The sequence below is a fragment of the Schistocerca gregaria genome, chromosome 8 (assembly GCF_023897955.1).
Source record: "Schistocerca gregaria isolate iqSchGreg1 chromosome 8, iqSchGreg1.2, whole genome shotgun sequence".
NCBI classification, from domain to species: Eukaryota; Metazoa; Arthropoda; class Insecta; order Orthoptera; family Acrididae; genus Schistocerca; species Schistocerca gregaria.
The window spans coordinates 219,707,915-219,760,293 of record NC_064927.1 but is presented as its reverse complement, the minus strand read 5'-3'; the positions used below and the strand labels follow the sequence as shown (position 1 = coordinate 219,760,293).

Sequence of the window (52,379 nt, the reverse complement as noted above, 5' to 3'; positions counted from 1 at the left end):
CCATATAGTACTAGGGACAGATAGTTGGTTGAAAGCAGACGTAAACAGTAATGAAATCCTAAACTCAGATTGGAATGTATACCGCAGAGACAGGCTGAACAGTGAAGGAGGAGGAGTGTTTATAGCGATAAGAATTGCAATTGTATTGAAGGAAATTCACGGAGATCCGAGTTGTGAAATGATTTGGGTGAAGGTCACGGTTGAAGCAGGCTCAGACATGATAATTGGATGTCTCTATATGCCCCCGGGCTCAGCAGCTGTTGTGGCTGAGCACCTGAAGAATAATTTGGAAAATGTTTCGAGTAGATTTCCCCACCATGTTATAGTTCTGTTATAGTTCCGCAAGGCGTTTGACACAGTTCCCCACAGTCGTTTAATGAACAAAGTAAGAGCATACGGACTATCAGACCAATTGTGTGATTGGATTGAGGAGTTTCTAGATAACAGAACGCAGCATGTCATTCTCAAAGGAGTGAAGTCTTCCGAAGTAAGAGTGATTTCAGGTGTGCCGCAGGGGAGTGTCATAGGACTGTTGCTATTCACAATATACATAAATGACCTAGTATATGACATCGGAAGTTCATTGAGGCTTTTTGCAGATGATGCTGTGGTTTATCGAGAGGTTGCAACAATGAAAAATTGTACTGAAATGCAGGAGGATCTGCAGCAAATTGACGCATGGTGCAGGGAATGGCAATTGTATCTCAATGTAGACAAGTGTAATGTGCTGCGAATACATAGAAAGATAGATCCCTTATCATTTAGCTACAAAATAGCAGATCAGCAACTGGAAGCAGGTAATTCCATAAATTATCTGGGAGTACCCATTAGGAGTGATTTAAAATGGGCCTGCCGCTGCTGGCCGAGCGGTTCTGGCGCTACAGTCTGGAACCGCGCGACCGCTACGGATGCAGGTTCGAATCCTGCCTCGGGCATGGATGTGTGTGTTGTCCTTAGGTTAGTTAGGTTTAAGTAGTTCTAAGTTCTAGGGGACTTATGACCTCAGCAGTTGAGTCCCATAGTGCTCAGATCCATTTGAACCATTTAAAATGGAATGATCATATTAAGTTGATTGTCGGTAAAGCAGATGCCAGACTGAGATTCATTGGAAGAATCCTAAGGAAATGCAATCCGAAAACAAAGGAAGTAGGTTACAGTACGCTTGTTCGGCCACTGCTTGAATACTGCTCAACATTGTGGGATCCGTACCAGATAGGGTTCAGAGAAGAGATAGAGAAGACCCAATGGAGAGCAGCGCGCTTCGTTACAGGATCATTTAGTAATCGCGAAAGCGTTACGGAGATGATAGATAAACTCCAGTGGAAGACTCTGCAGGAGAGACACTCAGTAGCTCGGTACCGGCTTTTGTTAAAGTTTCGAGAACATACCTTCAGCGAAGAGTCAAGCAGTATATTGCTCCCTCCTACGTATATCTCGCGAGGAGACCATGAGGATAAAATCAGAGAGATTAGAGCGCACACAGAAGCATACCGACAATCCTTCTTTCCACGAACAATACGAGACTGGAATAGAAGGGAGAACCGATAGAGGTACTCAGGGTACCCTCCGCCACACACCGTCAGGTGGCTTGCGGAGTATGGATGTAGATGTAGATGTATCTAGCTAACATCTCCTCGCCCTTTCTCTGTCCATTTTCTCGTGCCCTCTCCCTCAACATTTCGTCCTGCCCTGTCTCTGACCACTTAGTACTTTCTGTTTTCTACATCAGTGTCCCCCCACCCCACTGTCTATCTCCAATTCCCCCGTCTCTCTGAAAATGAGCCTTGTTTATTGTTATTGGAAATTCAGATTTTGTAGCAGTATTCTAAAAATAGGCTAATAAATCATAACTACAACTCTTGTATTTGCTAATAATGTTTTTTATTATATATTTCACAGATTTATTATATATAAAAAAATGTTGAGCCTTTATGCATCCATATGTTTATTACAGTAGTATGGAGGAATTCGAAGTAAATCGGTCGAGCACTTTTTACAATTTGTTGTTCCCCTTTACATATGACACACACACACACACACACACACACACACACACACACACACATATATATATATATATATATATATATATATATATATATATATATATATATATATATATATATATATTGAATTATATAGCCTATGTGGGTCCCAATGTTTACGAGATATCTGTGTAAAAGTTTGAAGTAATTCAGTCAACAACTTTTCGAGATCTATGATAGTAAAATTTCCCCTACATATATTTCATATTTATAAATCATATTTATTAAAAATAGGTTTGTAAAAGCACACACAACTTCCCTGCAATGTTGTGTCAAAATTTCGAAGCTGTGGGTGAAGAACTTTCAGAGAATTTAGAGGTTCTACAAGCGAAGGTGAGGTTTTTCAAAAAACATATCCCCTTTGTTATTATATATGTAGTTATGTACCATATGACTCCCCAGTAGGTATAAAAAAACACGCTCCTGATCCAATGCAATGTTGTGTAAAAATTTCTAAGCAATTGGTGCAGAAATTTCGGAGACGCGAACGCAGACATTTCCATTGCCATTGTACAGATGTCAAACTGGTGCGTCATGGTATAAAATTTTCTATCCCCATCAGTGAATGCTCAGGGCATATACAGTCTTTTTTATTGCTAGGTGAGAGACAAGACGGAAACCAGAAAATAAATAAACTTGTGTGGGCAACATTATTCCAGAATTTTTCTCTAAGGATAACAGTTAAACTGGTAAAATATTTAGTAACTAAACGAAGTCAGTAATGCTTTTTTGAATTCTAAAATTTATTTATTCTTTTGTAATACATTTTCGTTTATAGTTTTGAAAAATGAAAAGGAAGCTCTTGATATATAAACAGGAAAAGTATTTTAAATGTCTAATCCCTAAAGAAAGAAACGTTGATAACAAAGTAGAGCTCCCTATTTCTGGAATGTGTCAGCAGTCCGCTCAGCCAGTGTGGAAGGAAATGGACGCCCCCCAGCGGTCTTGCAGCGCCTGGTCCCCAGCAGCTCCGTCGCCCACCACCGGCTGCACCGGCTCCTGGTTGCTGGCGGCATCTCCGCCAGCGACATCTGGTACGCCTGCAGGTTCCTGCGCCATCGCGGCCACGACCTGCGGACGAAGCGACAAGATGCTTTCCAAACTGACGCAACCATCAACTCACTTTCCGGTCACCATGTCTTAAGAAAATTCTACATGTGACCATATTATATATCTAGAAAAAGAGTTCGACAATGTACAAAGGTGTAGATGTAAGTCAGAAAAAAACAGATAATTTGTACAACGATCAAAGAGGAAAAATTAATAAGCACTTGGATTTTAAAGGTTTTAAGACAGAGTTGCAGACTTCCACCCCTGCCAATGTATAAACGGAAAAACCAGTCGTGGTTATAAAATGAATGTTCCATAATGGGATTAAAATTCAAGATGAAAGCATATCATTGATGAGATTCAGTAATGATATTGGTATTATTCGTGAAAGTGAGAAGGAATTACAAGGCGTGTTGAACAGAAACATGTCTTCCAAGCATGGATATGCACTATGAGTGAAACTAAGAGAAGCGAAAGTTCTGAGGAGCAGGAGAAGTGAAGTTCCAATACGTTTACATCAAAATTGCGGACTAGGAGGTAGATGTCAAGTAATCCTGACCTTGGAAGCACAACACATAATGGAAGAAGCATGAAAAATATAGAAAGCAGGCTAGCACAGGCAGAGAGGGCATTCCTCGCCCAAAGAAGTCTATCACTGTAAACAATCGATCTTATTTTTAGGAAGAAATTTGTAAGAATGCATATCCGGATTACAGCACTGTATGGAAGTGACTGTGGGAGAAACTGAAGAAAAACAGAATCGAAGTGTCTGAAATGTGGGATTGTAGAAGTATGTTGAAAATTAGTTGGACTGATAAGGTGAGAAATGAGGAGAGTCTCTGCAGAATCGTCGAAGAGAGAAATACGTGGAAAACACTGACAAGAAGTAAGGACACGATGACTGGTCAAGTGTTAAGGCATAAAGAAATAATTTCCATGGCACTTAGGATATGTACAGGATAAAAACTATAGGACAAGACAAAGATTGGTATATATCCAACAAATTACTGAAGACGTTGCGTTGCTGCCTGTGCAACTCTGACATCAACAGGTTGGCATAGAAGAGGATTTCGTGGTGAGCCAAATAAAGTCATTCAGAAACTGACGATACAAAATTAGTCTCAGTGCAGTAGGAACAGATAGAGAATGGAACCGATCACTCTAAATTTTCTTTTTATATTGAATCGATATAAGGAATCAGCTAGATTACACATCTCGTTACTTCGGAAAAGTATTTGACTCAATACCACACCAACGCTTATTGACGAAAGTACCACGTGATGTAGTAGCAAATACAGTTTGTACACTGATTGAGTACTTGTGAGGGAAGATGCAGCATGTTATCTTCTACAGAGGCCACCGAGAGTTGTGTAAGTATCCTCACGATTGCTGCAGGAAATTGTGTTGGGACCATTGCTGTCTATCGTGTGTCAATGATCTAGCAGACAATGTACATAATCATCTAGGACTTCGCGCAGATGATACCATTATAGTAAATGACTGCACAAAGAAGCTGACCAAATACTCTGTCAATTCTTACAAGGTAGCAAAGTAGTGCAAAGGTTGGAAAAACCCTGTAAATTTCCAAAAATGGAAATGAGCCACAGCTGGAATCATTTAACTCATACATATAACTCGGTGGAGGGAGGGAGGGAGGGGGAGGTAACATTTTTGTAGAGATGTGAAATGGAATGATCACATAGGATCAATCATAGTTAAATTAAGTCACAGACTTGGATTCATTGATATAGTACTTGGAAAATGCTATGACTCTACAAATGGAATTGCTTATAAAATCCACGAGAGAATCATCTAGAATAGTATTCATCGGTTTTCACCTGTGTTGAACGTATAAACGAACTATATTACTGTTGGTCACGTATTTGTTAGACAAACGCGAGAGTGTCACTGCTTTGCAGAGAACAGATGTAAATGCACATTGTCATATCTCAGTATGCTGCTAGTTAGATAACGTGTTTAAAAAAGAGTATCGTATTTGTCAACAGGACACGGTAGTTATTAATGCTAGAAAAAAAACGTTCTATATATATTAGTAAGGGAACAATTGTTTAGTGAGGTAAGGACCATTTTACATGCGTTCAGAAAGGTCAGTATAGAGATGTGTAAGCTGCCTTCGTCTTTAGTATCTGTACTTAGTCTTCTATGGATGCTGTTGTCACAGAAGACACTTCCAACTGTCTTCTACGTCGTCCATTCCGTATATATCGTTTTGAGGTATTGCTGACACCAGAAGGAAATTGGTTATTCCGTGTGAACAATGCAAATAGTGAATTGAAGTTCTATTATTTCATGCAGGAAGTAATAAACGTGGTATTTTGGTATGGTTTAGCCACCTGCGTTAATCCTCAGATATATGCAGTGCACGGCGAACTACACGTACTTTGACATACTGCAACTGAAATGAATGTTCAGGAGGATGTTATAAAGACTTCCATATAAAGGGACGACTCGGGATAAGAAAATAAGAGGTCTCGTGCAGTCTACCCAAGGTGTAGAGAGGGACGAATGTATCGAAGAGGAGACAATCCAGAAGCAGTTTGCCAAGAACTGAAACTGCTGAGGGCATAAACCACGCTCTTGTTAGTTCAGTTCTACACGAGCTGTTACTTTGTCGAAATCACATAGAGCCCTGCGGTGTAGCAGTAAAGTACGTGCCTGAAAATCGAGACTTTGCGAGACTAAATCCCGGCCGGAAATTTTCAATTTGTTTGATCTATCCTTCACCTCTGTGTTATGTAAAGAATCACGAGGAACGACATGTGTTTCGGACACTATGTTAAATTGTACTTTCCTTTCTCCGTCTGGATAACTGGGTTGAATTAGTGACTCACAAATCGCCAAAGTCACGTGTATTCGAAGGGTTTGCACACGAAATCATAATTACTTACCGTGTTTTGAAGCCTTCGTACCAAAAGACCACCACCTCAAATTATAGATGGGTTCTAAGATGGATCGCTGAACATCCTCTGTGTACAAACTGCACTTTACTAACGAATGAAATGCGATTCACACACAGTGTGATAATAAAATAAACATGTGTGGACAGATGCAAACTGTCGATTGCTCATGAAAGCAAGACATAAGCATAGATTTAGTATAGTTTCTTGGATGGGGATTGTGAGTGACGCACTAGTAGGGCCATTCATTTCACTGTCCAAATTAACACATACTGTTTATCATTATCTGTCGAACGAAAAATTACCCGCAACACTGGACAACGCCACCCTCGTAGAAAGACAAGGAATGTAATTTACGTAAGCGAGGTCACCTCCCTATTATCTATACTACGACGGTGACTAACATAAACGTTGAATGAGAGACTGATTGGTCGAGCAACCACAGTGACATGTGCTTAATCACTTCTGCCTGTGCGGACACTTAAAGCCAAAGTGTTATTCCATGACACCGAGTAGGCTCATACCTAACAGGAGTGTGTGTGCCATGCATGTAACCAACTATGACGGCAGCAACCCGTATTTACAAGAGTTGGTGGCTCTTTAAGAAAGAGGGATGACGGATGTCATCACGCAGATGAACATAATGAGACCCGTATCTCAATAGTTATTGGCTTCCGGACAAACGTTTCTACAAGTTTGTTTTCAAGATTTGACTAGTACTATCTCTAGTGGGACACATAGCTCAGATAACCAGTATATGTGAAACCATTAGCAGTTCGTGCCCAATTTATCAATCGCAGCACATGAAATACAAATGGCGTTGAGGAAGTCGAATGTGTAGACGGAAGCCGTAGGTTTTACAATCTCCCCTCAGAAAACTATGTGCGTTATGTGAAGATAGACTTCAAAATTAGTATTGATGGATGCCGTTCTCAGCTTAAAAGAAACAATAAGATTTTTCGACCTCAAATTGGACGATCAGCTGACTTGTTTACGACACGTAAAATATCTCAAAATGAGAACCTTTAATGCTCAAAACATTCTGATATATCTCAGTAGGTGTATACAGGTGAAGACATGTTGTACCTTTTACTGTTTTGTAAAACCTATGTTTGATGCTGGCTCGTCTGAGGGAGTAGGATCTGTGGATCAACTCTCCCCAAGAAGTTAGACAGCGTCCACCACCGGTGTGTTAGGGTGTCTACAGGTAGCTTCATATTAAGCTTCATAAACAGCATTTTCTTCGGCATTAGTGAACCCTGATTTTGCATGCTCTGGAAAGTCGTTACGATTCAGCATACTCATTAGTGTTTTAATATCGCTGCTCGCTCGAGAGATGTAAGTGTGTTTCTAAATCACAGAGCTGCAAAGATTCCTTTTCGCATCTGGGCAAACTAACACATCAGAAATCTAAATAAGACGGACATGCATGTGCTAGACATTCACGAAGGATGGCTTCAATGAGAGATTGTAAAGTTGCTTGGAAACGAGGAGCTAAAAAAACAATAATTTTAAATAATAAGTCTGATAAGCTATCACCTAAAAATATTTCTAAATACACTCCTGGAAATTGAAATAAGAACACCGTGAATTCATTGTCCCAGGAAGGGGAAACTTTATTGACACATTCCTGGGGTCAGATACATCACATGATCACACTGACAGAACCACAGGCACATAGACACAGGCAACAGAGCATGCACAATGTCGGCACTAGTACAGTGTATATCCACCTTTCGCAGCAATGCAGGCTGCTATTCTCCCATGGAGACGATCGTAGAGATGCTGCATGTAGTCCTGTGGAACGGCTTGCCATGCCATTTCCACCTGGCGCCTCAGTTGGACCAGCGTTCGTGCTGGACGTGCAGACCGCGTGAGACGACGCTTCATCCAGTTCCAAACATGCTCAATGGGGGACAGATCCGGAGATCTTGCTGGCCAGGGTAGTTGACTTACAACTTCTAGAGCACGTTGGGTGGCACGGGATACATGCGGACGTGCATTGTCCTGTTGGAACAGCAAGTTCCCTTGCCGGTCTAGGAATGGTAGAACGATGGGTTCGATGACGGTTTGGATGTACCGTGCACTATTCAGTGTCCCCTCGACGATCACCAGAGGTGTACGGCCAGTGTAGGAGATCGCTCCCAACACCATGATGCCGGCTGTTGGCCCTGTGTGCCTCGGTCGTATGCAGTCCTGATTGTGGCGCTCACCTGCACGGCGCCAAACACGCATACGACCATCATTGGCACCAAGGCAGAAGCGACTCTCATCGCTGAAGACGACACGTCTCCATTCGTCCCTCCATTCACGCCTGTCGCGACACCACTGGAGGCGGGCTGCACGATGTTGGGGCGTGAGCGGAAGACGGCCTAACGGCGTGCGGGACCGTAGCCCAGCTTCATGGAGACGGTTGCGAATGGTCCTCGCCGATACCCCAGGAGCAACAGTGTCCCTAATTTGCTGGGAAGTGGCGGTGCGGTCCCCTACGGCACTGCGTAGGATCCTACGGTCTTGGCGTGCATCCGTGCGTCGCTGCGGTCCGGTCCCAGGTCGACGGGCACGTGTCCGCTGTGCCGTGCGTGTGATCATTGCTTGTACAGCCCTCTCGCAGTGTCCGGAGCAAGTACGGTGGGTCTGACACACCGGTGTCAATGTGTTCTTTTTTCCATTTCCAGGAGTGTATTATTCGCAAAAGAATCTAAAATGTTTGTGAAGAAGGAATTGCACCTACACAGCGTGTCTTCAGAAATACTGCCGGTAAGGAAGAGGTTTCTTCTGCATTCAGGTCTTATTCTAGAGGTGTAGATATATATTGTGACATCTAAACCTTTTTATTATCAGAAGGCATTTGATAGAGAACAACATTTTGAGGTGAGTGAGGTACTAACAAGCAGTGGGATAGATGATACATAATTAACCTCTATTGGAATCAACGAACTGCTGTGAGATTAGAAAAAGAGAAAGCAGGCATATTAAAGGTCTGCCAAGGAAAGAGACTCGGCTGTATTATATTGCCACTGATGTCTAATCTCTATTCGGAATATTACTTCAAGGAAACCCTTGAAAATGTGGAAGGAGGAATCGTCTTTATGGAGCGTAGCTGAACAATATCGACTACACTGCAATGGCTGACACCTTAAATATTCTCCAACGTCTTGTCTCCTCAATCAAGGAAAGTACTGAGCGTTATAGCCTAGAACTGAACATAAATAAAATAAAACTAATGGTCGTCACCAATAAAGATATGCCAAACTGTAATCTAAATATTTGTGGTAAACTTACGGCAAAAGTAGACAAAAATGGCATATCTGGGAACTAATATTAACAACCAATGGGATGGTTAGCAAGAAATTTAAGTCCGTATTAAAGAAGTCAGAGTCAGGAACATTTTCTTACAAGCATAAGTAATATAGCCAAGAAAGGTTATCAACATACGGAATGGACAAGCACTAGAAGATGAAACATAATACGTTTCTGCGATTTGAGAAGTCTTCTGTTTCACATTTCTAGACATTTTACAAGAAGCTGCCAATTTTTGCACCACCCGGAACGCTTGATGTTACTTTCACATCTGTCGACGACACTACATCCAAGTTGTCACGTTGCGTCTTCACTGCCCATAAAGCCTCAACTTAGATCCAGATTTCATTTGAGACACCCCAAATGACCAAACCTTGATAAGTGTTGGTGCATACCGAGTCATATGCTATCGCCAATGTGAAGAGAAGATGGAAACGCAGTCGCACTTACCACGAGAGCCAGGCAGAGGAACAGGAGAGACTTGGTGGAGGATGGCATGACGACTGATGCAGCTCTGGCGTCTCGTCGTCCCTTATATACACGATGCACTAGCGACGACTGCGTGCTCCGCGAAGCGGAAGAGAGAAGCAAATATCGCGTGAGGCCTGCTGTTGCACCTGCCTGCATCGATCAACACATTTTCTTAAGACGCCGGAAATGTGTATTGCGCAGAAAGACGAAATGACAGCTGAGGTCGCTAACGCACATCTGTGCAGTGGCGTTCGACTCGGAGAAAAGCCGATTCGACTCTTGGTGATGGATGAAATTGTCACTGCCAGTATTTGGCAGACAAGTGGGATAGAGATGGTGAAGTAAATTTCTGTTCACCAAATTCTGTTGTGCTAATCATGTACAGGTGATGTTCCTTAGCTATATTGATATACAGACTGAAGCAATGAATTTAAATTTATACCAACGTTAGGTATCCTTCTGGCTAGGTGGACGCACTTGTATAACATGGTCGAGCGGCTACTCACAAGCCACACCTAACGCCGGTAAATGCCAAACGACGCCTCGCTTGGTGTAAGGAGCGTTAACATTGGATGATTAAACATTGGAAAAACGATGTGTGGAGTGACGAATCTCAGTACACAATGTGGCGATCCGGTGGCAGGGTGTGGTCATGGCTAATGCCCGGTGAATGTCACCTGCGAGATTGTGTAGTGCCAACAATAAAATTCGGAGGCGGTGCTCGTAATTTTCATGGAGGGGGCTTGCACCCCTTCTTGTTTTGCATGGTAGTATTATAACACAGGCCTACAATGATCTTTTAAGCACCTTCTTGCTCACCTCTATTGAAGAGGAATTCGGGGATGGCGATTGCAGCTTTCAACACGATCGAGCACCTGTTCATAAAGCACGGCCTATGGCGGAGTGGTTACAAGACAATAAGATCCCTGTAATGGACTGGTCTGCACAGAGACCTGACCTGAATCCTACAGAACACCCTTGGGAAGTTTTGGAACGCCGACTTCGCGCCAAACCTCTCCTCAGTGCAGCACTTCGTGAAAAAGGAGCTATCCTTCCCCAAGAAATCTTCCAGCACCTAATTGAACGTAAGCCTGCGAGAGTGGAAGCTAAGGGTGAGACAACACCATATTGAATTCCAATATTATGGATGGAGGGCGCTTCCAACTTGTAAGTTATTTCCAGTCAGGTGTACGGATAGTCTGATCACATAGTGTATATCTCATATGCCTGAGGTACATGTAGGATCGTGCACTGCTAAGGTACTATCCCAATATTGGAGAGCCTCTGAAATACTGGTGCGAGTTTAGAAAAGGAATAGCAATAATATAAGGCGTGAACTCCAATTTGTATTGGGGCGGGAAACGTAGTGGTTTAGTCCGCGCAGCTGTCATACATGGAGAACCAGTGAGGTGCAACTGAGAGCGCTTCTCCGTAGTAAGCAGGAAACCTAGCTTTTGGTGTTAGTATAAATTTTTCAATTCCTTCCTTCAGGTTACAGCATTTTCTCTGTTGTGTCACATAAGTGAGGGTATGTGACGGTGTGGATGGTAATACATTCGCCTAATAGGGAGTTGAGCCCAGCGGTTCCTTTAGTGGCATTCGAGAGGATTAGGCTATGGTCCGCTCAGCTATACTCATTGAATATACTCACGGGACAACTCTCACATATCCGCACAGTGTGCGTTAAAAGCGACCGCCTTTTTGACAGGCAACTGAACCGACTTCGTGGGGATATCCCAGCCAACAAGGCCATACGATATATACATTTTCACCGACTGAAATACGTCGGCGATTGTGTTAGGTTCTAGATCGTGCAAAACTGGCCGATGCAGATCTGTGATATACATAGCAGGGTATTGATCTATTCCCATCCCCTCTACTGTATCAGTAGTCATACAGCAGATGCAACTACAGCGGAGGGATATCTGTTGAGAGCCAGACAAAACTGTGGTTTCTCAAGACGGGCAGCTGCATTTCGGTAGTTGCAGGAGCAATAGTCTGGGCGATCGATAAATCTGTTCGTGAAACATGAACCAACATTGCCTTGCTGTGGTGGAACCGCGAACGGCGCCGGCCTCTGTGATCGAGCGGTACTAGGCGCTTCAGTTTGGAACCGCGCTGCTGCTACGGTCGCAGGTTCGAATCCCGATTCGGGCATGAATATGTGTGATGTCCTTAGGTTAGTTAAGTTTAAGTAGTTCTAAGTCTAGAGGACTGATGACCTCAGATGTCAAGTCCCATAGCGCACAGAGCCATTTGAACCATTTGTACGACTGAAAAAAAGGGGAAAAGAGAAAGAGAAAAACGGAAAAGATGGTGGTAACATGTTGCTTAAAATCTTTTGGAGGTAAAATATTCCCAGAGTCGAATGTCCTGGTGGGGAATATTCTCGAGGACGTCATCAGCAAGTAAAATAAAACTAGCATTCGGCAGGAAAGACCGTGGGAGGTTAGACAACGAAATTTGATGACGGGATGAAAAAGACTTCTCGTCAGACAAGTACACAGGCCAGCTGGTGTACGATTAAACTTTCCAGAAAATCAAGACTGAAAAAAGATTATAAACTATATTCTGTTTGCATGTAGTTTTAATTATTTCCTCTAAAGTGGGTGAAACTGATCACGACTACATCTACATTTATTTGGGTATTCTAAAAATCAGAGGGCTCATCGAAACACCTTCACAGTAATCTCCCTTTACTGCACTCTCGAGCAGCGAGCGGAAGAAAACGAACATCTGTATCTCTCCGTCTGAGCTCTGATATTTCTTATTTTATTATGATTGTTTCTCCCTATGTAGGTCGGTGTAAACAAAATATTTTCGCATTCGGAGGAAAAAGTTGGTGATTTCGTGAGAAGATCCCGCCGCAACTAGAAACGCATTTGTTTCAATGGTGTCCATCCCAAATCCTGTATCAGAACCGGAATGTGTCTCCCCTATTTCTCGACAATACAAAACGTGGTGCGCTTCATTGAACTTTATCGGCGTGCTCCGTTAACCTTATCTGGTAAGGATCACACATCATACTCCAAAAGCGGACAGACAAGCATAGTGTAGGCAGTCACTTTAGTAGATCTGTTGCATCTTCTAAGTGTTATGCCGATTAGGCACAGTTTTTTGTTCGCCATTCCAACATTTTCTACGTGTTCCTTCTAATTTAAGTTGTTCGTATTTGTAATTCTTAAGTATTTAGTTGAATTTAAAGCCTTGAGCTTTGACTGATTTAGCGTGTAACCTAAGCTTAATGGACTCCTTTTAGCGCTCATGTGGATGACCTCACACTTTTCTTTATTTAGGATCAGTTGACAATTTTTGCACCATACAGATATTACTTCTATATGATTTTGCATTTTATTTTTATCTTTTGACGATTTTACTAGGCGGTAAACGACAGCGTCATCTAGAAACAACCTAAGACCGCTGCTGAGATTGTCTCCTAAGGAACAGCTGAGGGTCTATAGCACTACCTTTATGAACGCCTGAAATTACTTTTGCTTTACTCGATGACTTCCCGTCAATTACTACGAATTGTGTCCGCTCTTACAGAAACCGACGAATCCAGTCGCGTAACTGAGACGATATTCCATAAGCGCTCAAGTTGATTACAAGCAGCTTGTGAAGTTCGGTCTCGAAAGCTTTCTGGAAATCTAAAAATATGGAATCAATTAGAAATACCTTCTCGACTTCGTGTGAGTAAAGAACTAGTTGTGTTTCATAAGAATAATGTTTCCTAAATCCGTATTGACTGAGCGTCAGTAGGTCGTTCTGTTCGAAGCAACATATGTTCCAAAGGCTGGTGCATATCGCTGTTAATTATCTAGGTATTTGAATACTGGTGTGACATACGCAATTTTCCAAACTTTGGGTATCGGTCTCTCGTCGAGTGAGTGGCTTTATATGACTGGAAAGGCTGGAGCTATTGCGTCAGAGTACTCTGAAAGCAACCTAATTGGTATGTAGTCTCGATTGGAAGACATGCTTTTATTAAGTGATGTAAATAGTTACACTACTCAGAGGATATCATCTTCTAACTTACTAATGTCGGCTACTGTTCTTGATTCGAATTCTGCGATGTTTACTTCGTCCTCTTTGATAAAGGGATTTCGTAAGGCTGTGTTTAGCAACTCTACTTCAATAACTGCCATCGATAGTACTTCCATTGCTATCACGCAGAGAAGGCATTGACTGTGTCTTGCCGCTAGCATACTTTAGATATCACCAGAATCTTATTAGATTTTCAACCAGGTTTCCAGACAAGGTTTTGTTGCGGAAACTATTATAAGCATCTCGCATTCAAGTACGTGCTAAATTTCGAGCTTCTGTAAAATATAAAATCTTGGGGATTTTACGTTCTTTTAAATCTGGCATGCTTTTTTCGTTGCTTTTCCAACAGTCTTCTGACCCATTTTGTGTACGGGGTGGGGATCAGCTCCATCCTCATTAATTTATTTGGTATAAATCTCTCGATTACTGTTGATACTATTTCTTTAAATTCAAACCACATCTGGTCTACAGTTACACTGTTCATTTAGAAGGAGTCAAGAGCGTCTCTCAGGATAGTATCAAACGAATTTTTATCTCCTTTTTTAAAAGATATATTTTTCGTTTATTTTTGGAGGATTTGGGAGTTACTATACCCTGTCTTTATACGACAACTCCGTGTTCATTAATTCCTGTATCCATCGTGATGCTCATTATTAGCTCAGGATTATTTGTTGCTAAGGGGTCAAGTGTGTTTCCACAACGCTTTACTATTGCCATGGGCTCATGAAGTAACTGATCGAAATAATTTTCAGAGAATGAGTTTAGCACAATTTAGGATGATGTTTTATGCATGCCTCCGGAGCCGGCCGCGGTGGCCTATGGTTCTAGGCGCTTCAGTCTGGAACCGCGCTTCCGCTACGGTCGCAGGTTCGAATCCTGCCTCGGGAATGGATGTGTGTGATGTCCTTGGCTTAGTTAGATTTAAGTAGTTCTAAGTTCTAGGGGACTGATGACCTCTGAGCCATTTCAACCATGCCTCCGGATTTAAACATGTATTTTCGCCACCGTATCGAAGGTGAATTGCAGTCACCACCAAATGTAATTGTATGCGTTGGGTACATGTTTTAAAGTTGATTCAAGTTTCCTTTGAACCTTTCAGCAATTGTATCATCTGAGTTGGGAGGCCGATAAAACGCTCCAATTGTTATGTTATTCCAGTTGCCAGGAGTGACCTCGATCCATACTAACTCACACGAACTATCTACTTCAATTTCGGTACAAGATAAACTGCTTCTATCAGCAACAAATATGCCACCTGCTACTGTATTTAGCCTACCCTTTCACAACACCGTTAGGTCCTCCCCAAAAATTTCCGGTGAACATATCTCCGGCTCTAGCTAGCTTTCCGTGTGAATACGATTTGAGGATCAGCGCTTTCTATTAGCGCTTGGAGCTCTGGCACTTTCCCAACACAGCTACGACAATTTACAACTGTTATACCAATGGTTCCCGTAAGTACGTTTTTCCTGTGTTCAACCTGCACTCTTTGAGACTGAAGCCCTTTTTGTGTTTTCCCGAGACCATCTAATCTAAAAAACTGACCACTCCGTGCCACACAGTCTCCTGCATGCAACGGACTCCTGACCTATTTAGCGGACACCGAAACGCCACCACCCTATTGCGCAAGTCGAGGAATCAGTTGCCTATATGGTCGCAGAACCGTCTAAGGCTCTGATTCAGACCTTCCACTGGGCTCTGTACCAGAGGCGCGCAATATGTCCTATCGACTATGATGCAAATGGTGAACTCTGCTTTCATTGGGCAAGGAAGTCTGGTAGCTTTTTGCACCTCTGATAACTGCTCGAAAGCAGAGAAAATCCCTTCTGATCTGAAGCGACACATATCACTGATACCCACCTGAGCGACCACCTGCAGTTGGCTGCACTCTGTGCTCTTCATGGCATCTGGAAGGTCCCATTCGATGGCTGGAATAGCTCCAGCCAGTATGCACACAGGATGCACACTGGCTTTTTCTCTCCTTAGCAGCCACGTTCCTTAGGGGCCCCATAATGCACCTAACATTGGAGCTCCCAACTACCAATAATTCCACCTCCTGTGATTGCCACGATCGTGCAGGCTGAGAGGTTTCCTCCAAAACAGGACAAACGACTACTCCTGACTGAGAGACAGTGTCAGGTGCTGACAGTACCTGGAACCTGTCTTTTGCCGTCTGCCACTCCCCAAGGCAACCTCCCAGTCGACCACAGATGAGGGATCAACCTCAATGCAAGCAAAAAGTGATCTGGTCGCCGGTGCGGACCGATCAGGCGCCTTGGGGGTGGTGCTGGGTGTCCGTTGGATCCGCATGGGTGGTCCACAGGAGTGACGCCACAGGAGTGACAGCCTCAAGCTGTGAAACCGAAACCAAGACAACCTGGAACTGAGAGGGAAGTGTCACCAGCTCGGCTCGCATCCGCACACAGCAATCACAGTCACTATCCACACTAAAGGCCGTGGGAAACTAAAATACAAACAAAGAACTATCGACACATACTACTAAACTCTACTGTCGAAAACGCGAAATCGTTCCTAAGAGATTAGGTTAAGAAACAGATATTCATAAAGTTTACTACCGAAGCACACAAGTGAGACTAAATAATTCGCTCCTGAGTAGGAACTCGTAAAATGCAATAAAATCGGTTACTTTCCTGTTGTTCTGTCTTGGCCGGCGGCTGCTTTCTTACTGACTAATTAGCCCCGATTCTCCCACAAGAGCAACGTAAGTGTTACTCTAAAGCTGAAGAAATACGATTTCTCAATCCAGAAGATTTCATTTGTAGTACTGTCAGATGTAGGTAAGGCCAAATTCAGACTAGTTTCCATGGATAATGTTATTCCACAGATCTTAAGAAAAAGAATAAATCTATTGAATTGACCTAAACCATCCCCTTTTAGAGATATTACTTCTTTAAGCGAGTTCATTTCTCATGTATATGCGGAAGAAAATCGGACATGGAAGACATCAGGATAAAAAACTTGAAACTGGAGTGTTTCTCGAATACAGTTCACACAGAGTAGAATTTGCTGTTAAAAAGAACAATCCATTGCATCTGTGTAAGCTAGGCATACAAAATAACTTTGGACTTAGTATAAAGAAGAATCTGGATACGACTGTGCTTGGCATAAAATATCAGAATTTACTGTATATACCAATGAAAAGCGGTAATAAGTTAGACTACTCGTACAAAATGATGGATCGAAGAACGTTTACAGTACTAAAGCGTGTACGAAAAAAAAGTCTATAACTTTCCATCACGTGTGGATCTGCTTAATGAGAGGGTTACATCGTATCTGAATGTAGTGTTCTCAAAACTGTGCATCTAGCAACAGAAAAAGCATTTATAGAGTTTAAAACTGATGGAATAATTACATTTAATGGTAATTCATTTGTTAAAGAGCTTAACTTAAAGATCTATACAGAAATTCTGCTAGAATACAATGAGGTGCCAAAAGTCAGGGTATAACGTATATTCATGTACACCGATGGCTGCAGTGTCGCGAGCGGTGCATAGTCGGAGCTGTCATTTGTAGTTAGGTGATACAGGTGAAAAGGTTTCCGATGTGATCACGGCGACAAGATGGGAATTAACAGACTTTGAACGCGGGAGTAGGATCTAGAGGCATGGGACATTCAATTTCGGAAATTATTGGGGAATCCAGCATTCCTAGATTCACAGCGTCCATAATGCTGTGGGCTGTGGTTACATGCGTCATTGACGGTAAATGGTTATATTCGACTACCTGTACGCCACCTGCAGCCATTCATTTATCTCATGTTCCGAAACAACAATGGAAATTTTATGGATGATAATACGCCAAGTCACTGGGCCGTAAATGGTTTGAAGAACGTTCTGGACAATCCAAGTGAATGATTTCACCCCCTCTCCAGATCGCCCGACATGAATTCCATTAATCATTTGCGGTACATAATCGAGAGGTCAGTCCGTGTACAAAATCCGGGACCAGCAGCACTTTCGCAATTGCGGACGGCTATAGAGGCAACGTGATTCAGCATTTCATCAGGAGTCTTCCAGAGTCTTATTCAGCCCATACCACATCGAGTTTCTGCATTATGCGGGGGCAAAAGATGGTCCGACACGAAATAAGTTGGTACCGCATGACAATTGTCATCTTAGTGTAAGTGGAAAGGTTGCCATTTTACATAGAAAAGAATGGGTAACGTCTTAACTTTATTACTAAGCAGGGAACAAAAGGAAAATTAAAATTCTCGTTGCTCTCTTCTAGAAAAATTCTTATACAGTGTTAGACAAGCAGTGTGTCCTGCCTTGCTTAACTTCCAGTACCGGGAAGGCAAGCTCTGACAATGCTTACGCAGCGCCCTGATCACCGGCGTCTGGCCATTGATTTATCTGTTTTATCCAAATTAGGACGAGCTTTTCATAAATAATACAGACTTTTGGACGTGGAAATACCACTGCGGCACCTAATTTGGGCGTTTATTGTACCTTGCTCAAAGTGGATACAAAGATCAAACCACTGTTGGGTTTTAGCATTGAAAACATTATTAAATATTTTTGACGAATAACACAGGAAACTTAAATGTAGAAATAACACTGAGGCACTTAATTTGAAGTCAGTAGTGCCACACAATTTTCTAGATGTGCCGCCACCAGTGCTGCCTACTGGAGGTGTCAGCCACCAGGGGACGATGAAGACTGTAGTGAGCACCACGCGTTTCATGCATTACTTGGAACATCTCAAATAAGCACCTGCCCATTTATCTTCTGAGTGTGCTACTGCAAATGCTAGCATGGTGGTGGAACAGTTGACCACACCTGTTTCCTCATTCACAGGGATAAAACTGATACCTCTCAATTTTATTCATGTAATAAATATAATACATGTTAAGTAATTTCTAAAAACTACTGTCAAACAAAAGAAGTTAGTCAAACACCAGTTTCGTCTGTTACAGTTATTACTAAGTATCATATCAAAAGTTGGAATATATGACATTTTACATTAAAAACATAGCATAAAAGTCGACTACTGGAACATTACCATAGCAGTTTCTTATAGGTACTGTCAATCTGTTTTTCAAAACAGGTGACTTATCACTTAATTAAATAGATGACTCATTAATATTAATAAAACTGATATTAAATGAATAAAACTGATTGGGATACAAAAACAAGAGCTGCAGGGAAGAAATCGAAAAATAAGCATGGCAAGATCTTGCTTAGCTCTATTTGATGTTCCATAATAGGCCCAAATGGATATGGAAACAACATGAATGATTTGCTATTATGTTCTAGCAATTTATCGAAAATAATGATAAAATTATACCATTGCATGAATGTCAAAATAATTCAGTTGCGGCATTCGATGACTTGACTCTCAAAAGTAAGGAAGTAGTTAGAGAATATTATACCAGAGGAAGACACAAGGAAACAGAGTGTTTCTATTTAGCCCAGACATACTTGAAGATACCAAAACAATTAGTAAGAAGTAATATAAATTTTTTAAATAATTTTAGAAAAGATGATACCAATTTAAATCTTATTTATCTTGAATCTGTCAGTGGCCATTTAAAATTTGATGATTTTGAAAGAAATGCATCGTAAATGCAGGAAAAAAGTTAATTACATTTTGTTACAACAGATATGACAGAAAAATTAATAATGGTAAGCACAGATATAAGACTAAAAATTGTTAAAAAACTAACCACAAAGGTAATCGTTAAATATAATTTTTAAGCATAAATAGATGCTGAAGGCTAAATATTAAACATAAACATAAAATATAAAAAGCTGAACTTCAATCGCAAAATGTTGAATGTTAAAATTAAATCATTAATGCTTTTTATTCATATTAAATGTTTGCAAAATACAAAAGTATGAAACAGCAGATTGCAAATTATGAGTACAGCCCAGAGGTTGTTAAAAAGGCTAATAGAAATAGAAAAAGGAAGCAGCATTTTAAAGAGGAATTTAAAAAATTGTAGAAACAACCAAGATGAGAATCTGAAAAAAGTAGGAAAAGACCAGCCTGTTATTGATCTAATCGAAAAGGTTAAAGAAAGCACCATAAGTAAGGGCCATCACCTCTGAAACCTCTAGAAGAAAACAGAGAAGTCACAAAGCTGATGGTTCATTGTACATATTTTGAAGAATTTAATGATATAACTACAATTAAGCAGTGTAATAGTGATGAATGAGATTATAAATTAAGCAAATCAGAAATGCAATATTTATGGAAGAACTACAGAGCAGAGGTTAAAAATAGAAAGAAACAAGCCACATTAAAGATAAACATAAGCGAAAGAATGCTAGAATATGTTAATCACTGTGAAGACAAGATGTTTGGATTTAGACCTGTTGGTACATATAAATTGGTAAATTACCAATAAAATTTGATCAAGATAAATTAACTATTGCTGAAACGTCTTATCAAAGAACAAACCGATTAATAAATCTTTTATCTAAAAGACAGATTACTATGGCTCATATCAAGGAACAGACACATTAATAAATCTTTTATCTAAAACACAGATTACTATTAATGACATGAATACAAGAGTCACAGGCTGTGATTTATTAAATAAAATGTATATTTTGTACTATTCAGGAGCATTATATTCTGATAATAATCTGACTAAAATAAAATCAAGTAAAGATAATAAATATAAATATTAAATAAAAGAAACTGTCAATGGTTTTCTGACAGCATAGTGGCAAAGAAATGCAGATGAATCACCGCAGGGTGAGGATGAGAAAAGAGGTGAAGACTGAAGTAAAAACATACAGGAAGTCCAGTGAAACATTTTATAGATTTAATTGATATGTTAGGAGTTATTTGTGGAGAAGAATTAGATAGAAATAAAATTATCACAATGAAAAAGTTGGACTAACACACATGCTAACCAATAAATTTAGTTATGTCATAATCAACAACCTGAAAAGAATACAATATCTGAAAATATTTTTGAACAATTTGCCATACACGTTTCAGAAAACAGAAAAATATGGAAAAGGATTAGTTAATACTTCAGTTAACAAATAAACATTCGAAATGAATCGCTGTGGTTGTAGTTATTATGGGCCAGGAACAAAATTAGGAGGACTATTAGCTACAGGCCATCAAGCAATAAACCCACAAGGTGAAGCTAGCAAAAATTATGGTTTTGTATACAGAGATCATATATAGAAAACGTATGAAGCAGACATACAACTTCAACTATTTGAAAATAGCAAGAATGCATGCTTCTGGTACAACAACTGCAGTTGAATGAGTTGTTATGGTAGTTGGAGGAATGTTTTATGGAAATAGAAAATTACATATGGGTTTAGATGTTGATCACAATGTTTGGGGACTATAAAACTAGAAATCTTTATAAAAAGAATAATTTCCTTATTGATTCTACTTTCTTACCTAGTGGCAAGACTAATACAATATCAATTAAAATTAAACAAAATAATGATCAACTGCATAGTAGTAATAATTCTTTAACTCTTTGCAAAAAAGAAATAGGTGGAAGAAGACAGATGGTAATTTATTACATGTGGCATACCTGTTGTGTAAAAAATTATCGATTATCTGAGAAAAAAGGAAGGTTCCAGATTAACAAAACATATAGGATGATATCTTCCATTTATTTTTACACATTACCATATTTAGCTGCTGCCACCAGAGTAGTCAGTGCTGTAAGAAAAATTGTAATACATGAAAAACTAAAATATGAAGAATTAGAAGAACAAAACAGCAAAAAATCCTAAAAAATTGCAAAAAATAATTGATATATGTATATCATAATGTATTACATAATTCTGATGTAGAAAATATTACTGAACAATTAAAAATCAAACACTTTCATGAAGTCTTTATGATTGATGAATTACCTAAGAATCCTAGATAATATGAATCTGGGATACTTAATTTATAGATTTCTGGTAATGATGATGCTTATTGGACATATTATAAGAATAACGATAAAATTTGCTGTTTGTTTCATTTGAAGGAAATATTCACAATGGAATGGTTGAATGTCTTGGGTGAACTGTTTTATAATGGTCAACGAATTCATAATTTTAATGAAATAATATGTGGTCATTTGTGTCTATTTGTGATTAGCCTATTGTCTAATAGTTATAATTTTAATACAACTTTTAATATAGTAAACAGGCTTTTTCGAAAATAAGATGCAATCTAAGGGCCACCAAATAAATCTGTGAACATTAGAAAATATGAAATCAGTTTTAAAATCATATGGTTAAAAACATTAATATTCAATTCAAAAATAGAAAATTTGGTTCAACAATTTCAGAAAGAATTAAGTAAAATTTTTCAAAATTACCAAGGCTTATGTTAGTTTTAAAGGAAGAAGAGTGGTTAATATCAAAAATCCAATAAGCGATTATGATACTGTTAGTAAACAATAATTAGAAAATCAATTAAAAGATGTTTTCAGAAAGGCTGAGTATATGAGTATTCTAACACAATTCAATTATCACATTACTAAACAAATGTAGTTACGTTTATTAAATCAGAATTCCGAAAAATACATGATACACAACCTATTGAATTATTATTTATAATAGGAGAGAAACAAAAAGTTTTCACTTTGAATAAGATTTTATTCTTAATAAAGTAGTTGTTATTGGTCAAAATGTAAATAATAATTCATCTTGAAACGTTTTGATAATACATTCACTGTTTTTTATTAAGTTAACAATATAACTAGTGATGCTATATCACTAAAAATTGAACATGTAACCTGCTTTCTACAATAATATTAAACGATTCTATTAAATTTGTACCAGTAGATGTAAAGACAGCTATATATGGTGAAGTAATTTGCTCTTCAAGATCATTATAAGTAGATAGCTATAATCTTAAAATCAGTCAATGAATGCAGTAATACAAGTATTAGACAATAAAAAAGTTACTGACAAAAATTTTAAGCCAGCTGTATTTTTATCTATTAATAAGTCTAAATACATAGATCACAATAAAATGAATTTAAAGGATTTTTTTAAAGGGTTATACAGCTAATTGGTTAACAGACATTTTTGCAATTGAAAGCATAATTTATTGCAATCCAATCAAATATAAATGAAAGATTTCAGGTAAAGATGAAAGGATATTTTTATGGACAAGAAATACAAAACCATATTTTCGGGACATATATCTTGTTAAGAAGATGTTATGAAGGAAAGGAGATGAAGTATACGTTAAATCATTAGGACTAGATAATTCACAAAACAACTGGATGGATAAAAATATAATTATTATTATTTTATTTGAGAAGATAGAGTACATTTCGGTATAAAAATAAAAATTAATAAGAATGGTCAGAGGTCAGAGTTACTTAAGAATTTTAAATTTGAGCTGTTTGGATCAGTTGGACATAGTGAGTTTTGATTATTGCATATAAATAAAGATCATTATGAATGTCATATAAAATAATTATGTACAAAGTCGTTTGCTTTTCACTTTTATTGATGAGACATAATTATAACATCAATCAGTTTCTTTTCTGAGTAGTTATCCAAAATATTGAAATAATTGTGATGACTAACAACATTCAATCTTCCTTTCATTTCTTCTTATAAATTAACCAGATTAGAATTATAATTATGTTGTAACATTACTTCACAATTCGGTTGTCTACTGTTAATAGTATTTATTTGTTTTTGAGGATTTAGGCTTTGTGTTCGAATAACATAATAATTACAAATAATCTTGATAGCAAATAATTCTAATAGAAAAAAATTTTGATCTTAATACTGCATTTTGTGTTAGTGGAAGAACATTTTGTATCATTAAATTTAAAGCTACTGTTAGAAACTCCATACACCTATTATGCCATCTGATTAAATTTTTAAATTATTTATTACATTTTTAAAATTTTCTATTGAATTGAAGGTGAAGATTTTTCATAAACCCAGTAATGGAAATGCACAGCCAAGGCAATTTGGACCTCATAAATAAAGAAAAAATGCCAGGCATTTGATAAATTTTTTAAGGGATGAATTTTTTTAGATTCTGAAATTTCATCACTATTTAAACTTTTATAGTTTTACAACATATTTTTAACATGAAGTTTTATAACAATACAAGCACATTTATATCCTAAAATATTGACAGTAGATGCACATAAAATTCAATTATTATTTTTCATCAACAATCATAAAAACCTGTTATTATTAAATTAGAGCAAGTTTTAAGCAAGGTCAAAGTACGATTTCATTTATTACAAACAATTTTAATATTAATATTTCTTCATTTTTATTTTTTAAATTTTTTAAGGATTTTTAAATATTAAAGGAGAACACAATTAATGTGATTTGTCCTTTGTGCAACAAGAAAAGAAATTAATAAAGAAAAAAATAGCAAAAAAGAATCTACAGTCAAAACCGAGGCCTTATTGGTTGCATAACAAAGAAGCAAACTGAATATAAAAATAATTTACTGTACAAAATTACTGTGACGTTTTCATCATTTTCGCCAGCAGCATCAGCACAGGATCTAGCTATACTTGGTCCACAGCATAATGTTCTTATAACACCTCCATCTAATGATGAGCCCTCTGTATCTGGAAATCAAGAGTATGGTAGTATGAATTGTACCAAAAAGTTTAAAAAAGGAACTGGTTCCATACTTATTATCAGATAACTGATCTAATTATTTGTAATTTATAAGTTTAGGATATCCTTTTAAATTTCTTGTTTTCAGATATTTTGAAGTTCATTTAAGGTTTTATTCGGTTATTATTAATAATATAATCCATATTATTTTCTATAATAATGATTTATTGTTGTTCATTAAGTTGAGGATAAAGTTTTGAATTTTTTGATTTTCAAATTTATGAATATCTTTTACAGTTTTATGTTCCAAATCATTCCCATTATAAATATTCATTAATGAATTAAGGTCTTCTTTACTGAATTTTGAGCTTATTTTCTCTGTAATAATTATGCAGATCTTGTAAGCTGGGCATAATTTTTATATTTTTAAATGTAATTTTTTTGGTTTAGAATATTTATTATTTTAAATTTTTTAGAAAAATAAAAGAATTTGATGAAATAATTTCACATAAAAATACAAGTAATTAATCGAATATTTTATGTTTCTAATTTTAATTCATTAATTTTACCATTTTATATCTCTTAATTTTAATCACATTGTGATCACTGTATTAAGAGTGGAAAGATTTTTGCTTGAAAAAGTGTATTTTTTATTTAGGGAAAACTGAATTCGTTGGCTTTTTGTTGCCTGAGCTAAAATCGCCAGAGGATAATTACTCTGGTGCATGCAGAAGTGTTTCAGAGCACACTCTTCATTGTATGTTATTGAACACAGAAATCTGCATCAGACCCATTATTTGTTCACATACTGTCCCAACAACATCGTCAATTACAATTGCAATTTTTATGGGACTAGTGGGATTAGACCATCAGTGAATGGTCACCTCCACAAGAGCCATCACTGTGGCGAATGGCGAGGCGACTCAGAACCTGCAGCACACCATGGATGCAGCCTGTTACAAGCAGTATTATGCTAAAGGAGACATTCTTCTGCACTTGCATGGGACCTTTGGTAGTAATCAGAAACACAATGACAACTTCGAACCACCTGCATCCTTTCATGCTTGGTATACTCCATGTGCTACACTGGTCTAAGGTGAACTCACATTGATGTCTAGTCAACTAAAACCACCTTATGTAAATCCTAGGGAACCATCTGGGTCGCTATTAGGCTTCATCACTACGTGTGGAATGCAGCGGCCCGCTATTTGCTATAAATACATGACCTGTGCATACATATCTAAGACACATACCACCACAACTCTGTCAACAAACTGTCAGATCCCTGATATGTAGAATCAGTGCTGTATTTCATTCTGAAGATAGACAAAGAAGCTACTAAGCAGGTGATCATGATGTTTTCACTCATCATGTTATATATGTATAGGTAGATAAATAAATACCTGCCAAGGTAGCTGAGAGCGCTTATGCTCTTCTTCCAGGACTTGTTTGGGCATGTTGGCCCCGGATCGAATCTCCCCAATGGATTAACGACGAGGGCCGGTATGCCGGCCAGTCTGGATATCGTTTCAGGCTGGCCACACATTCTGCCTCAGTTACACGACTCATGGACATTTACACACATTCACACTATTACATGGCTTTTACTAGAAACAGACAGCTGGGGTGCACTATTTATGTCCTGGGGGGTTCATTGTGGTGGCAGGAAGGGCATCTGGCCACACTCTCCAACTAACACTGCCAAATCCGTAATAACATGGGCGACTCAGTGTCGGCGTGGGAGACGATCGAGAAAGAAAGAAAGAGTATATAGATAGGCAGGTAAGGCTAGCCACCAATGATCTCTTCAGTGCAGAAAAGGCACCGACCTAGGACTTTTACAGGAAATGGCGAATAGCTGTGAAAATCTGGGGACAATGGGCAAGGGACACTACGTTCATAGTGTGTGGAGAAGTTGAGAATTTAGATTTGTTGCGAGGTGTGCTAAGGTATTCCTTGAAGTTGTGATGCCCATTGTGTCTGGATGGCGCTGTAGTCAGCACATTTGTTTAGTAAGCAGGAGACCCAGATTCGAATCCTGGTCAGGCATAAATTTTGAATTTTTCCCATTGATTTAAATTAATACCCACTCAACGCGATATCTGTAATTCCTTTGAGTCTTAAGTAATGTTTTATTGCAGAGCGACATGTATTAACTTAGTATGGTTTTTTCGTTGCCCTATTGATCCCCTTTGTTGTTATATATGTAGTTATGTACCATATGGCGTCCCAGTGCAATGTTGTGTCAAAATTTCTAAGCAATCGGTACAGAAATTTCGGAGACTCGATCGGAAACATTTATATTTTCATTGTACAGATGTCAGGCTATTGCATCAAGGTATAAAATTTTTCCATCGCCATCAGTGAATGCTCAGGGTAGATTCAGTGTTTTTTATTGCTAAGTGAGAGACCAGACAGAAACCAGAAAATAAATAAGGTTGTGTGCGAAACATTATTCCAGAATTTTTGGTTTAGGATAAGAGTTAAATTGGCAAAACATTTAGTAAGTAAACGAAGTCAGCAATACTTTTTTGAATTCTAAAATTTATTTATTTTTTTGTAATACATTTTCGTTTATAGTTTTGAAACATGATAAGGAAGCTCTTGATGTAGAAACAGTAAAAGTATTTTAAACGTCTAAACCGTAAAACAATCAACGTTTATCACAAAGTAGAGCTTCCTATTTCTGGAATGTGCCAGCAGTCCACTCAGCCGGTATGGAAGGAAATGGACGCCCCCCAGCGGTCTTGCAGCGCCTGGTCCCCAGCAGCTCCGTCGCCCACCACAGGCTGCACCGGCTCCTGGTTGCTGGCCGCATCTCCGCTAGCGACATCTGGTACGCCTGCATGTTCCTGCGCCATCGCGGCCACGACCTGCGGACAAAGCGACAAGATGCTTTCGAAACTGCCCCAACCATCAACTTTTTTTTTGTCACCATGTGGTCGTATCATTCACCGATCTAGCGAAAGCGTTCGACAATGTACAAAGGCGCAAGGCGTTCGACGTTCTCAGTGCAATAGATGTACGTCAGAAGAAAAACACATGATATGTACAACGATCAAAGAGTAAAAATAATAATGCAAGACCAAGAACGATGTTCTCTGATTTTAAAGGTTTTAAGACAGAAATATAGACTTCTACCCCTACTGTTCAATCTATAAACGGAAAAACCAGTTATGAAAATAAAAGAAATGTTCGGATTCAAGATGAAAGCATATCAATGATGAGATTCGGTGATGATATTGGTATTATTAGTGAAAGTGAGAAAGAATTACATGTCGTGTTGAACAGATTGATGTCTTCCAAGCTTGGATATGCACTGTGAGTGAAACGAAGAGAAGCTAAAATACTGAGAAGCACCAGAAGTGAGATCCCAACAAGTGTACATCAAAACTGCAGACTTGGAGGTAGATGAAGTCAAGTAATCCTGCTACACCTTGGAAGCACAACAACGTACGATGGAATATGCAAGGAAAATATAGAAAACAGGTAAAGAGGGCATTCCTCGACCAAAGATGACCATCACTATAAACAATCGATCTTAATTAAAGGAAAACATTTGTAAGAATGCATATTGGAGTACAGAACTGAATGTAGGTGAATGTGGGAGAAACTGGGAAAGAACAGAATCGAACTTGTGGGATTGTAGGAGAATGTTGAAAATTAGTTGGACTGATGAGATGGGAAATGAGGAGATTCTCTCCAGAATCGGCGAAGAGAGAAATATGTGGAAAACACTGACAAGAAGCACGGACACGATGACTGGTCAAGTGTTAAGGCATAAAGAAATTATTTCCATGGCACTTAGGATATGTACGGGATAAAAACTGTAGGATAAGACAGAGACTGGTATATATCCAACAAATAACTGAAGACGTTGCGTTGATCCATATGCAATTGTGAGATCAAGAGGTTAGCACAAAAGAGGATTTCGTGGTGAGCAGTATAAAACCTTTCAGGAATTGTTGACTCAAAATTGGTCTCAGTGCAGTAGGAACTGAAAGACGTTTCGACCGATCACGCTAAATTTTCTTTGTAGATTGACCCTATCTAATAAATCAGCTAGATTACACAACTTGTGACTTCGGAAAAGCATTTGACTCAATACCACATCAACGTTTATTATCGAATCTACGATTTGATGTAGTATCCAATACAGTTTGTACACGGATTGACGACTTGTGAGGGAGGATGCAGCATGTTATCTTCTACAGAGGCCACCGAGAGTTCTGTAAGTACCCTCACGATTGCTGTAGGAAATTGTGTTGGGACCATTGCTGTCCATTGTGTGTCAATGATCTAGCAGACAATGTACATAATCATCTAGGGCTTCGCGCAGATGATACCGCTATAGTGAATTACTGTATGAAAAAGTTGCACAAACACCCCGTCAATTCTTGCAGGGTTTCAAAGTAGTGCAAAGGTTGGAAAGTCCCTGTAAATTTCCATACACGAAAATGAGTCACGGCTGGAATCATTCAACTCACACGTACAACCCGGAGGAAGGAATGAGAGGGAGGTAACATTTTTGTAGAGATGTGAAATGGAATGATTACATAAGATCAATCATAGGTAAATTAAGTCATGGATTTAGCTTCATTGGTATGGTACTGCGAAAATGCTATGACTCTACAAAGGAAATTGCTTATAAAATCCATGAGAGAATCATCTAGAATTGCATTCGTCGGTGTTCATCTGTGTTGAGCGAATAACGAACTACGGTACTGTTGGTCACATATTTGTTTGACAAACGGGAAACTGTCACTAGTTTGCAGAGAACAGATGTAAATGCACATTTGTCATATCTCGATATGCTGCTAGTTATGTAAGGTGTTTAAAACGGAGTATCGTACATATTAACAGGAGACGGTATTTATCAAAACTAGAATACTTTTTCTATAAGTAGTGGTATGGGAACAAATGTGTATTGATTAACCATTTTACATGCGTTGAGAAAGGTCAGTATACAGATATGTATGCTGCCTTCGTCTTCAAATACTTTCTTCATTTCTTCTCTTTCGTGTCTGTACTTAGTTTCCTATGGATGCTGTTGTCACAAAAGGCACTTTCAAGTGTCTTCATCGTCGTCCATTCCGTACGCGTCGTTTTGAGATAGTGCTGACACCAGAAGGGAATTGGTTATTCCGTGTGAACAATGCAAATACTGAATTGATGTCCTATTATTTCATGCAGGAAGTAACAAACGTGGTATTTTGGTATTATTTAGCCACCTGCGTTAATCGACAGACATGTGCATTGCACGGCGAACTATACGTATATTGAAACTTCCTGGCAGATTAAAACTGTGTGCCGGAGCGAGACTCGAACTCGGGACCTCTGCTTTTCGTGGACAAGTGCTCTACCAACTGAGCTACCCAAGCACGACTCACGCCCCATCCTCACAGCTTTACTTCTGCCAGTACCTCGTCTCCTACCTTCCAAACTTAACATAAGCTCTCCTGCGAACCTTGCAGAACTAGCACTCCTGAAAGAAAGGATATTGCGGAGACATGGCTTAGCCACAGCCTGGAGGATGTTTCTAGAATGAGATTTTCACTCTGCAACGGAGTGTGCGCTGATATAAAACTTCCTGGCAGATTAAAACTGTGTGCCGGACCGAGACTCGTATATTTTCATACTGCAACTGAAACAAATGTTGAGCAGTATGTTATAAAAACTTACATATAAAGGGACGATTCGGAATAAGAACATGGGAGGTCTCGTGCACTCCACACAAGGTGTAGAGAGGGACGAATGTATCGAGGAGGAAACAATCCAGAAGCAGATTGCGAAGAACGGGAATTGTTGCTCTTGCGAGTTCAGTTCTACACGAGCTGCTACTTTGTTTAAATCACATAGAGCCCTGCTTTGTAGCAGTAAATTGTGTGCCCGGAAATCGAGAGGTTTCGAGACTGAATCCCGGCGGGAAATTTCCAGTTTGTTTGACCTATCCTGCACCTCTCTGTGATATAAAGAATCGTGAAGAACGACATGTGATTCGGACTCAAAACGTTAAATAGTAGTTTCCTTTCCCTGACTGGATACCTGGGCTGAATTAGTGACACGCAATTTGCCGAACTCACTTGCATCCGGTGATTGAGCCGCACGAAATTGTGGTTACTTACTGTATTTTGAAGCTCTCGTGTCAGAGGAACATCATAGATGGACCGCTGGACATCCTCTGTGTAGAGATTGCACTTTGCTAATGAGTGAAATGGTATACACAGAGCGATAATAAATTACAATAATAAATATATGTGGGTAGATGAAAGTTGCCGAGTGATCATGGAAGCAAGGCATAAGCATCGCTTGAGTATCATTGGGTGGTTGATGCACTAGCAGGGCCATACATTCCACCGGAAAAATTAACAGGTGCTATTTATCATAGACTGCCGAACGGAAAATTACCTGCAGCGCTGCAGAATGTTACCCTCCCAAAAGGCTAGGAATGTAATTGAAGCAAGAGAGGTCAACTCCCGATTATTTTTAGTACGATAGCAACTAACACAAACGTTGGTCGAGCAGCCCCAGTAACATGTGCTTAATCACTTAGATTTTTGTCTATACAGATGTAAAAGGTTATTCCATGGTATACAGTGGTACATATCTAACTGGAGTGTGTGTGCCGTGCTTGAAGCAAAATATGATGGCAGCGAGCTGTGTTGCCACGAGTTGGTGAGTCTTTGATAAAGAGGGCTGAGAGATGTATCGCTACGAGTGGTAATCACAATGAGCAGTTACTATAGTGTCAACATACAAATAACCATTATAAGACCAGTATCTCAACAATTATTCGTTTCAGGAGATACTTTTCTTGGATTTTTTTTTTTCAAGATTTGACTAGTACCATCTCTTGTGGGACACATTGTTCAGACAAAGTGCATATGTGAAACCATTCGCAGTTTGTATTCGCTACTCGTCTGTTCTGGGAAAAATTTTTCTATTACCGTACATGAAATACAAATGGCGTTGAGGAAGTGGAATGTCTAAATGGAAGCCGTAGCTTTTACAATCTCCCCCGAGAAAAGTATGTGTGTTATCTGAAAATATACATCAAAATTACGATTGACGTATGTCGTTCTCTGTTTGAAGCAAGTAGTGAGATTGTTCGACCTCGAACTGGAGATGTGGTTATTTGTTTATCAGACTGCAAAACATCTTACTGTGAGAACCTTTAACGCTCCAAACATTTTGATGTACCTCAGTAGGTGGATATGGGTGAAGACATGTAATGTCTTTTACTGTTTTGTAAAACTTAACGTTTGTACTAGATAGGCTGCATGAGTATGTTCTGTAGATTACCTCTACCCAAAAATGTTAGACAGCGTCCACCATCGATGTGTTAGGGTGTCTACAGACAGCTTCATATTAAGCTTCATAAACAGCATATTCTTCGATATTAGTGAACCCTGATTTTGCATACAGCGGAAATTCGTTACAATCCAGCATAGCCTTTAGTGTTTAATTTCGTTGCTCGCTCGACGGATGTACCGGTCTTTCTAAGTCACGAAGTTTAAAAGATTCCTTTTTTGATCCGGGAAAACTAGCTCAACACAAGTCTGGATATGACGGACATGCATGTGGTAGACTTTCGCCAAGAATGGCTTCAATGAGAGATTGTAAAGTTGCTAAGAAACGAGGAGCTGAAAATACGATGATTTCAGAACAGTAAGTCTGATAAGCCAACTCCTGAAAGTAAGTCTATATTCATTCACAAAAGAATCTAAAAAGTTTGTGAAGTAGGAATTACACCTACACAGTTTGGCTTCGGAAATACTGCCGGTACGCAAGAGGTTTGTTCTGCATTCGGGTCTTATTCCAGAGGTGTATTCTTGTATTGTGATGGCTATTAATCTTTCATTATCAGAAGGACTTTGATAAACTAAAGCAATTCAAGGTGACTGAGGTACTAAGAAGAAATTGGACAGATGATGAATGATTAACCTCTATTGGAATCAATATATTGCCGTGAGGTTAGAAAAAGAGAAATATGGTACTTTAGAGATATGGCGAAGAGTGATCTCGGCTGTTTTATATTGACATTGACGTCTAATCTTTATTCGGGATATTTCTTCAAAGAAGCTCTTGAAAATGTTGAAGGAGGTATCGTCTTGATGGAGATTAGCTGAGCAATATCAGCTACGCTGTAATATCGGCTTAAATAGTCTCCAGCATCTTGCATCCTCAATTAAGTAAGGTATTGGGCATTATGGCACAGAACTGAACATAAATAAAATAAATAGTAAGGGTTGTCAGTAAGATTGACATACCAAGCTGTCATCTAAATATTAATGGTGAAGTTAATGCTGAAATAAATGAAAATTAGCACTCCTGGGAACTAACATTAAAACCAATGGGATAACTCGCAAGAAATTGAAGTCCGAATTAAAGAAGCCAGAGACAAGAATCTTTCCGAACAAGAGGAAGTGACATAGCTATGAAAGTTACCAACATTTGGAATGGACAAGCACTAGAAAAGGAAAAGTAATTACGTTTCTGCTTTTTGTGAAGTGTTCAGTTTTGAGTTTCTAGGCATTTTGTAACAAGTTGTCAATATTTGCACCACTCCTAAATATTATTGAGATTTGACTGGGTTTTGTGCAACCTTTTTAAATAGTACTTCATTAGGGATAACTGCATCACATGCACAAAGTATGAGATTACTATTGATATTGCCTACCAGGCCTTTAACGTGCAATATGAACAGCAAGGATCCCATACCATTACATTTTGCTGTGGAACGCCTGATGTTACTTCCACACCTGTCGACGACTCTCCATCCAAGCTCTCACGTTGCGTCTTCACTACCAAGAAATTGTCATTTCAGTCCCATACGTCATTTGAGAGACCCCAAATAGTCATACGTTGGGATGATAAGCTTTGGTGCAGTACCGATTCATATGCTATCGCTTATACGAAGAGAAGATCGAAACGCAGTCGCACGAGAGCCAGACAGAGGAGCAGGAGAGACTTGGTGGAGGCTGCCATGACGACTGATGCAGCTTTGGCGTCTCCTCGTCCCTAATAAACACGATGCGCTGGCGAAGGTTGCGTGCTCCGCGAAGTGGTAGAGAGAAGCAAATGTCGCGTGAGGCCTGCTGTTGCAGCTGTCTGCATCGGTCAACAACACGTTTTGTTAAATTGCCGGAAATGCGTAATGCGCAGAAGGAAGAAATGACACCTTAGGCGAGGTCGCTAATACGCGTCTGTGTAGGGCACTACCGATTCGACTCCTGGTAGTGGATCAAATCGTCACTGCCAGTATTTCGCCAATGATTGGGGAAGATGTGATCAAGTACAGTTGTGATCACCGAACCTCTCTGTTGCGCCAATCATATGCAAGTGACGTTCCTGAGACATACCTGTATTGAGTCTCACATTTATTTATGTTAATGATGTAGACTGTAGCAATGAGTTAAAATTTCGCAGAAAGTAGTGGATCGAATAACGTTTATATATTAGTGGATACACGAAAAATCTGTCCATAGCTTTCCATCCCACGTTCATCTGCTTAAAAGGCATTTATATTGTATCGAAATATGGTGGTCTCAAGAAAAGCCTTTCAAAAATTTTAAAACTATTGGAATAAGTACATTTAATGGAAATTCATTTGTTAAAGAGCTAAACTTCAAGGTCTATCCATAAATTCCTCTAGAATATGTAGAACAACTTAAACTGGAAAGAACACAAGTAAAATGTTGTGGGGAAGGCGAACCAAAGACTGCGTTTTGTTGGCAAACATCAGATCTACTAAAGAGACTGCCTACCCTATCTTTGTCCGTCCTCTTTTGGAGTACTGCTGTGTGCAATGTGGGATCCTTAACAGATAGCATTAACGGAGTACACCGAGAAAGTTCAATGAAGGGCATCACGTTTTGTATTAATGGGAAATAGGAGAGACAGCGAAAAGAAAGGCGTTTCTCTTCTCACGAAATTTCAATCATCAACTGCCTCCTCCGAATCCGAAAATATTTTGTTGACGCCTACGAACATAAGGAGAAACAATCATCATAATATAATAAGGGAAATCAGAACTCGCAAGGGAAGTTATAGGTGTTCGTTTTTTTCGAGTGCTGTTGGAGGATGAAAAATTAGAGAATTATTGTGAAGTTGATTTGATGAACCCTCTGCCAGGCGCATGAGATTTGCTGGGTATGAATGTAGATGTACATGTAGACGTAGAAGAGTTGCCTTCTTAAATCCAAGAGAAGGTGGAATGTTGTAACACAATTACTATGGAGGGAACAAAAGGGTAGTATCAAAAATCTCTTTGATCTTTTCTAGGAGAAGCCTTGTACAGTATGTAGGCAAGCGCTGTGTCCATCATAGTGCGATTACCCGGAAACGCAGTCTCTGACAATGGATACACTACATCGCGATCGTCGGACTTGGGCTAGTGGTGTACTGGTTTCAACCAATTTAAGACGAGTTTTTGATAAATAATACGGACTTTCGGGTACGGAAGTACCATTGTGGCACATAATTTAAGCTTTCATAGTGCCCTGCTCCAACTGGATACGAAGATCAAACAACAATCGAGATGCATTGCAAATGAATAAATGAATTTTAGCATTCAGTAATGTACTACATTCTTTCTAAAACCACCGAATGGTTTGCTATTTATCTGTTCTACCAAGGCAAAGAAATGAATGAATGATAATTACTCACTTGCTTGTGACCTGTTATCTATGTATCAAAAGTGAGTATACATTTCATGTAGACCAATGCGTAATTGTACATGGCTTTCCTTCAAATTTTTATGTAATAACAAGAAATCAAAGGAACAATTTGTGCCTTTTTTAAACTACGGCATTACTGAACTGCATATCGCTAAAATGAGAAACAGATACTATTTCTACATCGTACTACAACCGCTTCCAGTCCTCCAGCTTTATAACTTAGATTGTATTAGTAAAGAACGTATTACTACAGTTATTTATAGTCTTTGATCGCATATGAACTTCATTCTGAATACTAGTTCTCATGTTAGCGATCTTCAGATCTGTTACAAGAGATATAAAAGAATAATACCAATTAACGACTATATCACAACAAATACAATAAACTGCAATTTAAAATTGTACAGCCCCTACGTCACAGTGCCCAAACATACCAATTGTTCCACTGCTCAATTCAAATTTATCCTGTCATAAGTTTTTCGCTAGAACATGTACAGGCCACAACTTAAAATTGCTTCATATGAGTGATATCAGCACCTTTAAATAATTGTGCATAGACAAGGTAGCTGCCCCCACTTCCTAACGCTCAATAATGTAACTTTAAAATAAGCAATCGTTTAAAAACATTTAAATTTTCATTAGAAGCTGATACGAATATTCATTTATGTTTTAAAACTGTTGTTGTTTTTGTCGACTTCATTCCGAAGCCTGGATTGATGTAGCTCTCCACTCTATTATTCGCTGTTCAAGCCTCTTCATCTCCAAATAACTACTGTAACCTACATCCTTCTGAACCTGCTTCCTGTATGCAGCTATTGGTATTACTTTTCTTCACAGTGAAACGTCCCCTTAGAAAAATTTATACAAGACTGGTCTATGTGAAACGTCCTCTTTGAACAATTATACACGAATGTGCTTAAACTGACACACAATATTTTTAGCGCAACGCAATCTGACTTTCAAAAATCCCTACGAAAGAATGGCCCTGACTAACATTAACCTATACGTTTCACAAATCACTTACCTCACAAAAATCTTCGTTACTCAAGCTACTGCAATACAGCGAGCGCCACTACTGCCAGCTAAATAAAAGATTCAAACTATTGAAGGCACTAACTACTGATAGGCATAGTTAGCAAATGAAAGATTTTAATAGAGAACAAGCAATGTATTTACCTCACTAGTCATAATATATATAGCAGTTCATGACACCAATTCTTACAAATTTCAAAACTCCGCCATCTCTCTCCCCACGTCCACCACTGCTGGCGGCTCACCTCCAACTGCCCAACGCTACGCGCTATTAGCATCCAGCTGCCGCTGCCCAACACTACAATGGCAGACAACAATGCAAACTAAACACAGACTGCGCACAGCACAGCCAGTGATTTTTCATACAGAGCGCTAGGTAGCGGCGGCGTTACCAATTATAAAAAAACCTAAACATCCTACTTACAACAGACACGATATTTCAAAATCATCTATTCTCCTGTTGTTCAGGTGTTTACCGCCCACATTTCACTTTCACACAAACTGGCAGGTCGGGTTGTGTTTGGAGATGGATGTTTACCACCCACATTTCACTTTCACACAAACTGGTGGGCCGGGTTGTGTTTGGAGATGGATGGCCAATGGCATGATCAGTTCCTGGAGTGACCCAGTAAAAGACATTTCTTTGTGGAGTCACGTCAGGGACCTCAATTAGCTGCCATGTGGGACTGTACGAGATGTAATCACGGTTGGCGTGGTTGAGGTTGCTGTATGGACAACAAGCTGTTGGAGCTGTTGCTGTCTTTCCCAGTCCGACACATAGCAACTCAGTAGAGGCAGGGAACAGCAGATCATAAGAATCAAAACCTGAGTGCTTCTGACAATTAATGGTAGCGTCATGTAGACCTTGTGACTGGTGCGGTACAAAGTGTTATATGAGAACGTGCACTAAGTGTAGCCACTACCTGAGTGGAAGTCTGGCAATGCTGAGTATAGGGTTGTTTGTATTAGAGGCATGCAGGTTTTAGAGCAGTGTGTGTTGTGTTAAATAATGGGCCTCATTGTTTCAGTACACCCAGCGGCATGATTAACCAAATTAAGTAAATGTTAGTTGCTTTTTGCGATTGTGAATCATTTGTTTATTCAATGGTTATAAGAACTGATTGTGTATTGAATTTTTGTGACTGAACTAGTGGTTGAATCATCTGTATAAAGATTCAATTTTGTATTGCTTTATGTGAATGAATTGTCATATTGTAGTGGTATAATTGTTTAAATAGTGTAAAGCATGGGTAGCTTGATAGAGTTGTTGGTAGCTGCCGTCTTAGTTCTTGGGTGTCGATAATAATGGTGGCTCAAGATGTACGTAGAAGTTATGTTTTTGATCCTCCACAGAGCTCAGTTTGTTGTGTTTCTGTATTAAGCTTTCATATTTTCAGTTTGTTAAAATAGACCTATAATGAAGTCCCTATTTGAGTTTCTTCAGGTGCTTCTAACAAAAAAATATAAGGAAAGGGCCAGTTTGAGGAATAAAATTAAATGTTTCATTACGTATAACTGTACTACCTGCTCTCGTATCAAGAAGAGGAAGATTCTGTCATCTGTTCTCTTGAGCAACGCAATAGAAAAAGTGAACCAACATACTATCCAACCGAACGGGCACAGAGCATTAAAAATTGTACTTCCAATAACAGTGGAGTGTGAGTTTTGGGACAGTGAACCATCAGCTCATTGGCTCATTTTGATGGCTGGAATTCTTAACATGAAAAAGTATTGCAACCACCTAACTGATTATCTTCCACAGATGCTAGAAGACGTTTCTCCGTAGACTAGCAGGAACAATTGGTACCAACAAGAAGGCTCTCCAGCGCACACCACACGAAGTACTACAGTACGTCTTCACGAACTGTTTCAGCAGCAGGCCAGTGCAGTGCTAAGCACACTGGACTCGCATTCAGGAGGTCGATGGTTGAAACCAGCATTCGAGCCTTCTGACTTACGTTTTCCATAGCTCACAGCCACTTTCCTAATCTTTCTCTATTCCGACCTCTTGCTCTATCTCTAATGACTTCGTTATCGACGTTAAATACTAAACTCCTGTATCGTCTCCTCACGATTTTGTTTCCACATCACTGTATTGTACGCAGAGGACCTGTACCTTCGCCAACCTGTTCCCAGGATTTGACACCTGCTAACCTTTCTTTCTGTGGGAGAAGCTGAAACGCCCTATCTACAAAGACATGTCAACTACACCTGATGACATGCAACAATGTATTACTACTGCCTGATCAGACATCTCCACTGAAATGCTAGCACATGTGCTGCTGCTGTTCCATACCACAGTGCAGTCGTGTATTGCCACTGCCGGAGGTCATTTTGAAAACCACCTGTGATTGTCAATTGTCTCGTTACAGGCCAGAATCCACATAACTAATGTATGCACGTGTGTTGTTCTTTAGTGTGTCCTATCAGGGGTATTGTACTAGTGTCGGTGTGGGAACTTTTCAAAACACAATATCTCTTAAATGATTCACACTAGAGTCCTCCATCAAAAACAGCTGACATTCTAATTTACCCTACTTTTAGTATGCTAATGTCAATAGGCATTGTCTCGTTTAAAAATGTATATTTGTACAAAAATAAATTCTCTATGTATTATTACAATGTATTGATTGGCTAACAATACGAGGCCCTGCTTACCAATCCATTCTGTGCAAACCGCACATCAATAGCACTTTCCATTTCCTTAATAGTAAGAGTGCAAGTTTTAGATGATTCATCCCATGTATACATAAAAGCCAGAACTTTATGATGACTGTGCACCACAACATTGGATGCTACCTTGTGGCATTCTGGCATGTGACACGGGAAGAAACGTAAGTAAGCAGAACAGACACAGACGAGGGATCACACTAGCGAAGACACTGCTGTAATTAGGGAAATGAATTGAGGTAACTATGACAAAGGGCAGATTATTATCATGCCGCATGTGAACGAGTATCTTGGAAACAGGGAAACGGATCGAATGTTCACATGCTACTGTTGTGAGCATCTATAGAAAGACGTAGGGGGACAGTGAAACTACTTCTAGGTGCTAAATGGGTGGACAGCCACGACTCTTCACAGAAAGTGACGCTCGGAGGCTTGTCTGCTCTGTAAAGTAGGATAGATGGTGATCTGTGGCATCTCTGCCGAAAGTGTACAGTGTTGGTCAGTAGTTATTCCATGTGGATTCTAGTGCACACGACGAAAGCCAACGGAATTATCACCTTTCTCGTCCCCCCACTTTTTCCTTAACATAAAAACCACAATCATTTTGACCAAGAAACCTCTCAGTAGTTATTCCATGGGGGTTCTAATGCACACGACAACAGCTAACGTAATCATCACCTCAGTTCCCGTCCCCCCAAAATTTTTCCCTAACATAAAAACCACAATTATTCAAACCAAGAAACCTCCGAGACCCAATGTACGAGGTTTGACTGAAAAGTAATGCCTCTACCTTCGTAACTCTTCAATAGTTGGCAGCATTGGCATGCAGCAGGTACTGGCTTATTCCGTAGCCTCTTCTCTACCGCTCCAGTTGGCGGGAAGCCTTAGTATTGAACGGTTCTGTTGTTACGGTGTAAAGTCTGGGACTCTGCGCATATAGTCGGTCAATGCGATTTAAGCAACATGCAGTCATTGACTTCTTGACAGCAGAAGGTGTCACCCCAAAGGAGATTCATCAGAGAACGAAAGCAGTTTATGGTGATCATGTTGATGTGAGTACTGTGCGTCGTTGGGCGAGTAAATTTAAACATGTTGAGGCAGGCGTGAGAAACAAAGAGTTGGAAGACCTGCTACAGCAACCACCGAGTTTCACAAGCAAAATGTTGGCAGATTGATTCAGGACGATCGTCGTATCACTCAGAGAGAAATTTGAAGCACAATCGGCATTTCACAAAAGCGTGTGGGCCACATTATTGTTTTGCTTGGTTCTTGGAAGATCTGTGCACGATGGGTGCCCTGGATCTGACTCCTGAAATGAAAGCGCACAGACTTGAAATTTGCCAGGAACTCATCTCGCATAACGAGAATGAAGGTGACGCCTTTCTCCATTCAGTTGTGACAGGAGATGAAACGTGGGTACACCATTACGACCTGGAGACGAAACGTCAGTCTATGGAATATCGACATGAAGACACACCCCAGAAAAAGAAATTGAAGACGCAGCCCTCAGCTGGAAAAATCATGGCCACAGTGTTCTGGGATGCAGATGGTGTTATCCATGTTGATTTCCTTGATCGTGGAACAACAATAAATTCAGAGTGTTACATCACAACGCTGCGAACTCTGAAATGATGGCTAACAAATGCCCAAAAGAAAAAGGGAAATGTTTTCCTGCAGCATGACAATGACAAACCACACACTTCAAGTGCCACCACAAGAGAATTTCAGAGACTGAATCTCACCACTGTATGGCATTCTCCATACAGTCCAGATTTAGCACTGTCTGACTTCCATCTGTGCCCGATAATGAAAGGCGATTTGCGGGGACATCATTGTGCTTCTGATGAAGACGTTGATAGAACTGTGAGACAGTGATTGCGGAAATAAAGTGCCGACTTCTTCCGTGACAGCTTCAGAGGACTTGTTCATGGTTGGCGCAAATGTACCCAATTGGCTGGTGAATATTGGTAATTAAAGATCACATTCTAAGGATTATTTCTGCATTTGGTTTATTAAAATATTCCCACCAAACCCAATTAATAAAGGTAGAGGCATTACTTTTCATTCAACCCTCGTAATAATAACAACGTGAATAAAATTAATAGATAATAAATGTTAACAAATAAAAATTAAAAAATTATAAGTAAAGAAGTAAAAAATTAAGTAAATAAAAAATTCCAGTCTACTTTCCCAAATTGATAATATGCTTAAAATAACTATTCATTTCTTTTATATATATATATAAATTTTAAACCATTAAGGTTCTCTGGTTTATCTTGTTAATCCTCAATGCTTTCATTATAATGATTGGCAAGAATAATTTTGTATTTATCATTACAATCAACACAATTTTCTGACCAAATTTAATTGATGAAATATCAGCCTCTGAATAATTCATATTTTTAATTCTATTAATTTAGTAAACCTTTCTGTGGAGTCATTATTGAAACCATTAACCTCATTTAATCTCACATCAGTATTCTTGTTCAAGGCTATTTTTTATTTATAAGCAGAAAAATTATTTATATTAAAAAAAATTTTTTACCTGGTTTTAAACTTCAATATACATGTTTAGTCTTGGATCATCAACCAACACTGAAATATCGAAGTTTAAGGAGATGTAACAATTTTTATTTTTAAAAACTCTCTTCAACCAAAATACAGAGGAAATTTTTGAATAAGAGTCTCAAAATGCCCAAAAACTTCATGCCAGGAGAAACCCAGTGGATCTTTTGTTGGTGGTCTCTTTATTTCATCTTTCCCCCCTTGGGTTTTTTGTCGCTTTTCTGTTCTGTGACTTTGACTGCCATCTCCGTCCACACATCTTCTTGTTGTATACATCTTGGTATCTACATCTTGGTGTAGATGGGAGAGCTTCTGATGGCTGGTATCCTTGATGGGCTGCAGTGGTGGGCACATAGCAAACACAATACAATAGGCTGGCTAGTGCAACTGCTATAGCATTCCGCTTTCCCCACAGCACAAGGAAATAACATTCCAGATCGCATATATTTCTACATATGGTGCATTCTGTTTGGGGTTTCCAACTCCATCAGTGAATGCTCAGGGTATGTACAGAATTTTTTATTGCTCGTTGAGAGACCAAACGGAAACAAAAAAATAAATAAAATTGTTTAGGAAACATTATTCTAGAATTTTGCTCTTAGGATAACACTTAATGTGGCAAACCATTGAGTAGCTAAACGAAGTGAATAGTACTTTTTTGAATGATAAAATTTATTTAATCCTTTGTAATACATTTTCGTTTACAGTTTTGAAAAACGAAAAGGTAGCTCTTGATATAGAAACAGGAAAAATATTTTAAATGTCTAATTCGCAAAAAAAGAAATGTTTATAACAAAGTAGAGCTTCCTATTTCTGGAATCTGCCAGCAGGCCGGTCAGCCAGTGTGGAAGGAAATGGACCCCCCCCAGCGGTCTTGCAGCGCCTGGTCCCCAGCAGCTCCGTCGCCCACCACCGGCTGCACCGGCCCCTGGTTGCTGGCGGCATCTCCGCTAGGGACCGCTGGTACGCCTGCAGGTTCCTGCGCCATCGTGGCCACGACCTGGAGACCAAGTGACAAGCTGCTTTTGAAACAGACGCGACCATCAACTCATTTTTCAGTGACAATGTTTGAAGAAAAATGCTTTATCGACCTAGAAAAGGTGTTCGAAAATGCGCAAAGGTGCAAGACGTTCGACATTGTCAGAACGATAGATATAAGTCAGGAAAAAAAAAACAATAATTTGTACAACAATCAAAGAGTAAAAATAATAATTCAAGGTCAAGAACGAAGTATCGGGTTTTAAAGGTAATAAGACAGAGATCTAGACTTTTACCCTTACTGTTCAATCTATAAACGGAAAAACTAAAGGAATGTTCAAGAATAGGATTAAAATTCAAGGTCAAAGCGTATCAGTGATGAGATTCAGTAATGATGTTTGTAATATTAGTAAAAGTGAGGAAGAATTACACGGTGTGTTGAACAGATGTCGAACGGAAGATTACCCGCAACACTGGAGAATGTCACTCTCACAGGAAGACGTGAGAGAGGTCACCTCCCAATTGTCAGTAATACGACAGCAACTAACACAAACGTTGAACGGAGATAGATTGGTCGAGCAGCCCCTGTAACATGTGCTTAATCACTTAGATTTGTGTCTATGCAGATACAAAGGGTTATTCCATGGTATACAGTGGTACATACCTAACTGGAGTGCGTGTGCCGTGCTTGAAGCAAAATATGATGGCAGCGAGCTGTGTTGACACGACTTGGTGAGTCTTTGAGAAAGAGGGATGAAGGATGTATCGCAACGAGTGGTAATCACAGTGTGCAGCTGGTATAGTGTCAACATAAATATGACCATGATAAGACCCGTATCTCAATAATTATTGACTTCCGGAGACATGTTTCTAAAAGTTCTTTTTCAGGGTTTGACTAATGCCATCTCCTGCGGGACACATTCGTCAGGCAACCTGTATATATCAAACCATTCGCTTCTCGTCTGTTATTGGAAAATTTTTTCTATTACCGTACATGAAATACAAATGGCGTTGTGGAAGTCTAATGTGTAGACGGAAGCCGTATGTATTACAATCCCCCCTGAGGCAAGTATGTGTATTATTTGAAAATATCTGAAAATATATATCAAAATTACAAACGACAGGTGCCGTTCTCGGCTTCAAACAAACAGTAATGCTACTGACCTTAAACTGGAGGAGCAGCTTATTTGTTTAACACACGTAAAATATATCTTACAGCGAGAACCTTTCATGCTCCAAACATTCCGATATATCTCAGTAGGTGGACAGAGGTGAAGACATGTAATGCCTTCTATTGTTTTGTAAAACCTACGTTTGATGCTGGATAGACAGCGGGAGTATGATCTGTAGATCATCTCTATCCAGAAATGTTAGAAAGCGTCCACCATCGGCGTGTTAGGATGTCTACAGACAGCTTCATATTAAGCTTCATAAACAGCATATTGTTCGATGTTAGTGAACCCTGATTTTGCTGGAAATTCGTTACGACTCAGCATAGCATGTAGTGTTTAATTTCTAAATCATAGAGCTGCAAAGATTACTTTTCGGATCAGTGCAAATTAGCAGTACATAAATCTAGATATGACGGACTCGCATGTACTTGACATTCGCGAATAATGGCTTCAATTAGAGTTCGTAAAGTTGCTAAGAAACGAGGCGCTAAAATACAATGATTTCAAAACAATAAGTCTGATAAGGCAACTCCTGAAAATAATTTTAAAAATTATTCACAAAAGAATCTAAAAAGTTTGTGAAGAAGGAATTGCACCTACACATCTTGGCTTCAGGTACGCAAGAGGTTTGTTCTGCATTCAGATCTTATTCCAGAGGTGTAGACATGTATTGTGACGGCTATTTCTGTTTCATTATCAGAAGGCCTTTGACATTGTACAGCATTACGAGGTCACTGAGGTACTAAGAAGCGGTGGGATAGATAATAAATAATTAACCTTTATTGGGATCAATATACTGCTGTGAGGTTAGAAGAAGAGAAATCTGGCAGTTTAGAGATATGCCGAGGAGTAATCTCGGCTGTATTATGTTGGCATTGACGTCTAATTTTTATTCGGAATATTTCTTCAAAGAAGCCCTTGGAAATGTGGAAGGAGGTATCGTCTTGATGGAGATTAGCTGAGCAATATCAGCTACGCTGTAATATCGGCTTAAATAGTCTCCAGCAAGGATCCCATCCCAAAATATTTCGCTGTGGAACGCCTTACGTTATTTTCACAACTGTCGACGACTCTACATCCAGGCTCTCACGTTGCGTCTTCACTACCAAGAAATCCTCAATTCAGTCCCAGATGTCATTTGAGACACCCAAAATGGCCATACTTTCGTTGATAAGCGTTGGTGCAGTACCGGGTCATATGCTATCTCCTATTTGTAGAGAAGATCGGAGCGCAGTCTCACTTACCACGAATGCCAGACAGAGGAGCAGGAGAGACTTGGTGGAGGCTGCCATGACGACTGATGCAGCTCTGGCGTCTCCTCGTCCGTTATATACACGATGCGCCGGCGACGGCTGCGTGATCTGCACTGCGAAAGCGAGCTGCAAATGTTGCGTGAGGCCTGCTGTTGCAGCTGTCTGCATCGACCGACAACACATTTTGTTAAGATGCCGGAAATGTGTATTGCGCAGGAGGGAGAAATGACACCTTAGCCGAGGTCGCTAACATGCCCTGTACACTGGCGCTAGAGCTGGTAAGCCGATTCGGCTCCAAGTGGTGGATAAAATTTTCACTGCCAATATTTGGCGGACATGCGGGGAGGAGGTGGTGAACTAAAGTTTTGATCACCAAATCTCTCTGTTTGCTTATCATGTACAGGTGATGTTCCTGAGATTTATTTAGTCTCGCCTTTATCTATGGTAAAAATATAGACTAAAGTATTGAATTAAAATTGATACTAGCGCTAGGTTTCGAACTTGTGTATCCTGACTTCACTACTATGTCTCGCATTTCAAATTCCTGTTCGTGCCCCAGGCCATTGCCATTCATGTTCTAAACGCAGTATTGCAAATAGCACCTTAGCGATGAGCGAGGCGTAGGTGATATATTAATCACATACAGCCGATGTTCCTGAGATAGGGCATCTAGCTAGAAGGAGGCCCGGGCTCGAATGCTGCTGCTGGTACAAATTTTAGTTCATTGCTTTAGCCTATATCGTTATCGTAAATGAAGATGAGACTCACTAAGTCTCAGAAACATCAGCTGTATATGATTAATATATCACCTATGTCTGAGGTGCAAGTAGGACTAGATCATTTCGCTCATTACTAAAGTAAGATTCCAAAATGGGGTGCCTCTGCAATACTGATTCGAGGGCTAAAGGAAACTAACAAAGAGCTAAGGCGTGAATTGCAGTTGGTATTGGAGCGAGAGCTTTCGTACCAGGAGTGCCACCGTGGCGCACGTGATAGCGCACGGCCCTAGTAGGCAGGAAACCCGGCTTCGAATTTTTGTTTGTACATATTTTTATTCCTTCCTTAAGTCTACTGCATACCTGTAAGTGAAGGATGGTTACGATGTGGATGGTAATACATTCATCCAACTGGTTCGTTAAGCTTGCCGGTTCCTTTGGTGCCATAGGAGAGGATTAGTCTGTGATTCGCTATGTTTTCACCCTCTCCTTTCTCTCATCGTCATCATACAGCAGAAACATGCACGCATTCATTACAGTCAGCTACACTCCAGAAATATATATATACGGCACAACTCTCACATATCCGCAATGAAAGAGTGCAGTGCGCGTTAAGAAAGACCACCTTTTCCGACATGCAGCTGAATCCACTTCGTGGGGATGTCCCAGCCAACAATGCTTGCGTGCCTCAACGATACAGTAGTCATACAGCAGGTGCAACTGCAACGGAGGGCTGTCTGTTGAGCGCCAGACAAACCTGTGGTTCCTGAAGACGATCAGCTGCATTTCAATAGTTGCAGGAGCAACGGTATGGATGATCGACAGATCTGCCAGTGGAACTTAACCGACACTGTCTTGCTGTGGTGGTACCGCGAACGGCTGAAAAAAAGGCAAAAGGGAAAGGGAAAAAGGGAAATAATGGTGTATCATGTTGCTTAAAATCTTTTGGAGGTAAAATACTCCGAGACCCGAACGTCCTGGTGGGGAGTACACTCGAGGACGTCATCGTCAAGAAAAATACAACTGGCTTTCAGCAGGAAAGAGCGTGGGAAGTTAGACCACATAATAAGTCAGGTAGTTTAGATAATTTAGGAAGGAGATGGACAGGTTGGAAATTAGTGAAATTTGAGGGCGGAATGAAAGGGACTTCTCGCCAGGTGAGTACATAGGTCAACTGGCGTATAATTAAACTTTACAGAAAATCAAGACTGAGAAAAGATTGGAAACTACGAGTATATTCTGTTTGCATATAGTTTTATTTATTTCCTCTAAAATGGCTGAAAACTGATCATGTCTACATCTACATCTACATGGGTATTCTGCATACCACACGTAAGTGCCTGGCAGACGGCTCCCCGAAACACCTTCACAATAATTTCCCATTATTCCACTCTCGAACAGCGGGCGGAACAAAACGAACATCTATATCTTTTCGTGTGAGCTCCGACTTTTCTTATTTTATTATGATGAGGCTGACGTCAACAAAATATTTTTGCATTCGGAGGAGAAAGTTGGTGATTTCGTGAGAAGATCCCGCCGCAACTAGAAACGCCTTTGTGTTAATGATGTCCATCCCAAATCCTGTATCAGGACCGTGATATCTTTCCCCTACTTCTCGATAATACAAATGGTGGTGCCCTTCTTTGAACTTTACCGGCGTACTCCGTTAACCCTATCTGGTAAGAATTCCACATCACGCAGCAGTTCTCCAAAAGAGGGGCCGCGGTGGTCTCGCGGTTCTAGGCGTGCAGTCCGGAACTGTGGGACTGCTACGGTCGCAGGTTCGAATCCTGCCTCGGGCATGGATGTGTGTGATGTCCTTAGGTTAGTTAGGTTCAAGTAGTTCTAAGTTCTAGGGGACTGATGACCACAGCAGTTGAGTCCCATAGTGCTCAGAGCCATTTGAACCAATCCAAAAGAGGACGGACAAGCATAGTGTGGCAGTTACTTTAGTATATGTGTCCCATCTTCTAAGTGCTCTGCCAATAGGACACAGCCTTGGGTTCGGCTTCCCCATAACATTTTCTACGTGTTCTTTCTAATGTACACTATGTGATCAAAAGTATCCGCACATCTGGCTGAAAATGACTTACAAGTTCATGGCGACCTTCCTCGGTAATGCTGGAATCCAATATGGTGTTAGCGCACCATTAACCTAGATGACAGCTTCCACTCTCGCAGGCATAAGATCAATCAGGTGCTGGAAGCTTTCTTGGGGAATGACAGCCCAGTGTTCATGGAGTGCTGCACTGATGAGAGGTATCGATGTTGGTCGGTGAGACCTGGCACGAAGGCGGCGTCCCAAAACATCCCAGAGGTGGGTCAGGACTCTGTGCAGGCCAGTCAATTACAGGGATGTTATTGTCGCGTAACCACTCTGCCACAGGCCGTGCATTATGAACAGGTGCTCGATCATGTGGAAAGATTCAATCGCCATTCCCGAATTGCTCTTCAACTGTGAGAAGCAGGAAGGTGCTAAAAACATTATTGTACGCCTGTGCTGTGATAGTGCCACGCAAAAAAAAAAAAAAAAAAAAAAACAAGGGGTGTAAGCCCCTCCATGAAAAACATCTCACCTCCGAATTTTACTGTTGGCAGTACACATGCTGGCAGATAACGTTCACCGGACATTCCCCATACCCACACCCTGCCATCGGATCGCCACATTGTGTACCGTAATTCTTCACTCAGAGCAACGTTTTTCCACTATTCAGTTGCCCAATGCTTACGCTCCTTACACCACGTCATTTGGCATTTACCGGCGTGATGTGTGGCTTACGAGCAGCCGCTCGACCATGAAATCCAAGTTTGCTTACCTCCCGCCTAATTGCCATAGTACTTGCAGCGGATCCTGATGCAGTCTGGAATGCCTGTGTAACGGTCTGGAAGATGTCTGTCTATTACACATTACGACCCTCTTCAACTGTCGGCGATCTCTGTCAGTCAACTTTTGTGCTGTACATGTCCCTTCACGTTTCCACTTCATTGTCACATCGAAAACAGTGGGGCTAAGGATGTTTAGGGGTGCGGAAATCTCTCGTACAGACGCATGACACAAGTGACAATCATCTGGCCAAATTCGAAGTCCGTGGGTTCCGTGGAGCGCCCCGTTCTGCTCTCTCACGTTGTCTAATTACTACTGAGGTCGCTGATATGGAGTATCTGACAGTAGGTGGCAGCACAATGCAATATGAAAAACGTATGTTTTTCGCGTTATCCGGAAACATTTGGTCACATAGTGTAAGTTGTTCGTAATTGTAGTTCTTAAGTATGTAGTTGAATTGACGGCCTGTAGCTTCGACTGATTTTTCTTGTAACCGAAGATAATTGATTCGTTTCAGCAGTGATTTGGATGACTTAGCACTTTTCATTATTTAGGATGAATTGACAATTTTTGTACGATACAGATATTTTTTCTATATGTTTTTTGCAATTTCTTTTTATCTTCTGATGACTTCACTAGGCCGTAAACGACATCATCTACAAGCAACCTAAGACTGCTGCTGAGATTGTCTCCTAAATCTTTTATATAGTTAAGAAACAGCTGAGGCCCTGTAGCATTACCTTTATTAATGACAGAAATCACTTTTGTTTTACTCGATGACTTCGAATTGTGTCCGCTCTGACAGGAAATCACGAATCCAGTCGCGTAACTGAGACGGTATTCCATAAGCACTCAACTTGATTTCAAGCTGCTTACGAGGTACGGTGTCGAAAGCTTTCTGTTAATCTAAAAATACGGAATCAATTAGAAATCCCTTGTCGATGTCACTGAATACTTCATGTGAGTAAAGAACTAGTTGTAGTTTACAAGAGCTATGTTTCCTAAATCCGTGCTGACTGAGTGTCAATAGATCGTTCTCTTCGAGATAATTCATGTTTGAACACAATATATGTTCCAAAATCCTGCTGCATATCGATGTTAATGATATAGGTCTGTAATTTAGTGTATTATTCCTACTGCCTTCCTTGAATACTGGTGTGACCTGTGCAATTTTCCAGTCTTTGGGCATGGATCATTCGTCGAGTGTGAAGCTGTCAGCATACTCTGAAAGGAACCTAATTGGTATATAATGTGGGCCGGAAGAATTAGATTTTAAGTGATTTAAGTGGTCCCCCTACTCTGAGGATATCTACTCCTAACTTACTCGTGTTGGCAACTGTTACTGATTCATTTACATCTTCTTTGGTGAAGGGATTTCGAAAGGCTGTGTTTAGTAACTGTGCTTTAACAGATTTGTCATCGATAGTATTTCCATTGCTATCGCGCAGAGAAGGCATTGATTATGTTTTGCCGCTAGCATACTTTACACATCATCAGAATCAGATTAGATTTTCTGCCGGGTTTCCTGACGAGGTTTTGCTCCGGGAACTATTATAAACATCTCGCGCTGAATACCGTGCTAAATTTCGATCTTGTGCAAGAGTTCACAAATTTTGGGGACTTTACGTTCTTTTAAATTTGGCATGTTTTTTTCGTTACTTTTACAACAGTCTTCTGGCCCATTTTGTGTACCAAGGGGGATTAGCTACGTCCTTTGTCAATTTATTTGATATAAACCTCTCGATTGTTGTCGATAATATTTCTTTAACGTCAAGCCACATCTGGTCTACAGTTACATCGTTAATGTGGAAGGTGTGGAGACTGTCTCTCAGGAGGGCATCAAACGAATTTTTATCTGTTTTTTTTAATAGATACATTTTAATTTGTTTTTGAAGGATTTGGGAATTACGATATCCAGTCTTTCTACGACAACCCTGTGTTCACTCATCCCTGTATGGTTTTGATGCTCGTTATTAATTCAGGATTATTTGTTGCTAAGAGGTCAAGCGTGTTTTCACAACAGTTTGCTATTCACTTGGGCTCATGAACTAACTGTTCGAAATAATTTTCAGGCGTTTAGTACAGTTTCGAATGATGTTTTACGTACATCTGCGGGTTTAAACATGTATTTTCTCCAACGTATCGATGATGAAGTTACCACCATCTATAAATGTATGAGTCAGGTACGTGTTTTCAAAGTAGACTCAAATTTTCTTTGAACCTTTGTATCATCTGAGTTGGGTGGCTGGTAAAAGGCTCCAATTATTATTTTACTTCAGATGCTAAGAATAACCTCGACCCATACTAACTTACAGGAACTATCTACATCAATTTCGTTACAACATAAATTGCTTCTATCAGCAACAAACATACCACTTCCAACTGTATTTAGCCTACCATTTCAGAACACCGTTAGGTCCTCCCCAAAAATTTCCACTGAACTTATCTCTCGCTCTAGCCATCTTTTTGTGTTAATAGTGATTTGGGCATCAGTGCTTTCTGTTAGCGCTTGGAGCTCTGGCACTTTCCCAACACAGCTAGGACAATGACTTACGTGAACGAGTTGCTTAGCTCAAATGCTAATGAATGTGGTAGTGATTTTTAAATGTCACTTTCTGTAACAAAATTGAGTTTACAAGAGTTAAGGACTGTATCATCTCTAATGACGTGTTTCCTTGTATTTGCAACATCGTGATGCTGATGTTCATCTGGACTAATTACCTTAACTAACATTGTTCTTTAGCGATCTCTTGTGGCATAAATTTTGTGTATTCAGACGACTGTAACGCAAAGAGATTGCCGGCCGCGGTGGTCTCGCGGTTCTAGGCGCGCAGTCCGGAACCGTGCGACTTCTATGGTCGCAGGTTCGAATCCTGCCTCGGGCATGGATGTGTGTGATGTCCATAGGTTAGTTCGGTTTAAGTAGTTCTAAGTTCTAGGGGACTAATGACCACAGCAGTTGAGTCCCATAGTGCTCAGAGCCATTTTGCAAAGAGATTAGAGGATCTGCTAGACAGCTACGTTATGTCGGTTGCATCAAATCAGGCGAAAGCAATTCAGGTCGTTCGGATTCTTATGGTTGTGATATATAATATACATAGACAAGGTAGGCGCCACACATCATAATATCTGGATACTGAATATCACAATTTCAGAATAAGCTTTTGCTTAAAAAACAAGTAAACTTTCATTAAACGTCAATGTAAATGTTTATTTATGTTTTACAACTGTTGCTGTTGTTGTTATCGACTTCAGTTTGAAAACCAGTGTCATGCAGCTCTCCACGTTGCTCTCGGCTGTGCAAGCCTCTTTATCTTCGAATATCTACCGCAATCTACATCAATTTGAACCTGAATAACGTGTCCATCTTTCGGTCTCCCTCTACAATTTTTAACGCACATTCTTCCCACCATTACTAAACTGACTTCCTTCATCAGAATGTATTTCATCAACCAATCCCTTCTTTTACTCAAGCTGTGCGACAAATGTCTTTTTTCTCCAGTTGTGTTCAGCACCTCGTCATTAGTTCCTCGGTCTAACCATCTTATCTTCAGCACTCATCTGTGGCACCACATTTGAAAATCATCTACCCTTTTCTTGTTCAAACTGCTTATCAGCCACATCTGTACAAGGCTACATTTCATACAGGTACCTTCTGAAATGTCTTCCTAACATTTAAATTTGTATGAGATCTTAAAAAAATTATATTTTCCAAAGTTCTTTTAAATTCATATCAGATCTTAAAAAAGTTATATTGTCCAAAGTGCTTTTCGTGCAACAGACAGACTTCATTTTATATTCTCTCTATTACACCCATCATCAGTTAATTTGCTGCCAAAGAAGCAAAACTCATCTATAACTTTTGGTGTCTCGTTTCCAACTATTATTCCTTCGACATTGCCTGATTTATTTCGATTAGATTTCATTACCCTTGTTTTACTTTTGTTACTGTTGATATTATAACATCTTTTCAAGACACTGCTCTTCAGGATCTTTTGCTGTTTCTGCCAGAATTACAATGTCGTCGGCAAACCTGAAAGTTTTATTTCTCCTCTCTATCTTTTCGACTATATTACAACTATAGCACTACAAAATTTAAAGAAAGTAAAATAATA

At 39.7% G+C, this 52,379-nt stretch overlaps 2 long non-coding RNA genes across 2 annotated transcripts; both read right to left on the bottom strand.

The window, feature by feature from the left end:
* Nucleotides 1-2,767: 2,767 nt before the first annotated feature.
* LOC126284830 (uncharacterized) lies at nucleotides 2,768-9,853 on the bottom strand. The gene is made up of 2 exons (XR_007551560.1): nucleotides 9,767-9,853; nucleotides 2,768-3,116 (listed from the first exon to the last, which is right to left on the bottom strand). It is a non-coding gene; the product is annotated as an uncharacterized LOC126284830 (long non-coding RNA).
* A 32,119-nt stretch (nucleotides 9,854-41,972) lies between these two features.
* On the bottom strand, nucleotides 41,973-44,852 carry LOC126284829 (uncharacterized). The gene is made up of 2 exons (XR_007551559.1): nucleotides 44,716-44,852; nucleotides 41,973-42,321 (listed from the first exon to the last, which is right to left on the bottom strand). It is a non-coding gene; the product is annotated as an uncharacterized LOC126284829 (long non-coding RNA).
* Nucleotides 44,853-52,379: the final 7,527 nt, after the last annotated feature.